This window comes from Desmodus rotundus, chromosome 5 (assembly GCF_022682495.2).
Source record: "Desmodus rotundus isolate HL8 chromosome 5, HLdesRot8A.1, whole genome shotgun sequence".
Lineage (NCBI taxonomy): Eukaryota > Metazoa > Chordata > Mammalia > Chiroptera > Phyllostomidae > Desmodus > Desmodus rotundus.
Window position 1 is genome coordinate 150,079,683 of NC_071391.1, and position 71,634 is coordinate 150,151,316.

General features: G+C 48.0%; 1 protein-coding gene across 1 annotated transcript; it reads right to left on the minus strand.

Annotated features, from left to right (window-relative positions):
- Positions 1-10,008: 10,008 nt before the first annotated feature.
- On the minus strand, positions 10,009-35,433 carry LBH (LBH regulator of WNT signaling pathway). The gene is made up of 3 exons (XM_024552612.4): positions 35,182-35,433; positions 32,522-32,624; positions 10,009-12,626 (listed from the first exon to the last, which is right to left on the minus strand). The coding sequence occupies exons 1-3, from the start codon at positions 35,205-35,207 to the stop codon at positions 12,438-12,440; spliced, it is 318 nt and encodes a 105-aa protein (XP_024408380.1). The 5' UTR covers positions 35,208-35,433; the 3' UTR covers positions 10,009-12,437.
- Positions 35,434-71,634: the final 36,201 nt, after the last annotated feature.

Sequence of the window (71,634 nt, forward strand, 5' to 3'; positions counted from 1 at the left end):
TACAGACAAGGCAATTAAAACAGAGAATTAAGTCACAGGGCCAGATAGTGAGTGCTGGGGCAACCGGGATTTGAACCTAGGTCTGTCTCACTCTAAAGTCCATCCTCCTGCCACCACACAAGGCCACCCCCCAGCTGCTAGCTGGCCTTGCTGGCCCATGATGGTCCCATATGCCCAGCTGTGACAGTTTGGTCACATCTTCCAGAGAGTTCATGAAGTAGCTGTCCCATAGTTCCTGCCACCGACCACAGAGACACAGGCTTCCCAAGAGAACCTGCTCATCACCGATCACTGGTTACCAGGCCAGCTAAGAGATGACAATGGGCAAGACTAGCTGGGGAATCCTGCTGGCTTTCACTGCTGTCACTGTTGTCCGTCCTGCCCTAGGAGAAGGGATAATTGAGGGACAATTTAAGGGACAATCCTTAAATTGCTATCACAATGCCAGAACACATGACCCCTACCTCTAGAGAGGAATTCTCTTTGGTGGCAAGACTGTTGGGGGACCATTAGGCCAGGGTCCCATCGCCTTAGTTTACCTGGTGGTGTTGGGTAAAGGATGGAGGGGCGAGCTGGAACTGGGGTGTTTTGGAGGGGGGCTATGCTATTTAAGGGCATTCTAGCCCCATGGTTCTCTTTAAAGCTCCAGGTGAGAAGTCCCGCCGTTGCCCTGGGCTGGGGCAGTGGGGCCTGGCTGAGCTCAGCAGGAACAGCAGTGAGGGTGGAAGGAGCCTTTAGGAAGTTTTGGTGAAGGTTTGACTGGGCCAGGCACGGCATCAGGGGACCTTCATGGTCAAGTTTTAATTAGATCCAAAAGCTTAATACTCACATATTTTAAATGGACGGGTAGGGAGGGACAGGTGATTTAGTCAAGAGAGCCTGGGTGCCTGGGAGTGGAAACTACCAGCAGTGCTGTGGGCCTCTGAGTGACCGTTTCTCCTTATTAAAATGGGGCTATCACGCTTCAGAGTATTTTTCATGGGGGAGGGGGTCCAGAAGTCACTTTAATATTAATTCCACCGAAGTTCATGGTCTTTTGCTTTCTGGCTGCTTTTAAGATTTGCTTTTTGTCTTCGGTTTTCTATATTTTAATTTGTTGTGTCCAGATGTCTGTTTCTCTATTTTTGGGGGGAGATTTAGCAGATTAAAAGCATCTGTGGAATGTTGCTTTTAATCATTTATGACAAATTCTCATCCATCTTCCTGTTGAATATCATATCCCTTTATTTTCCTTCTCATCTCCTTTGGAAGCCCCAATGGATGGCATTAAATATTCCATTTCTGCTCTGTACGTCTGTCCTTGATGTCGTCTGTCATATTTTTAACCTCTTTATTTCTCTATCCTCAACGGTGTTGACGATGATATCTGGCACATAGAAATCACGTGGTAAATTATTGTACCCTTTCCTGAGAAAGGCCGTTAAGTATGTAATTATTTGGGTGGATGGGTGAGCCTTATGTTTAAGGGCCAAACAGAAAAATGAACCACTGCCAGACACATTTATACGAAGAAGAACTGGGAGGCAGACAGAATGGGGCAGAATGGTCCTCTATGGTCTTTGCTCCTCAAGGTCTGTTTCCTGGATTTCACCAGTGGCATTGGCTTCCCTGAAGCTTGTTAGAAATGCAGGATATCAGGCCCCACTCTGCACCTGCTGGAATAAAATCTGCATTTGTAACAAGAGAGAGCCCCAAAAGATTCACATGTAAACTTTGAGAAGTGCTTCTGCTGTAAAACGTGGCTGAGAACATTGGAACTGCCTGAGAAGTTTTTAAAAAATCCTGGCGCCTGCATCTCACTCTTAGCGACATTGATTTCATCAGTCTGGGCTGGTAAGGCCTGGGCTTTGAGGATTTTTTAAGCCCCCCCATGATTCTGATGTGCAGCAAGCCTTGAGAAACACAGCTCTGCAGCCCTGCAGTTTCAGGCGCGAGGGGCACCTGGGCCGGGGAGAAGCATTGGAAACACAGGATGCCTGCTTGCCCTTTCCCCAGGCAAAAACCTCCCAGCCAGCAGGAGTTGGCCCTGGCTTTTGCCCAAAGGAGACGGCAAGGTTTAAAGGGAGGGCATTGCCCTGGGATCCTGTATTCTAATCCCAATTCTGCCTCCTTGAATGGGCTGTTTTCCTGAGCCTGGTTACTGCTGGTCCAATAAAAAAGCAAGTTGGTGAACTGTCCCTCTCTGATGAGTCCGGGAGTCCAGAAGTCCTCATTTGAAAATGAGGCATTTGTTCCCTCCAGCCATGAGGTCTCATGTTTCCCTACATCCTCTGTCCAGCCCTGTCTCCTGATCCTGCTGATGTGGCTCCCCCCAGCCAGGCAGAACACAGTGGGGCCATCAGCTGCTCCCCACAGGGCAGGGCAGGGCAGGGCAGGGCAGGGCAGGGCAGGGGTGCTCCTAAGTGGTACAGAGGGCTGGATCCCATTTACATGAAGGTGGTGGGGGTCACACTAGTGGCCACTCTGTGGAGGAGTAGTTGACAGTGCAGCCACACTTGGAAGCCTTCCGGGGTGTGATAACATTCTCTGTCTAGACCTGGGTAGTGGTTTTATGGGTGTATAAACCTTCACTGACTATTCACATGGGAATTGAGCACTTTATGCTTCAATTAAAAACAAAGAGCTAGTAGTGCTTTACAGGCACACAGGGAAATGAAAATTTCAAGTCACTTGACAGCAGGAGCTGGGGACTTTGGATAGCTTAGGAAGTAGGGTAGATGGGGAGACAGTGAGAGCCAGAGAGAGACCCAAAGAAACAGGTCCACACAGAGATGGACAAAGAGACAGAGAAGGTGCTTATGGGAATAAGTTGACCCAAATTCCAGGCAGTTGAATCAGTCCTAGGTGAAAGAGGGGGGAGGGGAAGGACACCCAAATAGGGTGATCAACCACCATACTCCTGGTTTTAGAACCTACAGTCCTGGAAACGTCTCAGGCAGAGGCAGTGGGGATGGTTCCCAGGCCAGGGGTTGAGGCCAGTGGAGCAGGCCCAGAAAGAAGCCATCCCACCCAGGGCCCTGAGATGTTGAGGAGGAGCCCAGGATGGGTTAGGTAGATGGGCTCTCGCCTCATAAGCCAGAAGTGGCTGTGAACCAGCGAGAGTCTGAGATGAGGTAGTGGCTTCCTGCTCTGCAGCCTTCCCAAGCATTCCACAAGTGCGCCTTCTGTCTACAGAAGCTCCGCCTTCACAACACCCACCAGGTCAGTCTGCAGTTGTTCCTTTGCTTATGGGATTTCTCTTGGTTTCGAGCCCCTGGGGTATGGGTAGGGCCTCGTTGCTTTTGCACATTCCTTGCCAGCTCTGCTCAGGCCCCAGCGCCAGTGCCTCAGGAGGTTCTTAATCTTTTTTTGTGCTACCAATCCTTTCCTGCAACTTGAAGAAGTTTTAATCCTCTGGTAGAACAATGCTTTAAATGAATACAGTAAAATGCAGAGAGTTGCAAAGAAAACCAATTAGGCTATGATATAGCTATCAAAAGATTTTTTTAAAAAAACCATTTGTGATAGTCATAAGGATCCTCCTTTATTAATGCTTTACCTAACTCGATGCAGCCTCACGTGTGATGCTGAGGTAGCCTTGACTATAGACGGTAATCCATGGTACCTGCCACAGGCGTGGTGGGAGAACAAAAATCCGTGTGATTGCTGCTATGACAATCACAGGTGCTGCAGGTGACAACCACAGGTGCTGCTGACACTACTGTGTTTTGTTGCCTATTTCCTAATAGCAGGGAATGCTAACTTTCACTTAGTGTTTAATGAAACTATAGATGTAATTTTTGTCCCATTCAAACTTACACACACTCAAATTCTGTCCCGTGTAAGTGAATGAAAAGGTCAGATGTGTGTATGGCAAACTGAGGGCACAGTGTTCTTGTGACTCCTGCCAGTCTTTGAGGGAGGTAGGTGCTTCTGGGACGGGCAGGGAAGCTGAGAAGTGGCTAATACCAGATTATTAGCCGGCAAACTGTGAGGCTAGAAGCAAACAGGGGAGACCAGTGTCTGTGTTCCAGAGCTGGCTACTGATCCTCAATAAATTTTGTTGTCATAAAATAACATTTGGTGTGACCCTCGCCTCCTCCCTCCATTCCCCAGCGTGCTGGAGGAGGGACAGCCTGCAGAATTTGGGCACTGTGGGGACCCAGGAAGCCTGTCTCTTCAGCCTAGAGAGGGTCTTTGGGGAAGAGCTGGAGGTGCTTTGGGTTCAGCCCAGGGTCTGATCTGGCCATAGCCAAGGGAGAGTCTTGAAGGGCTCCCAGGGAAGTCCCTGACCCCACGATGTCCTGAACGTCCCCCCACGTCCTGTGAGATAAGCTTTGGGTAGGTCCTCCTGGGACGCTGTCTTTTAAGATGAAAGCCCACCTGGATGGTACATTCAGAACTTAAGGTCTTAGCATGAATGCATTTTCCTATCACCCTGTGCAAGAGAGCAGGGGAGTAGAGACCCTGGGGGCAAGGGGCCTCATTCCTGGCACCAGCCCAAACGACCTTCACCTGGAGCACTGCCCTCTAATTAGCAATCAGGAAATCAAGGCATAGCACAGCACCAAGCAGTACAACCGAGCTGTAGCCTGGTGACCTTTCGGCCCTCCAGACAGCGTGCCCCTGCCCCTGCACAGCAGGGCTGCAGACCCCAGGGGCTATTTTTATCTAATGGCGCTACTGTCGGTGTCTGGTAGCTGCTGCGGTGGGTTCCAGCAGCGGTGAGCTTGCAGCCAGGATTTCCTGTGCAGCTTCCTCCTCTCCTCCCTCCAGCAAGGTTACCTCCCTCCCGCAGTGCTCACGAGGAGATCCAAGGGCGGCCTGCAGCCCAACCCGGGCTTGGGGGTGACGAAGGACATCATGGCCTTCCCTGGCTTGTCCTCCCCATCCCTCACTCCCCACCAAACACACATACACTGGCCACCCAGGCTCTGTCCTTGGGTACCCCAGCCCCATTTCCTCTGCAGAGAAGGAAATACTAGTTGCCTCTCCCTCACCCCACAACTCTATAAGGGAAAAGTACACTTTCTAGAAAAGTACACTTAGTGAAACTAACCTAGAAAGGTGGGCTCACTAAGTCAGTGGCTCTCAAACTGTTTTGACTTTGACCTATAGCAGGAAAAGTATCTTTTTTCATGACCTAGTCCAGACATCCATACATATGTAGGAATGAAACAAAAATTTCAGGAAATAACATGTAATCTTCCCATGTCTGCTGCACTCGGCTTTTTTTTTTTTTTTTCTGTTCTGTTTAGTCTTTTCTATTTGCTGTCTTTCTTTTTAAAAAAAAAAAAAATTGTAGCAGCAACCCACAAGTAAATCGGTTTCACAACCCAATCAGGATTCATGATTCAGTTTGAAAAATGCTGTACCAGACAGTTCTTTCTGGAGGATTTCTCTTTGCTGAACGAGGGGAGGGCACTAGAGTTTAGAGAGGCCTGTGAACTAGGCACAGCCCTGGCTTTGGGATTCCATCCGTTTTACAGCAAAGGAAGCCGAAGCACAGACATGCTGGATAGCCTGCCCACAAAATAAGCCGTGATGGGAGCATTTACACGACGGACATTGGCAAATGCTACAAATCAGGGCACTTTTTTTTTTTTTTTGATCCTTTGGAAAGCTAGCTCTTACGTACACACTTACCAGCACGCTGCCGATTCTAACCTGGCTCCTTCTGGTTCCAAAGTTGGTATATTTTCAAGCCCTCTTACTACCACATCCATAATAAAATAACATTGAAAAGGCCTACTTTATGGAAAAAATTATATTCATTGAGTACATTCTGGTGAGAAAGAGGAACAGTGCCTGGAAAGAAACAAAAATGCAAATAATTTAGTGCTAATGTGATGGGATTTGAAAGATGAAGTCCCCCAATTTCATTTTGTATGATTTCCATCATTGCTAAATGTAGTTTGTGCAAAGGAAAAACAATCCAAAAATTCTATCTGAGAAAACCCACACTTTGCAAAACTTGTGAGAATGAGAAGAAATGAAGGTAAACTGATAGCCCAATGCGCCATAGATGGTAACTAATATTTGAAAAGAGGGAATTCACTTTGGGGGCGGGGAGATGACAAAGGAAGTATTGCAAATGAATCACATTTCAAAATAGGACCTTCTATTAAGGTAAATGGTGAAAAGAGAGTATTCTGAGGAATATTCTGATTCATAGATTATACTGATGGATATATCACACATTTATTACTAATTTTCAAAACTCTAAAATAAGGGTTTTCCAGCCTCAAATGTATCTGGTCCCAGGGCAGTGGTGCCCCCTCCATCTGACAGATATCTCTGCCAGGTGACCCCCAGAGAGGGTGCCGAGCCTTAGGGAGGTGTGGGCCACAGCTGCTGGAACGTGGCCTCGGCCTGCCTGGGACCCCCTCCCGTTCATTGCCACCCAGCTCTCTGAAGCTACACAGGGAAAGTCTATGTGACCATCATCCTCGTTACAGTTGTAACAATGGCTGTATTCATTTCCTATTGTGTCTGTAACAAATTACCATAAAATTAGTGACTTGACACAAATTTATAATCTTATCATTCTTGAAGTCACAAGTCTGAAATGGGTGTCACTCGGCTAAAATCAGGGTGTTTCTGGGAGCTTTCAGGAGAATCGTTTCCTTGCTTTTTCCAGCTTCTAGAGGTCCTCGAATTCCTTGGCCAGGAGCCACCTTCAAAGCCAGTGGTGTTTCATTTTCAAATCTCTTCCTGACTCTGACACTCCTCTGCCTCCCCTTTCATTGTAAAGATAATTATGATCAGATTGGATTCACCTGGCTGATCCAGGTTTTCCCCAAATCGAGGTCAGCAACCTTAATGGCCACCTGCCATGTAACATAACATGGCTCCTGAGATTAGGACATGTACATCTTTGGGAGTGGGAGGCATTATTTTGCCTACCACAATGGCAAATGTTTCTTGAGCACTTATTATGTGCCTGGTACAGTTCTAAGCAAGTTGCTTATAATCATGCACTTAAACTTCACCACAATTCTATGAGGTAGGTACTCATTTTACAGGTGAGAAAAGTGAGGCACACCAAACAAAAGTCACTTTCCCAAGTAACTTGCACCTAGTTGGCAAGAGGTAGGTCTGAGAGTTTGATCTCAGAGCCCATTCTCTTAGCCACAAACCTCCCTTCAGCAGCTGTAGGGTAGATGTGCAGGGTAGAATTCTACCTGATTTAATCATTCTTTGATGATCCAGAAGTCCCTTCAGGATGTGATAGTGCTTTGGGTCCATCAGTACTGACTGCCATTTGTCAGGAGTCAGATAACTTTGGATGGCCTAACCAGTAGGCCTTCAGGGGCTGGGATGCCTGGTGAGCCTGCTTCCCTTCCCATTGTGAGGGGGCTTCTCACAATGGGCAATAGTGATACTCTGTGGTGTCTAACTGCAGCTACTCCTCTTCCTCTGTACTCCAGCCACGCCTGATTCACAGATGTTCATTCCTCAGGAAGGTCAAGTCCATTTCTACCATAGAGGCTGTGCCCTGGGTGTCACCCTGCCTGAAATCTGTCCTCAATATACACAAAGCTCAACCATCACTTCAAATAGGTCTCTGTCCAAGGATCCCCTCTTTAAAAGGAGCCGGGCATCAGGCCCATCTTGATCGGAGATGTCTCCCACTTCCCTCTTCAATATTTTGGTGGGCAGAAGGCATTACATTCTCTTTTTCTCCCTGCTTTCTGCCCCCTCCCCCACCAAACACCCACAGTGATGAACAAAAGGGGCAGACTAAGGGAGCTGGATTTGCAGGTTGGGAGGTGTCTTCACCCTGAGGCTCCCCTTAACTCTGGTGTGCACAAATGTCCCAGAGCAAGAAGCAGGGAAGGGAAGGCAGGAACTAGTTCCATAGACACCAGATCTTCAAGGCAAAGGGAGAAGAAAACCCTGACTCGTGGAGCACCTGCGTGCTCAATCTTCACACACCTGTGCAGGAGGCACTAGCCTTATCTCTGTTTCATAAAGAACACTGAGGGTCCTGGACATTAAGAAACGGGCTCAAAATGGCATATGGAGGGAGGGGCAGAGCTGGACTTGAATGCAAGTCAGCCTGAATAACAGCAAAGTTCACCAGCTGCCACACAATGCTCCTCCTTCAGGAGAAAGGAGGTGACCTGGGGTGGGTAGGGACAGTATTGAAGCGATGGGCCAACCATAAAAAAGGAATTTATCTCTAAATGAACAATTATTCTATTCAGAAAATTTCATGAAAACAATGAGACAGAAGTGAAGACTCATGTTTCCATCCCCAGGGACTATTTGCAGCCAGCCATTCGATTGTTCCAGCACTATTTGTTGAAAAGACTATCCTTTCTCCACGGAGCTGCCTTTGTCAAAATCAATTGGCCATAAATGTGTGCATTTATTTTGGGGCTCTCTATTGTGTTCCATGGAGCTATTTGTCTTTCTAGATGCCAATACTACCTTGTGTTGATTACTGGAGCTTTGACATTGAGTTCTTTGACATTTTCAAATTATGTTCTTTTTCAAAATTGTTTTGATTCTAGGTTCTTTGCATTTCCTTATGGATTTCCAAATCAGATTATCAATTTCTACACAAAAAGCTTACTGGGATTTTGAGTATGTTGCATCTGTAGACCAACTTGGATACGATGACATCTTAACATTTTCAGATCCATGAACATGGTATACTTTTCTGTTTCTGTGGGTCTTCTTTAGTGTCTTCCAGCAGTGTTCTGTAATTTTCATGGAAGAGGTTTTGCACGTCTTTTGTCAGATTTACCCCTAAATAATTTATTTTTTGATGCTAATATTAAGTGGTATTTTAAATGTCAACTTCCAATTATTTATTGTTACTATAGAAATAGCCCATTTTTTTGCATATTGATCTTAGGTCCTGCAACCATACCTAACTCACATATCAGTTCTAATAGCTTTTTTTTTTTTTTTGTAGATTTTCGTGGGATTTTCTACATAGACAACACATCTGGAAATAAAGACAGTCTTATGAGGAGCTATATTCAAGAAAGCTATGTTCTCATAAACTACAGCCTTGGGCTTGTTGGAGGAAAATAGGAAAGTCCAGCCTTGGGTTAGAAAAATGTCCAAAAAATTATTTCACAAAGCAACAACTTCTGTCTCTCTGACCTCTATGAGCCTCCTTCCTGGTCTCCAGGCCTCCCATGGTGTCCACTCCAGATCCACTTCAAATCAGCCAGATTGTATAAAAATGTAAATTATACCTTTTGACACCCTGCACTTAGAATAAAATCTAAACTTCACCCGGGCTATGCAACCTTCTTTGCACTATTTCCTCCTCCCCATCCCCGCTAGTCAAGCGCTCATTCCAAGCCTTCTCTCTGCCAGCACTCTCTCCATGCACCTCATTCCTCTTCTCCTGCCCCTTGTCACTTCAGATGCCCTTCCTGACCCTACTTTTCCCTCTTCCGGCCTTGCCCTCACCATTTTGTCATTGAATTTGACACTAACGCAGTGCACGGGGGCTGGGACCACTGCTAGATGGTTTACACCAACCTCTTCCCATGCCTGGTGAGTGGCAGGTACTCAATAATGGTCTTAGTGAGTGCTCCCGCTTTCTTTGGCCACACACAGACCCTTCCACTCACCCCTAGTTTTTGTGAGCAAACTTAGAACATATCTTGGGTATTCCTCTTCCCTTAGAATGGTGGCTAGAAACCATGGCTCTGTGTTAAAATTTCCCCAGGTGATTCTAAAAAATACTAACGTTTCAACCTCACCCCAGCCTATTGAAAGCCAAGTCCTGGGGTGTAGGACCCAGGTATTTGTATAATGTTTAAAGACTTCTTGGTGATTCTGATGTACATCCAGAGTCAAGAACCACCGACATAGAAAAACAGGCTGCTTTCACTCAGCCAAGTGATTACAAAAATATGTATGGGTGGGCTCACCCCAGAAGGGCCAGCAGGTGACACGCAGGGCTCCCCTCCAACCCAGCCTCCCTCAAGAGTTGTGCCTTGGTTTCTCTTGTGCTCTCTCTGTTTCAACAGAGCAGGAAGAAAGAAGGGAACCAGACCATCGTGGAAAGCATTTTCAAACTTTATTTACAACTGTCACAGTGACAAAAAGTAGTTTGGGGGAAAAAAAAAGCTAGTTTCTCCCTGAGCCTCAAAAAAGAACAGATAGAACTTACAGGAGTTCATCTTACAACAGGCATTTCTACTGAAATACTAGGTTTATTTTCCAATACAATCAGTTAGAAATACACACAAGATACTTTAAAAAAAAAAAGAAAAGAGGAGGCCAGACAGGAGCTCAGCCACTTGTCCAAGAGCGGCTGGGTCCCCCCAACAGGATCACCGCTGAGGGTCCCTACTTCAGCTGTCAGCCTCTGGCCTGCTCAGACTCCAGATGGTTGTACAAAGGGGCCTAGCGACCAGCAAAAATAAACCACCCCCATAAACACACATATACACGAAGTAGATCTGTTAGGCAGTTTACAAGCACGTTCCCGTCACACGGACAGATGATACCGGGGAGCACATGAGAGGGACACATGGAAACACAGGATTAAAAGGCAAGACCCCGTCTGCAAGGGAGGCACAGGATGGGAAATGCTGCTGTGAGAGAATGAGAGTCGGAGGAAAAGCTCTCTGCAGCCAAAATAGAAGGGACGGGAGAGCAAGAGAGAGAGACTCCCCAGGGCAGGCTGCGGGCCTCTCCCACTTCCTAGAGGAGCTGGAAGAAGTTATTGCCATCGGTGTGTGTAACACAAGCAGACAACACAGAGGAAGGAAGCAGGGGGGATGGGAGAGTATCGGCTGCCCAGAACCAAATCCTGCTGATGTATCAACAGCACACCCGGGTCCCCCACCCAATGTTCCCCAGAGCCACACTACCCTTGAGGTATTAAATACAACCTTATACACAAGTCCAAAGTGGGGTCACCCTGGACTGACTGGACACCTGAGGGGACATGTGGGTGCCTCGATGGACAGAGTCATCCCCAGGGAGGCTCTCGAGCCCCACTCCTGGTGGCACAGTCTGCTCTGAGACAGAGATGGTTTGAAGTTTGTTCTGTATCCTGCCGCTCCTGGTAGTTCTGAACTATACAAAGCTCTAAATCCAAGGCTAGCTTTCTCGTGTAACTGTGCCCTCGCAGGGGACAGGCGGGAGGTAGGGAGTGATGAGGACCACTGTTTCACGCTCCCTCCCCATTCTGTCCTCCCACCTGCATCCAGAACACTCAGGGAGAAGCCAGGGATCTCATGACACACTTCAGTTTCAACTCGATCCCCAGGCTGCTGCACAAGAGCCTCCTCACCCCACCCAATAATTCCCAGGCTTTGCCAGCCCTCCAGACCTACACTAAACTCAGCTCCCCAACAAGAAACAGAAAAAGCCTCCTGCTTTCCACTCAGCTCCCACCAGAAAAACAGGCCAGGAGTCCCTGTGGGAGTGGGTACTGCAGCTGACTAGGCTGGCTGGAACCCACTGCAGGGCTGGGAGCCACCTCTGCCTGATGGCTGTGGCTGGGGCTGGGCAGGGCCGTGGTCAGAGGAAGAAGGGCCAGCCTGGGAGAGCTCGCCTGCTCTGTGCCTCTGCTCAGACTCCGAGCAAGTCTGGGGGAAGCAGCTGGGGAGGACCTGCATATCCAAGTGTCCACATCAGTCCTCCAACAAGGGTAGGCAGCAGCTCACTGCTCCCAAAAGGGCAGAGGGGGGATGGGCAAAAAGGATAAATGGGGGAGAAAAGCTCAAAAGCGCTGCCTTTTAGAAAAATACTCCAGATTACTGCAGGTATGTGGACCTGCCTCAGCTGGAACCGTGGGTCTGCAGAGAAGGAATGGGAGACCTTTTCCTTTTCCGAGCATCACCTCCAGCTGGCTTTGCAGGCAGCCAGGTTATACTTGCTCTCCTTTACCCGCCTGCCTGGTAAGAGAAAACACACCCAAAATAAAAGCAAAGGCTGGCGGTGGGTGAAGCAGGAGAGAGAGATGAAGACTTTGTTGTCTGATGCCCCAGCAGCCGGGGCAAATGCTCACTGAGTAGTGCTTCCTGGCTGCAAGTCTCTGCTCGATGTTTTCTTTAAAACATGTATTTTCTTTTTTTGTCTCGAATTTGTTTTCTTACCCCAAGTGTTCCTTGCTTGCTGTGCACATCCCCCATCCCCCCACCCCCAGAGCCCACTGGAATCCCACCAGCGCTTCTAGCTGCTTGAGTTCAGATAATGATCTCAGACACCGAAGCTTCGTGCACCCCCCACCCCTGCTCTAAGCAGCTTCCTTTCTCTGAAGGCCTTGCAGAGTGTCGCAGAGGGCTCTACTGCTCGACACAGTTCAACAAAAGAAAGAAAAGGAAAGAAGACCAACTCAGTGATTTGCAGGTGCAAACGGAAGCCATCATCTGATGTTCCCGAACGACTATGGCTCACTCTCTTCCTCCATCACAACAGGAAAGAACACAAGTTCAGGTACAGATGCTGCCTGGTGGGAGTCGGTGGGGACTCTACTGCTCCTTGTCCTCTTTTGCTGTCTCTTCACAGTTGTCCTGCTCATCCTCCTGGACCAAGAACTCCTCCGGGGGCCACCGCAGCTCCCCACTCTCCACCTCCCCCTCTGTGGGCTCCACCACGATGGAGGGCAGACGGTCCTTCAGTTTGCAGCAGCGGTCGAAGTCTGATGGGTCGGGGAAGATCTGAAATAGAAGCAGAGCGAGCACCTGGTCACGTACAGGCCGAAGGAGAGAAAGTCCATTCCTTCACTTCACATACATGGGCAGGACTGAGCACCGGCTGTATACCACCCCTGGGTTAGTGGGGAGAGTGGTGTGTGTTCGGAGCCATGAAGCAAACTGGGGAAACATGGGAAGCCATCCCTCGGCCTGAAGCTCAAGTTTTCAGGGCAGCGCCGCTGAGTCCAACAGGTGGGGTGGCCCTGTGTGTACTTCTCGTTGTGTTTTATTTCTGATAAAAGAATTCAAAATCATGTCATCCCCAGTAAGCCACATCTCCGTTTACAGCAAGGGTCTGACTCTAGCAGTCCAAAGCGTGTGACAGGCCCCACAGGTTGAATTCCTCCCAGGATTACCACCTGGTTCGAGCCAGCTGCCAGGTGCTTTACATGGGTAATTCTGAACCAGCAGCTCTTACTGAAAATCAGGGGTTGCTGATACTATCGTAAAGAATCTCGGGCTTGGAGAAGGAGGTCGCCTGCAGCATGCAGCCTGGAAATGAGTGATGGAAGGAGATGCAGACCCAGGTCTGTTTGACTCCCATGCCCATGCCCCAGTGCACCCGCACTCCTCCAATGCATGGATCCTGATCTCGCTGCAACTGTAAAGTCAAGGCCAAGTAAAGGTTGAGGGTGAGGCCCCCACCAAGTCCCAGGCTCCCTTTTCACCTGTGAACAACTCCTGACTCCTTGACGGCTCTACACCCGACAGAATTTACTTTGCTCTCCTAAGCCTGATCAACGAGGCTTTTAAAAACAATTCCTACTGTGTGTCCTGCCTGGAGCTGGGAGAAACCCCAAACCAAGCTATAAAACCGACGGCCTCTGTGCATTCCCCGTGTACACACGGCCCTGTGACTACATACAGCTGACCCAATTCTTTGCCCAGCAGATTAAGTCCTTAAGCCGATGGGCTGCTAGTCCCTTGCCATTCACAGCCCTCGGTGACACATCCCAGAACTGGAGGGAAGCCTCTGCTTGGGACGCTGGGGCTCACAGAATCACACGGCACATTCAAGGCCATCTCTTCTCACCTCTCTATTTGATAGATGAGGAAACTGAGTACCAAAGGGGTCAGGAGACTTGCTTGAGGTCACAGAGCTTGTTAATGGCAAAAAAAAAAAAAAAAAAGGAAACCAAAACCAGGAGTGGGCAGGCACGCACGGGAAGAGACCCTGGGGATTGCCCACACCTGGCTCAGATCCAGACAAGCCCACGGCAGCAGGCAGGCGTCCTCTGTTCCCCACAGGGAGGACGTGCTCCCCTATAACCTCAGGCCTTCCCAACCTCCGTGGTGCTATGGGATGCCCCATGTTACTGCACCCCAACCCCAAGCAGCACTGCCCTAGCCAAGGCACTGACCACGTCACAAGTCACACAGGGCTCCCAGAAATCACAGGAACCTCAATGAAACCTCCCCAATCCCTACAGACAAGTGATTATTAACCATTTATCCAATAAAGCCCTATTGCTGGGGATTAAGCCTTAAGCCAGCTGCACAACCAGGCATCATTAAAGATTTAACAAGCCTTATAAAAAGTACCCTAATGGCAGCCAGGAGGAAACCAGGGCAGGGGAGGGGCGCAGGGAGGGGGAAGAAAACATGGGGCAGGCTGACCCCACTTCGGGCCGTCTCTCCCTGTGGCCGGCGCTGCAGTTTGGTCCCTGGACTGTGCTGTGAGCACGGAGCCCACGTGTGCTGAGCCCACAGAGGGGCAAGTGGCCGCTTTGGACCCCTCCTCACTTCTCACGTGGAGCTGGAGCCCCGCCCTTGAGAGTGACGACACAAGGTGCCGTTCCAAACACAGGCTCAGGCAGTGAGCTCGGGGAGCCCCGACGACTGACAGCATGCTGCAGCTACTATGCTCTTTAGGCATCACATCCTTTGGGTCTCATCACCCCCGCCCCCACCCCCCGCCCCCCTTCCGCCCCTGCCAGGAGCAGTGAGACCCTCGGGCTCTAAGGGTTTAAACCCACATCTTCTGATTTCAAGGCCTGTACCTTTTGAAAAATGAATGGATGCCACTGGGTGAACACGCCCACTTCACAGATAGAAAACTGACCAGGAAGTGTGGGCAAGCCTCTGGGTTTTAACCTTCCATTCTATTGCTGGAGGCCCCATGATGACCCTCTGGGCAGCCGGATCAAGAAGCTGAGCTTCCCAGTCCAGACAGTTGTTCTAAACCTTCAGGACCTGAGACAGAGCTGTGACCTACCAAGAGGAGGTGGACACCTGGCCCAGGACAGACTAGGCGCCCTGCCTCCGCCCTTGGGCCTCAAGCCCAGGGCTGCACCTACCCTATGACTCCTCAGCTGAGACAGGTGATAACCAGATTCTAACTATGATCACCTATGAAAGGGATGAGACGCACTAGATGCAGCAAGGCCAACAGTAGGAGGAGGGCAATGATAAGGGTGGAGAGCATGAAAGGTTTCTTAAGCTGGGAATAGGTCTTTCTTTAACTACAATTGGCAGGGGCGGGGTGATGTTAAAATTTTGATGATGATGGAAGATATGCTGGGCATATTTGTTGATCAGAGTCTCTGTCTTCACGATAGTCCTGTGAAGTATGTGGTGGCGTGACCCCTATTTCACAGATGAGGAAACTGAAGCCCAGAGAGGGCAAGTGACTTCCTCAAGCCCACAGAGCTAGGGAGTGGCTGATCCAGGACCCAAACTCAGACCTAAAGCACTTCGAGTAAGGTGTTCCCTTGATAACACACTGTGTCAAGCCACAGACCTCAGATTCCCACTGTGTCCTTGACATCAAGCCCCAACCAAATCCTCTCAGTCACCCTTTCCTCCATTTCTCCTTCTGCGAAGCAAAGTGACCTTCCTCTCTCACCAGATGGAAACTAGTCCTTGGCAAAAGCAAATATAATAAACTGCTTTGAGGACACATGCTACATTCAAACTGGACTGTCCTTTCTGCAGCAGCATCGACAGGACTCCGGTAAATGTCCAATCGGCAACCCAGGGGCAGCAATGCTAACGCAGCAATTAAAATAACTCCAAACAATGCCTTTCATACCAAGCACTGCACAATTAAGCCTTTCAAGTCCTTGGGGGGAAGTCTGAGCATTGAATTTCTGATAATACTTAGTTGCCAGAGAACTTTGCTCCCTCCCTGAATTGTTCAAAGCGGGCGTCATCCAAAAAAAAAGAAGAAAAAACTTTTTGACAGAGCCTGTTAATTACATTTTAAAAAATCACTATAATAATCTAACCCTTCCATCAGAGATTTTATTCCATTATCAGATAATACCAATTTATGCCTCTGAAAATTGTAGCTCTCGCCAAAGACAAACAAAGGCACCCAGAAGCAAACAGCTCCTCATTTCCGTGCAGACAGACAGAAGGCTTGCAAAGTATTGCTGAGCATCTTGCCAGCACAATCTTATCTACGACAGCTGCTTAAGAGGCTGACCCTAAGGAGGTCAAGATTTTTCCACTAAGTCATGCTTTTTAATCATCTAGGCGGCAGAAAAATGAGAGGTTGCAACTGCTATTTGATGGGGTGGGGAAGGCAGTGGAAAAAAGGCCTCAAGTCAGCCTTGCCAAGCACATGACAGGTAGGGCTGAAGCAGCAAGCCAGCCGGCACGCTGTTTGCCTGCAGGAACTGGCAAGGAATAAGGAACTGCCCCTGTTCCAAAAAGAAACTGCTTCTGGTTAAACCTCTTACCCCCAAAGCGCCCCTTCTCTCTGGATGAGGGAAAGACAAAAAAAAAAATCCTTTCTCTTCATTCTGCAGCAAAGGCTCATGTCTAAGAGGTCCAGAAAGGACAATGGGGAGGCTCTAATAGGCATTTCACAGCCTCATCCCCAGACAGGACAGATCTAGAAGCACCCATCCCCAGCTGTGATTCTCTCAGCTCTCCCCCTCCCTCCCTCTGCCAGCACTGGGTTCCACATCCAGCTGTCGCATTCGGCTGTCAGGGCTGATGGCTTGGATGAAACTGAGAGACACCCAGTTCCCGCTTTTGCAGATGAAGTGATGTTTTGAAGATCACACACATCAAGAATATCCCGGGTCCCATATGCCCCACTGTGTAGAAATGGCAGGCATTCAAAGTCGGTAATGGTGAATTTTCTAGGAGACGTGTCTTCAGAGGCATCCTTTTGTCAGGTGACTTCAAATGCCAACAGGCCCTGATGTTTCGGGAACTCGAATAGGTTCACTTGAAAGATTAAGGGAACTTTAGGAACGTCTAGGAGGGAAACAGCCTGTGAGCTGTGGTTTGGACGCCGATACACTAGTTTCTGGCTGTATAGGTCAGAGCTGTCTGACAGAACTCTCTGCGTGCAGGCACGCTTCCTATCTGCTCTGTGCAACAGTAGCTGCCGGGCACGCGTGGCTCCTGAGCACGTGAATGAAGCTAAAATTTTGTATTTTAATTTTTATTAATATAAAAGTATATGATCTATTTAAATAGAAATGTAAATAGCGACCGCACTGGACAGCACGAACTAAAGGTGTAAATATGAGGACATTGAAAGCGAGGCTGTCCAGGAAGACTCAGGGTGTCTGGCTGGCAGACCAACACCAGCAGCCTCAGAGCAGAGCAGTCTGGAGTTGAGGGTGAGCCCCTGGAGACGAGGAATTAGTCAGCAGGCTTTTTGCTTAAGTATAGAAGTTGCCAGTCAGTCAGCTCCCATTTCAGCCATGGAGGGGAACTGAAAGGCAATACCAGAGCTCCAAAGGCCTGAAATTTGGGGGCCTAGCTATCAACTGTCTGCCTCTAAGCCAGGTGACCTAAACCTGGCTGTCTCTGGGGTAGGGAGAGGAGAGAGATGGCTGGCACCTAGGATGGAAAATGTGAGTGATTCTGGTTGGCTCAGCCCTCCCCTGAGGGCATGTGCCTCCCTCAGCCATCATTCCCCACGAACAACCTGGGCTGGCCACAAAGCGGGCAGAGGGCTCGGCAAAGAACTGAGAGATGCTAATAGGGAAAGCGGACACCAGCAGGTAGAGGAGATGAAAGGTACTTAACTGGACACAAAGGGCTAATTACCAGCTCTGCAAACTGAGACCCCAGCAGCTGGAACATCCTGCTCCCCTTTGTTGGGGTGGAACAGAGGCAGGCAGGGGTGGGGTAGACAGGAGAGGTAGGGCAGAGGGACTGAGATGAATAACCAGTTAGCTTCCCAAGGAGCTGACAGTGACCTGCCTCTGTATACGAAACTACACGGTAAGCCTCTTCCTTCTCTGTTTCCAGAGGGGAAAAAAGGTCAACCTTCAACCTGTTATGAAAAATGGCCACTCCCACAGGAGTCTGAAAGATCTGGCTTTGACCTGGCCCCATGTATATTACTCCATGACCACAGTCAAGTCATTTTAAGTTCTCTGAGCCTCAGTTGCCTCCTGAGTAAAATGAGGAGGGAATTTCCATGTTACGGTATTGTTGAAAGACTTCCATGATGCATGCATGTTCAGCGCCAGCACAGTGCCTGACAGGCTCAAAGAAGCGCAGGCCCACGCCCCACCCTTTGTCTATAAATTGGGATTCATGCTAATTCCCATCTGAAGCTGCCAAAATGAGGAGACAAAGAAATATGGCCCAAATGAAAGAACAGATCAAAACTCCAGAAGAACTAAACAAAATGGAGATAAGCAATCTATCAGGTGCAGAGTTCAGAACACTGTATAAGGATCCTGAAGGAACTTAGTGAGGACCTCAGCAGCATAAAAAAGATCCAGTCAGAAACAAAGGATACACTAACTGAAATAAAGAACAATTTACAGGGAAACAACAGTAGAGTGGATGAAGCCGTTAATGAAATAAATGATTTGGAACATAAGGAGGCAAAAAACAACCAAGAACAACAAGAAGAAAAAAAAAATCCAAAAAAACAAGGATCGTGTAAGCAGCCTCTGGGACAACTTCAAGCGTTCCAACACTCACGTCCTAGGGGTGCTAGGAGGAGAACAGGAAGAGCAAGAAATTGGAAAACTATTTGAAAAAATTATGAGAGAAAACTTCCCTAATTTGGTGAAGGAAATAGACAGAAATCCAGGAAGCACAAAGAGCTCCAAATAAGATGGATGCAAAGAGGCCCACTCCAAAACATGTCATAATGAAAATGCCAATGGTTAAAGATAAAAAGAGAATCTTAAAAGCAGCAAGAGAAAAGCAGTTAGTTATCTACAGGGGAGTTCCCATAAGATTGTCAGCTGATTTGTCAAAAGAAATTTTGCAGGCTGGAAGGGATTGGCAAGAAATATTCAAAGAAAGCAGGGACCTACAGCCAAGGTTGCTCTACCCAGCAAAGCTATCATTTAGAATTGAAAGGCAGATAAAAAGCATCCCAGACAAGAAAGTAAAGGAGTTCATCATCACCAAACCATTATTATATGAAATGTTAAAGGGACTTCTGTAAGAAAAAGATGAGAACTATGAACAATAAAATGGCAATAAATACATACTTATCAACAATTAAATCTAAAAAACTAAGCAAACAAGAAGAACAGAGACAGAATCGTGGATATGGAGAGCATTTTGATGGTTGCCAATTGAAAGGAGGTTGTGGGAGAATGGGTGAAGAGGTGAGGGGATTAAGAAGTACAAATAGGGGATCCCCAAGAATAGCCATGGGGATGTGAAGTGCAGTATAAGAAATAGAGTAGCCAAAGAACTTACATGCATAACCCATGGGTGTGAACAATGGTGTGGGGATTGCCTGAGGGAGCGGGGTTGCAAGGGGGGAAAATTGGGACAACTGTAATAGCATAATCAATGAAATATAATTAAAAGAAAAAAAATTTTAATGCTAATTCCCACCTTATAGGGCTTTAGAGAGAATGAAACACAAGTATGTGTGAACATGTTCTGTAAACTTTAAACTCCTAATGATGTTTCTTTTTAGGTAGAGCTGGGTCTCCAAGGACCATTTAGAGTGAGGGACTGGAAAGCCAATAGCTATGGCTTAAGACAGGAGCAAGTTAGCAGCACTCCTGGGCTTGTGCTCACAAATTCTAGGCCAGGTTCTTTGGAGAAATGGTTTGACTTCATTGCTTTTGTCCCAGTGCCTCTGTTTTCCCAGGGCAAGGGTTACCAGCTGTAATGGAAGCCACTCCCTTATCCAGATCCTGGTCTTTCAGTGGAAGCCCCTAGTGCTGGAGGTCTTCCCATTAGGCACTCCCCCCTTGGCCCACTGCAGGGGTAAGTCAGACCCCCTCCTGCCCCTTGGCTTCCCAAAGTCTGGGTTTCTTCTTTTTCCTGGAGAACAACAATGGATTGGCCTTGTGTGTTTATTCCTTCCTAGGAGGAGCTGGTTTCTAATAATGGGCAGATTTCTACCAGCATCCTGCTCTCCAAGGGTTGAATGAATGAGCAGCCACTAATTCAAATGGAGAGTACACCCTACTTTTTGCCCCCTAACAACAGGTGAAGGCAAGAATTATATTATTTGAAATACCTATCTCCCGCTACTTTATCATCATCATCATCATCTTTATTTGCATTTACATTTTACTGACTTTTCAAAGTGAAATGTGGCTGGTAAGAACAGAAAGAATTATAGCAAAGGGGCAGAGTGGCTGCTGATTGGATTCGGGGAGGGCAGAACTTTCTCCAGTATCTATTCAGATGGGAGTCACCTCATTTTCCATCCTTGAGACTCTTACCTCACTCACATCTCCCCTGGACGGACTGGGGCTATGGAATATCCACCTCACCCTCTCCTACCTTTTTAATCCTATAGGAGACTTGAGCAGAAATCTGAGGCTTTATAACAACTGTTGGATCTCCTTCCTTTGGATTAAAGATGCTTAAGCCTCTAGCCTTGACTTAAAAGGAAGGAAATCCACTGGATAAACACCATCTTTCATAAACATCTCTCAAACACACACCCATCCTGAGTCAAGAGTTTCAAATTCCAATTAATTAGCACTAATTGCTACTGATAACTCTATGGGCCCAGTGAGCTGACTGAGCTTTTGGAATGTTAAACAATGTTTCTCCAAGTTTTCCAGGGCAGTGAGAAAAGAGCTCAGTTATCTGGCATAGATGGTTTAAAATAACCACATCCCATCAACTAAATCATCGTTGCCCTTTGGAAAGAAGAATACCTCCGAGTCACTTCTGGGCCTCTGGGGATAGGAGATCCCTTTTCTATCCTTCCCCATTGGTGCTTCCCAAAGGTTCCACGGCCATACCTCCTGTCTTTCACAAAGCCCAGACTGACATGGCTGCCATCTCCAACCACTCCCTCATTCTTTGTTTTGGAGATAAAAATCTTGAAGATTTGGCCTGGTCCTACAGCCTCCCCATCATTATCTGGGGTTCCCTTCCTAACTTTCACCGCGTGGCTTCCAAGCCCACCCCTGTAAGGGAACAACTCTTTCAAGTCTCTAGGCTTCCTTACAGCCCTGCCCCAGGGCCTTGGCTCAGTCCCAGTCACCGCCACCTACCCCTGCAGCACAGGACCGGGCAGGCAGCCTGCTTCAGGCCTTATTCTCTCTCCTGCTTCTCACCACCCTGCTCAGGTTCACCTGACCTGTCTAACCTCATCTTCCCTGTGCCTCCCTGGACTCGGAGTCATTCTAGGATTTTCTCCAGACTCAGGCAGCTTCCTGGCTTCACTTGTCCATCTTAGGCCGATGATTCCCCAGTCTACAGCTACACTTTCACCTTCCTGAGACCTGTGACACAGTTCCACTTCTGGATGACATCCATCATCGCCAGCTCACCTTGTCCCAAAGTGAGGTCATCAGCTGATTTACGTGTCTGTAAGTTAAAAGGGTTTTTTCCCTCCCAAACAGGAAGGATGCTTAAAACACTGAAGCCAACGTGGCCATATTAGTGGTCCACTCATCTCACGGAGGCCATCTACACTAACAGGAAGGTCAAGGTCCTGCTTCCGCTGATCAGACATACGCTACTCAGTCTAGAACAGTGGTTCTCAAAGCTCAATTCCCAAGCTTCTTTCAGAGAGGGAGTGTCCATGGAGTTAAATATTTTCTTAATAGCACTAAGGTGTTATCTGCCATTTTCCCTGCATTAATACCTGCACTAGTGGTATAAAAAACAATGGTGGGTGATATTGCTGGCACCTTAGCAAGAATTAATGAATGCAGGGATACGGACCGTACCTGTGGACATTGTCTTTGTCACCACCTCATGCTCACAACTGAAAAAAAATGTAATGCTTGCAATGAAGCAGTAATTGTATTAAATATTTACTCAAGTGCATGCTGTTTTAATATTCTATGTGATGAAGTGGAAAGTCAGCATAAAACACTTTTGCTGCATACCAAAGCCCAGAGGTTGTCTCGAGGGACAAAGAGCACTTACGTGATTGAGTTGCAAGCTGAACTAGCCACCTTTCCATAGGACAGCCTTTCTACTTGAAAAAATGACCAACAAACTATGGTTATTTAGACTTGGTTATTCATCAGACATGCCCTCAAAAATGAAGAAAGTGAGCCTCTCACTTCAAAGACAATGACTGATGGTATTTGTTACTAGTGACAAGAATTGAGCTTTCAAGCAAAAATCAGAATTTTGGAAAACTTGCTTTGGCTACTGTGAGCTTGGCAGTTTCCTAATATTTGACGAATTTCTGATGAAGCCAGTGGAGATCTTAACAAATACCATTTTTTGACATTACGTAATGAAATGTGTTAACATTTGGAAGATCTGCATAATTCAGCGAACCTATATTTTCCAACTGATTGACGCACTGTATTACAAAACCAAGCATGGGCAAAAGATTTATTCAAAGTGCAAAACAGACTAACGGAGTTTGATGCAAGTGTACAGGAAGTTCATTGATAAGATTTCAGATTCCACACGGCCGCTAACCTTTAAGAAACCACCACTTGTCGAGTTTAGGTGAAATATCAAAGAAAAACATATTAAAAGGCTATTGAAATATTTCTGCCTTTTCTAACTACATATCTGCGTAGGCCAAATTTTCCTTCTTTCCTCTAACCAACACATACACCACAACAGACTGAAGGCAGAAGTGGGTATGAAAACCTGGCTGTGTCTATTATGACAGACACCGAAGAGATTTGCAAAAATGTAAAACAATGCCTTTCTTCTCACTAAATTTTTCTTGTTTTGGAAAACAGATTTGTTTTTATTATAAACTGTTACCTATATTAACATGAAATGGTTCTGTTGTTATTTATAAAGGAATTAACAAATCAAATTTTAAAAGATATAATCCACAAAAGATATAATCAGAAAATACAGTCCACATAAACAAATATCTCTGGGGGTCCTAAATCATTTTTAAGGGTGTAAAAGGGACTAAGACCAAAAAGTGTGAGAACTGCTGGCCTAGAGGGAACAAATACCCTCGGGATGATGGCCATGTAAGTCAAGGCTGAAGGTCAATGTATTTTATTTCATTTCATTATTTATTTTATTTTTTTAAAGATTTTATTTTTTAGAGAGAGGGGAAGGGAGAGAGAAAGGGAGGGAGAAATCGACTTGAAAGATTTAAGGGGACCATAAAAACTGCCTTCAATATCTGAAAGGCCGACCTAAGGAAGAGCGCAGATTTTTTTAACTCCAGGGACCGATCGGGCATCAGCCTGGCGGATTTCCCCTCACCTTACAACGTTCTAACAGGAATGATACAATCCACTGTCCCTTAAAGATGGGACATCAAGGCCCAAAGTGGTGACGAGAGTTGCCCGAGCTGACACCGACGGTGGCTATGCTGACAGTGTCTGAGCCCCGTGTCACCGGCAGTGCCCAAGGAACGCCTCCGCGGCCCACTGCCCTGGAACTGTGGAGCGCATTCCCACCTCTGGCAGGAGCCCCGCCCCGTCTCAAAGGTGTCCTCCCACCCAGAGACGCCACAGTGCCAGTCTTGATTCCAAGCACGTTGTCTATGTCCAAAATTTTGCTTGTGTGCCCCGTAAAAGAATTTTGATACACTGTGTCTCTTTCCACACGTTTTTAAACTGGCACCTAAAACTTCTGACACATTATAAATCTTCACATTTTAAAATAAAACTTTCACGCCATTCTTTTAAATGCACTTGGTGGCTGATCATTACACCTATTTGGTATCAACAATCACCTATAAAGAAATTCATAAACAAGTCATTCTGTACTTGAAACTGTATTTCCAGTTTACTTCCCTATAGGATTTTTCTTAATATATTTTTATGTTGGAAAGTCTTAAAGTCATTAGCTTTTCATACTTCTCTGCAAAAAAAGATGTATTTATGTAAATTGGCTTAAGATTTTATGTCTTATGACCCTAAGGATTATTAATAAAAAAAATTCTGAACTGACTTATTGCAGCTATTAGTATACAACTGTTTGATACACGTACCAACAAACAATTATTAAATGCAAAGGTACATTTTTTGAGATTGGTGTCTCAATGAGATAGATAGGTGGGATTTATGGAGCCTCCTAGAGGGTAACATTTTGAATGATTCATTTGTTCAATGCTACCACGGTTTCTATATCCTGGGGAAAAGCATCGTAAAATATTCAGGAGGGTGAGAGGCAGGTCTTTTTCTTATAAGGGGGAGGAGGACCACGGTGATAGGAAAGGTAGGGAGAGAAAGCTGGTGGAGCCGGTCTTCAGGAAACGCAATTTTAGAAAAGCAACAAAGGAAGTTGAAGATGTGGAAATTGATTTTCCGAAAACGCTCTCTGTTGTCATATCCCTTGGAAAGTTTCTGTGAACCCCGGGGGGCAGCTGTCCTCCTGCTTTAGCACTTTGTTAAAGCATGAAGGAAGAGATACATAGGCCATTTTATGTATTAAAAAGTAATTTGGCGTGAAAACCTCCAATATTAGGATGCCAAGGAACACAGCCAGGAAGGGTCCTGACCTTCAAATGTTATATCCAAGGGAGCCAATGACCAAAGAAATACAGAAATCGTAATTTAGTACTAGCTAATCTTTAAGAATGCTTCCATCTACGAGGATACATGTAACTCTTGAAGGAAAAATAGTCCCTTTGTGGGAACAACAGTGACGTTGGCTGCAGAAGTCATTGTTCCTTCATGTCCACACACACACGACGGCTCAATTATATTTTTACTTTACTCACTTATTTAAAAAATGTTTCCTTGAAAAATGAGACTATCACTATATAAATGGAAAACTAATATTACTATTATAGGCAGTAACCATAAAAATACACTAACATTTTAAGAGTTTGTCGGGTAACACCTAAATTAACTTTTTAAACCATCAGGAGTATGTGAACCCCACTGGACCAGTGGCCAAGGCTGTTTATTTGGTGCAAAGCGCTTGCAACCTTGCAGAGTGGTTGGGTGGAAGGCCATTGAGCATGGGGCCCAAGACTTCCATTATGTTCAGACCTGCTTCTAGGAGCTTGGTCCATCCTTGATCTCAGGGAAGCAATATTTCTAAACCGTGCCCATCCCACAAGCCAGACCCAAAGCCCCAGGAATAAATACCAAGACAGCTCAGGGGCTTAAATGTCCATCTGTCCAACCCTCATGGGTCTCCAGGCTGAGGCAACTTCACTGGTCTTCCTTAAGTTCTTACAGCACTCCAATGTCATTAATAGAATAAAGGAGATAAGGAGGGCAATATGTATACTTGCATACAAATATATAAGTGTGTAATTTTGTCAACATGCCCACTGTGAGATAAGAACATGCTCACCAGCTATTTTGCAATGCTGGCTAACTGCCTGAACACCATCAATTGCTATCATCTCTGCTCAAAATGAGCAATTAACAAACTGGAAGAAGGTGTACAATGTCTCCTAACCTCCACTTTAGAATAACCAAACACCTTTCTGACTCAGTCCACAAAGTTCTTCTATTATTCCGTCTCTATAGACCTTACACCCCTCAGATTCTATTTGCTAGAGCTTTCAATGCTGGGAGGTCATATTTTGATAAACCCTTTGATTTGTTTTCTGTTTTTAAGGTAATATACAATCAAGAGGCTTAATAATGTTGAATCTCTTTGAATCAGTAACTCCACTTCCAGGAATTTATTCCGAGGAAATGAATCAGACCTGTACAGAGATTTATCCTAAATGAGGCTCAGCGCAGTGCTTTTTATAAGAACAAAACACGCAACCTAAATATTCAGCAATAAGAAGTGGCACAGAACAAAACGAAATGCCATTTTACGAAGAAAAGCGAGTGACAGGAACATAGTCACAATATTATAGTAAGTGAAAGAAGATTCAGTACAGTATACACAGTATTGTCTCAATTTTAAAAAATATATAAATGCATAGTAGTGTTCTAGAAATAAATGTACCAAAATAGTTCAATAATAAGAATATGGGTGTTTTTTAATGCTTCTCCATGTTTTCCCAAATTTTAAAAGGAATAAATATTACTATTATAACTATAGCATACACACAAACACACACCCTTGGGAAAGCCAAGGATGCTCTTCAAATCCAGGATGGGCAAAGCATGTGTTTCCATTCTCCAAAATAAAGGCAGAAGGTATACCATTAATTCTGCCTGGGAACCACTATTAAATTCAAGGTATTCTGTTCATTCTGCCTGGGAACCATGTTCTGGTTCAAACTTGGGGAAAGTCAGACCTCGAGACCAACCACCTCTGGAATGAGGTTCGTGAATGCCCTCCTTGCTCAGGCTAAGAAATCCAGAACCTTCCTTCCCATGGGCTCCAACAGAATCCCTTTTATTGTTAGGGAGAAAACTCTCTGTGATTGCTGAGAAGCAAGCAGCCGATGCTGCTTCAGCTAAATGCTTGAGTGCCTCTTCCATACAGTTAACCAAAAAGGAGCTTCTGATAGTGCAAGGCAATCAATTCTCACAGGGAGGGGGCCCAGGGAGCTCCCAAACATCCCTTGAGGTCAAAGCACGAGCTGGGCAACAGCCTGGAGACGCTTTGGCTAATTTCATTTTTTGTTATCACACAGGTCTGTGCAATAAGCTGAGGAGTAAAGCAGCAGACACAGGCTTCGATTTACTGATAAAGAATCCTCCTGGGGTGGGCTCGAGGACAAGGGAAGGGCAGGTGGCGAAGTGACAGGCAGCAGAGGTGGCACAGCGACTAGTACACTGGAAAGGAGTGAAGCCCTATCAGCTCTGAGCTCCGTGTGAATGAGGGCCTGTCTTCATAAACTCCAAGGATAATTTTAGGACTCGGGCCTGAAGGATCATTTCAGGACATTCACTAGACACCCAGGAATAGCTCTTGGCTCCAGTCACAAGATTTGCCACCCAAACTCATCCCTTTCTCTAATGGTACAATTCTCCTTTGCATCCAACTTGGGAGACTGAGCTGACGTAGAGAAAATGCTGACCCTACAAAAATCTATGCCATGGAATAGTCAAGGTAGAGGGCTCATTCGCAGTGCAGGAAAGCGGGGGAGGCAGGGTCCAACCAATCACTCAGCCCTCAGTAAGCAACTGTTGCAGGACACTGCGACCAGCACTGTAGGAACAAAGCGCAGTCTAAGACACAGACCCAGCCCTGGGGAGCGATGAACACACCAGCGCTTACGAGGCGTCAGGCCTAACACAGGCCCTTTGAGAGAAGGCCGGTTGTATGGCTCCAGTGTGCAGCGTGTTGGCTAGGAAAGTGAAGGAAGCTTGTTCTCTCCCTGGACGGGCTACAGACTCACTGTTGTGACCACAGTGTGCATGCTGGGGGGGGGGAGAACCCCCCACGGGAGTAATCCCAGCCCTCTGCAGGACCTAACCCAGGGGCATTCCAAAAGAGAGAACACCATGTGTGTGTCAAGGATTTGGTCCTAGGAAGGAAGGTGCTGCACCCCTCATACAAAGTGGACTTGATCTGAACAGAGTGGATACTGAACAGAGCGTATACTGCCTCAAAAAGAGGCAGCCTGTGCAGAAGCGGGCCCAACGCCACTCAGAGAAACGGACTCCTGGTGCCTCTAAACCTGTTCTGCATCACATAACTACGATTTGTACCAAGGCGGGAGAGGGGTGGAGGGGGTAGGGACAGGAGAAAGAAAACTCGCCGTGATTCCAGAAACATGTTGTGTCCATGGCTGGACGTCTCCTGCCAAGTGCTTAGGAATTTTAGCTTTACATCTCTCCAAGGACGACTGAGGCCTTTTAAGTCTGAGGTTGTGAAAGATGATTTCCTGGTGACCATGGGACTTCCATGCGGTGGCTCAGCAGACATGTAGGGTACCACAGCTGGGGGAAACCAACGAGACAAGGGGCACGAGGAGGAAGAGACAAAGGTGGTTGATGAGTTATGCCCAGAACAGCATCGTGAGCAGGGGTTTGTGGGAGACAGAGGCAGGGACACAGAGCAGGAACCTCTCTGGGGGCTTAACTCAGAGAAGAAGCTCAACCCATCACATATTTCAACACATATATTTATGAAGGTGGGAACGGCTCAGGGAAAGCCGGGCTCGGGGGTCTTCACAAAGGAAGGCTCGGCATAGATGTGAATGAAGACAAAGTGTTTCTGAACTGCAGCCTGACCCGAGTGATTAAACCAAGCCTGTCCTTTGAGAGAGGAATTGCTGCTTCCGATAAAGAATGAGGGGGGTAGAGAAAAGAGTCAGCTATTATTGGGCAAGGGAGACAGAAGAAGCTGGGAAATTCTGTCCAGGGAGAGGCTAGCTCTCAGCCAGCACAGTGCATTAGACCTGTCCTAATGCAGAGCTAGAACTGAGGCTCTCGGGACTGCTGGAAGCAAATGACAGACAGGGTGGTGGCAAGAAGTCACTGCCCACCGCCCCTCCTCCCTATCATATAAAACACCAGGCCATCCCTCCCTCCTGTCTTGGGAAATGCAGGGGAAGACATGGAAGCTCTGAACTCTGTGGATCAAAGGGAAGGCACAGGGCAGGAGGTGTTGGGAGGCAAGGGGGTGTGTGGAGACATTGCTCCCTCTGGTTTACAGCGTGTACCTCCCCCACCCCCCACCCTGGCTTCCCTGAGAAGGAGAGTCAGCTGCCTGTATGACTGGTGGATGGACATCAGATGACAGGAGCATGTGACCAAGAACAGCAGAAGGAATCTAAAGGGCACTGGTAAGGGGTTTGTGTACTGATCAGAGAAGAATTTAAAGAAACTAGGGAAGGACAAAGTTATCAGATCTTGGTCCCGATGCTTTAGAAGGGACTGTTTTAAATGCAAATTGAGGAGCCGGGTCTCAATCCAGACCAAAGCAAGGGCAGGAAGACAGCAAAGCCTCAGCGTGCTGTGCTGGGGCCCTTGGGTTGCAGCAGCATCAGTGTCTTCAAGCAGATGCCCAGGACCCTTCCCCATTCAGGACCCAGGCCAATTAGGGGCAGCAGGGAAGGAGACCCAATCAGAGAGGCATTCCAAAATGCCACATTCCTATAGCGGGTAGAGCCAAGGGAGGGCCCTGCAGAGTAGCACAGGCCTGCTTCCTTGGATCAGGGAAAGGAAGCAGGCCTTATATGGCAGACATTCTCCCTCAGGGCAGGACAGCAGGAGGCCCACAGATGAAGTGTGGGGTGGGAGTTGTAGCCTTCAGCGACACAAATGTCCTCAATGAGACCCTCCCACTCAGCCCTGGTGAGCTGGCTGCCACCCTCAGCCAGCCTGAAATGTACTCAGACTTTCTAGTAACCATTTACTCACCCACCTAGTGGGTGTTGTAATTCATGCCAAGTGAGTACTCAGACATGAATGTCTCGCATTGAACTGACTCTCTAAATAAATGCGAAGACAAAACAAGGCACCAGCTCTGCTGATTTTTATACCCGCTCACAAAATAGCACTAACTCCCTAAGCACAAGAGATAGGGCTTACCCGAAACTTTCAGGGGATAAAAAGCCTTCTATGTGAAGCCGGGACAGGTGTGAGACTGACGAGGCCCTTACAGGTCCGAAAGCAGAAGTGAGGGCGGCCAGCTCTAGAATCACGACACTGGCCAGCACTGAAACCACCACCATCGCCTTACCACCTGCTCTGTGAAGGCCCTGAGCCAGCAGGCGCCTTGGTTTGGGAAAGGGTGTAAGGAGGGTGATGGCTAATGGGCACAAAGAGGGTAAGAAGTCATCCCCTGCCCTCAGACACCTGGGCAGCGAGAAGGTCAGGCAGGACTCATGTCCTCAAAACCCAGTGCGGCATCATGTCAAAGCACCACATGCCACAGGTGTTAAGAGAGGTCATACCTGGGGCAGAGAAGTCAGGAAAACTGTGTTCTCTGTAGGTCTGGAAGGTGGGAGAATGATTGACCAAGCCCAGTATGCCAATTTATTTTACGACCTTGTTTCAAGGTCAAATCACAAGCCTGAGATTCTATTTCATCTGCCAAGTCAGGATTGATGTCTCTTTCCTACTTGCAGTTCCTTGGAAAAGCAGGTCTCAGTAAAAAGCCACATACTATTATTACCCTCAGGCAGGATGCCAAGAACAGAGCTCTGAGATCTTCCGCCCCCAGGTCTGGGCCCAGCCTGAGCAAGCACAGAGGATGGGCTCCGGCCAAGTGCAGTCGCAGCCAATCCCCAGAGCTCTGGCGGGAACGTGTTCAATTGGAAGGCACTGGCTTTGAGTGGGTTCAGAAAATGCCTGTCACACAGCGATTGTCAAGCCAGCTCTCTGCAGAGCCCTACACCTGACATCAACAGGGGCGAGCCAAGGGCTTTCTGGAGATGCAACAAAATCACACTGGAGACGGAGGTGTCTTCTCAAAGTCCCAATGTTCACTTAAGACTAGTCCCAGTCTGACGTCAATCCAAGCCTTCTCATTGCCACCCACACCCAGATGGACCATGGCGTCTGCATTGCTCCACCAGACTGCCTGTGTTCCAGGTGTTACGTACCTGTTGGCTTCCCACGGGAGCCCCGAACCCTCTCTGTGCAAGCGCCCAGCATAGCACGTCACACAGATCAAGTAGCCCATAATGCTGCCCGGTTAGAGATGATAACCTCCCTCCTTTCTCCTCATCAGGCAACCAGAAGCCCTTTCTGAAATCTTGTGACAGACTTTGAAGTTCCAGGTATTTTGAAACTGGACAGTAGTCCCCACCCACGCAGCAGGGATGAGTTTCCTGAGGGACTGTGAGAACCGGGTGGCGGCCCTCCCAGTCCAGCACCACAGGGAACGTTTGAGGGCCCTCTTCTCAGGCAGCACCAGGAGCCAGAGGTGATTAGATTTTCCTCCTGCCTTTGCAGCCCCAACTCAGCCTCCCTCACCCAGTGTGGCAGCCCCGTCCTTCACTGCCACCTGCCCTGTCCCTCAGACCCAGCAGAATGGCCTGAAGGACTCAAAGGGTTGAGAAAAGTGCCCTGAAGGACCTGTCCCTTTATCCTGGGACATATTCAAAAGGAGAGTCTAAAAAGCACGCACAACACATACTGATGCCTGTGTTTGGAAAGGTTCTGTGATGGAAATCTAAAACTCAGAACTGAAAGAGAATCTCACCTGTAACCACAAAGAGATTTCAGTCTGATTCAGCGCCTTGGAAACTGGTATTTGAAAACACCCCAGCTGGTGAGCCAGGAAACTTCTACTCTCCCACAGGCTGTGGGGCCTTCAATTGTCTCGCTCAGACCCACTCTGGGTGCGGAAGGTATAAAACTACCAGGAAAGGGTATCCCCTTCTCCCCCCACACCCCCTCAGGCCACTGGAATATTTATTTCCAGCCATCAAAAGAGGTGGCCACACTGACACAAAACAAAGGGACTTTCTAGAACCTCCCGATCATGTCTGTGGGTGACTCTGCTGTCACCCGCCCATCAACTTCACACGACCTCAGCTTTCATCTAGGCAGTGTCTGATCACCCTCCCTCCACGGCACCCACCTGGCTTTCTATTTGTTCCTTCCTTTACAAAGCAAATGCCCCTGGAATGGTTCTAAGGAATGTCTAGCCAGAGCAAGTCTGGATTCTAGCCAAGAACCAACCCAAGGTGCAGACACGTGATCCATCAGCAGAGCAAGGCTTTGTAGTTGAGACCCAAGTCACCTAGTCGGTCTGAGCCTGTTTCCTCATCCGTGGAGCGGAGCCAGAATTCCCGGCTCAGCGCGATGGCCGAGAGGGAATGGGGATTGCCTGTACAGTGTGTGGCCCCCAGCGGACATACAGTTAAAGTCTGCTGAGTGGTCCCACAACACCCCCAGTTTTCTTCCCCAGGCCAGATATGCTGCACAATTTCCCTAGCCCAGAGGTCTTCCCTTAAAAACAGATCCTTCCTTCTTCCCCCAAATGTAACAACTTTAGTACTCTCCTCTGAGATCTACCCTACAGGCCGCCAAAGGTCTTCCAAAGCCATCCAGGGGCCCTGGAAGAGCAGGGTGGCAGGCCAGAAAGAGCACTGTGCTGAGAATCCAAAACTCTTACTTAGGTCACTTTGGGGGGGCCTTTATGTATTTTGAATCCACGACACAGGATAACTGCTAAGCTAGATTCCAGCAATGGCATCCCCGACATAGCCTCTCTCTGGGGAAAGCTCCCCGAAACTCTAAGTAGTTTGAACATTAACTCTGTTAGAATTGGTTGATCAACCATCCAGCTGAGGAGGAAAGCAGAGTTTGATGTAGCTATTCCTTCCCCATGAGCCGCCCCTCATAGCAATGCTGCCACTGCCGAAGGCACGGCCGGGAAGGGAAGTTCCATCTGAACTGACTGCACAAATTACTTCCTCCCAGCTGCCAGGAGTGGGAGAGCCCACAGCACCGGTTCATCCTAGCTGAACCCTTACTGCGCATCCCAGGGACTGTGAATGCCTTCTGCACTCCTCTAATCATGTTTTATCTTCACAGTTCTATGAGATAAAGTATACTGTTTGCCTCGTTTTACGGATGAAGGAACTGAGGCTTACGGCTATTAGGGGACTTTCCCGAGGTCACACAGGTCTTATAAGTGGCACGGGGATGCAGAATCAAGTCTGCCACCAAGCCCAGCAAAAGGCACTAGGCTCTAAAGAGCTTGAAGGAACCCAGTATTGAACTCACCTGGTAGGAAAGGCCATCCTTTCGGGGGCTGAGGCCAATCTCCTCCATGGATGGGGTGCTCATCATCACCTCAGTCATCTCGGCCGATCTCAGGTAGTCGGGGCTGCCAAGAGACCCGGGCAGAAAGTCAACAAACACACACTTGCACATTCCTCTGCCGGGTGCCCGCTGCTGTTGGATCAGGGGTTTGTCTGGAGGCCGCATGAGGGGTGTTCAAAACAGAACTCACAGGAAAACAAATTCACACCTTGCGGAAGTGCCTTGCAAGTCCAGAGCATCGGGCTCTCAACCTCCAGCAACAAAGCCCACTGTCTGAAAACCTCTCTGGCAAACCTCCTCTCCCCTCCTCTCCCGTACTATTCCTCCCTCGCACAGAGCGACTCTGGGTTTTCCTTTAAGTGAAAGAACTGGAAAAAAACCAAACAGTAGGTCGCTGAGTCCAGCTGTCAATATTAAAAACAATTCAACCCTTCTCCAGGAGAACTGCATAATATTATTACATAATAATAACAGGTCAACCTCAGGGAAACCAAGTCTAATAATACTGCCTTCCTAAATATCTGTCTCTGTGGTGCTTCTTTCTGCACAATGTCCCATTTAAAGCCCCAAGGGGTCAGCATTCTGCAAGCCTCACATCTGCCATCCAACCCCCTTCTCTGGTCCCAGCCACAGCAGCTGCAAGCTCACAGCTTGAAAAACATCCCCTGGATTAAAAGCCTTAAGGATGCCCAGACTCTGATCGCAAAGGAAATTTCCAGAGGGGCCAAGCTGGCCCACCAACGGCAGATGTGTGAAAGTGCTTTGTACTCTGTAAGCAGGATGTAAACGTCCCCTATCCTCACACAGAGCCTGGGCACATAGTGGCTCCCAAAAGCGTGATACCAAAGGGCACATACCAAAGTCAATGTACTCGCTACACAACATCCAATATTTTCATGGCTTTACACATGGTTTTAAAAAATTAAAGAAGTGGAACACGCTTTAGAGAGACTATGCCTAAGAAAACAGGGGTACCAAACTCTCCTTCATTTTATGAGTACTATAGAATAGAAATGGCATTGGATTTGGAAACAGAAGCAATCGTTTCTGGTCCAGTCTCTGCCACTCGAGAGCTGTGTGATCTTCAACAAGTCATGTAACTTCTCTGAGCCACAGGTGCCCTATTTGTCTGACACCACGATGCTAATAATGCATACCTCACAATTACGCGAAGGGGCTCATCTGGGGGATCGGGGGAGTACTGCAAACTATGATGCGCTAATGAACTTATAAAATAACCCCAAAACTTAATTTCTCAGGGAAAAATGACTCCGATGGGCTCTAAGGGGTTAGAGCCTTGGCAAGTTCTGAGTGACCGGCGGCACAAAGCCTCCAGTAGCCAGCCTTCAGTCTCACCCATATGGCACCTGGCTGCTCACACACCGCTAGGCGGTAGGGAATGTGAGCCCCAAAGGGTGAGGGTCTAAGAGATGATGCTGTGTTTCGGAGAAAGTTTTGGGTCAGGGGCTGGGACTCCAAAGGCAGTTTCCTCCTGGGTCTTGGAAAGGCTGGCGCCGAACCCCCCCCCACCTCGCCCCCAAACCCCGCGCCTCCCTCGGAAGAATTGGGCCAGAAGAGCGAGAGCCCATAGGGCTCTCGCCTAGCTCTTCGCCTGGTGTAGGGTCGCTCGCTGCTCGGGCGGGCCCGAAAAGTTGAAGCGAGAAGCATGAACTTTCCGGTGCCTGGGCTGAGCAAGACCGCAGGGAGATAGAGCCTGCAGAGCCGGCCGGGCTCTTTGCGCCCGCACCTGAGAGCGCGCTCCAAAGCCTCCAGCGCTCGCCCCCCCACCCCCCACCCCTCGGTCGCTCCTCCTCCTCCCCAGAGCAGGAAGGAAGCAGCAGCCTGCGCTCAAGTCCCAGCGGCCTGGGGCCTCGCTCCGCAACGATCAGGGTGCCGAAGCGCATCCCTTCCAGCCCCGACCCCCAATCGGATGTAAATCTCCGCCGCCCCATGCCCAGCCCAGGTTCCTCCTGGCTGGAGACAACGAGGGCAGCTCCTCCCCAGCCCAGGCCCCCACAAAAGCGCGTTGGTTTTTAAGGGCTATGGCGAGGGAAGGTGTCAGGAAGGTGCAGCATGCGCTTGTGCTGCTGCTTGTGGCTTCGGAGGAGTTACGTGTGGGGAGAGCATTCCCCCCCCACCCCAAGCCTTGGCTCTGCAAACGCTGCTGCCGCACCAGCTCAACCCGCTGCCGCCGGCCTCGACGCCGAGACTTGCAAGCAAACAAAAAGAAAAAGGGGAGGGGCTCGAGGAACGCAGGAGACCCCAGCGCCAGACGGGGCTCGCTCCTCCTGCAGCCCTAAGCGCGCGGAGTTTTATTAGCGGGGTTCAGGCGTGACCTCCGGTTCTCCCCCACACCGTCACCACCGTACATACACCTTCCCAGACGTCCTTCCAGTGAGGGCTTTCAGTTCACTTCCTTTGTCTGGATGTTCTCAGAACCACCTCCCCCACCCCCATCTTTGCAACCTTGACGTTGACTCCTGCACGGGTTTGGGAGGCGGGTTAGTGCCCGGTGCCCGGTCTGCCTGCTCCCCTTGCACCGGAGCCGGCACGAGCAGGCACCTGGGCCTCGCAGCTACAGACGCTAGACGGATACCCGCCGAGGTGCGCAGGATACTCACCAGTGAATGGGGAAATATACAGACATGAAGTCCTAGGGGAGGCTGACCCACGCCCTTGTGATTTAAAAACGGTCACTGCGTCCCGAGTAAGGATGTCACGGGCGCAGACAGGCTCGGCAGGCAGGGAGCAGGAGGTCGAATACGGGCACTGGGCGTTCGCCGGTCCGCCTTCCGGAGACAGCCCGAATGCAAGCTGCGTCGGCAAAGCAGACGGAGCTCCGGGATCTCCACCGAGCTCGCGGCCCCACAAAGAGCCCGGGAAGCCCTATTTATAGGGGCGGGGGGCGGGGCTAGGCCCCGGAGGCCCCGCCCCCCGTCGCCCACTCCTGGAATAACGTCACCAAAATCATGAATGGCTTCAGCGCTCGCAGATCCCGCGAGCGGCAGCTCGGGGGCGCGCTCGGCTCTGCTACTTGAGGGCCGTGGTTTGCTGCAGCTTCAAGCTCAGCCCCCTGCCCACGACTCACAAGCAGGCACGCGCGTGGGTACGCGCGCGCGCACACACGCACACACTGGAGCTGGAGTTCAATGTCAACGCCGCTTGCTTACAAACCCGCCCGCGTTGGCGCCCCCTTCCCTGCACGCACCCCTGGGGACTCGGGGTCGGAGAGCGCTGGGCCTGAGGAGAGCGCTGGGCCCTCTCTGGACGTGACCGCTTGGTGGCCGCGCTGCGCCGGCGGAGGGCATCATCCCTCGACCCCGGCATCCTGGCACCAGCGCTCTCCATTGCACCCAGTCAGTCGCCGTCCCCAGCCCACACCTGGGGACCCTGCTTGAGAGTGTATCCCCTAAACTAGGCCTCTCCGTGGCATCCTCGCCCGCGGCACTTCGATCGCAGCGTCTGAGGCGCGTCCCCTCTGTACCTTCCAAGCTGCATGGAATTAGAACACCACTTAAGAAGAGACGTTGGGTAGGTGGGAGGGGACGCGGAGCTGGAGGGACCGAGGGCCATCGGGGGTCGCCTTGGCTTGCGAGGGACTAGTTCTCAACACCGAGGCCCATGGAGGGTTTTGTTCGTGAGAAAGGAAGTGGTGTCGTCTCAGGGTTTTCCCACTGGACACATACACACACGCTGGCAGCACAAGACATGGGTGTGGGTGGGCACCGCTCAAGCACATTCCCCACCTCAGCCTTGGCTCCCAGATATGATACAAGGAGATGAAACAACGCGCTTCAGTGGAACCCCTTCACAGTGCTCAGGAATTGCAACTCCAGGGGTCTGTCTGTCCAGGCGGTCAGTCCGTGCAGCCCCCAGAGCCAGGATGGGAGTCTGCCCCTCTGTGGCTGGAGTGTATTGCTTCACATCTCTGCTCCGAAAACTCGTGTAAAATGGCCTTACAAACCATCTCACTGTGGGTGGAGGTTGTAGGTGTGTGGGGGGGGGGGGTATCAAAAACTTGGCAAAATTAAATGTGCTTTGAAGTCAGTCAGCTCTTTGAAAGGTAGTGAACGTATTGAAATCCATTTACGTGTGCTTAAAAGTGGAAATACAAAATCCTACCTCAAGTAAAGGATGGTAGGATTGATGGTGAGGGTGTAGCAGGCCCTCATACTTTTCATCAGCTCTCCCAAGCCAACCCAGATAAAAATAATCGATAAGAATTGATAGTGACTGATTGTGTATATTAAAAAGAATTGGTAAGAATAATCAAAAACAATGTTGCTATTTTGGGTCATTCACATATACAACCTGAATAACAACAGTGTACTTTCTAGGAAAAGGCAGCTCCAAGACAAGCCCCCTAGTTGCTCCCTCCACGCAGTGAAATTCAGGAGTCTCTCCCCACCCCTGCCTCACAAGATAAATCAGTAATTGACTTGTGCTGCCAAGTACCACCTCCACTCTGGTCCTCTGGAGGTGGTGTCCGGATGGAGGGCAGTGATTCTACAGACAGGAGCTGATGGCGGATGCTCCAGGTATGGGGTTCCTGCTGGGGGGCCGGCTGTTTGTTCCCTTTGGGTAGGGTGGGGAAGCTTCTCAAAAGCTGGGTGTGTGACATTGTCATTACTTTACCAAAGGAAAAACCAATGCTTGGAGAGCTGGCTTCTAGGCTGGGACTTCTGGGGTCCTGAGCTAGGTCCTAGGTGAAAGCTGGACAGATGCCTTTTGCCATTTCTCCTCAGTAGCAAACCCTGGCGAGACCTGGATGAAAGGACTTGCCTTACCACTTTTACAGAGCAACAGCCCGAGGTTATATCTGTGGTTATTGCTCTGTGAAACTTGCAAAACTCAGAAAGTGACCCTTCCCCTCCCCCCCCCCCCGCCCACACACACATCCCCCTGAAGTGTCAAAATGGCCTTCTTTTGGAGCAGATCGTGGAAAATAAGACCTCCACCACCAGATAGCTGCCCTCTGGGAAAAAACCTACATTGGAGAACATTGAGATACTTACCTGGTGCCTATTCTACAGGAAACGTTGAATTAATACCCATTTTAACTGAGTTTCCCCTCCATCAGTAAGTTGGAGTAGAAAGTAAGCCTTAGGTTGTGACCTGAAATCTACACTTTCTGTTTCCCTTCTGGGACCACATTTGAAAATATGGGAGGCATGGGGCCGAACTTTGATACAACTATAACAAGTATGCCATTTCCCAATCATAACACTTTATATAGTGCCCTGTGGTTTTTCAAAGCATTTTCATAAACACAGCTTCCAAAAGAACATAAGAGTAACATGGCACAACTTACAGCCCCCCATTTACAAATATGCAAACGCAGGCTGAAATAAATTAGAGGCTTGCCAAAGATCACACAGCTACTCTGTTACACAGTTCTGGGTTACCGCATTTCCTTCAGCTCTCTAAAGACACGGGCATTTGTCATGCAGACTGACCATTTCTTCTTAATATCCTATGAGGTTTCTCTCCCCATTGCCTTTGAATAAATGAAGAAAAAGAAACAAAAGCAAATGAAGTTACTTAGAGCCCCAGCAAGCTGAAAGAGACCTTCCAAATCACCTAATCCAGCTTCCTCATTTTACAGGTGAGAAGACACCTAAGAGATTAAATGGCAGGTCCAAGGTCACCAGGCTATTAAGTGGTGTCGATGGAACCTGAACGCAGGCCTTCGGGCGGATTGTCCAGTGTTCTTTCCACTACAGCCCTACGTCTTGCAGTGCACTTGCCAAGAAGGCAGCCCCAGAAGTCAAATACACGATCTGGGCTCTAAACCACCTCAGTCCACCCCCAATATGGAATGTGCAGACCAGTGAACTAAACGCCCTGCCAGAGCGCGCCGCACCCCCTCCCGCCTCCCATCTTTGTCCCAGGAACCGAAGAGTTGAATTGCAATTCTGCTTCAATACAAGTCCCAATGTAATCAGAACTGCTTTTTTTTTTTTTTAACATTACATAAATCCGGTTTTCCAGCTCCTTTTCTTCCTCACCTAAAATAGGATTAGAAAAAGAATAAAGGTGCCCTGGCAGGGTGGCTCAGTCGGTTAAAGTGTTGTCCCAAGAAAGCCAAGGTTGTGGGTTTGATCCCCAGTTAGAAATCAGCCAGTCAGAAATAAGTGGAACAACAAATCGATGTTTCTCTCTCCCCCTCCTCTCTCCCCCCTCCTCTATCTAAAAAAAAAAAGAAAAAAATCAATCAATAAAAATTTTTTTTAAAGAATAAAGGTACTGAGCTTTATATCTTATTAGAGTTACCTCAAATGCCTGCATACCTCGGTATGCAAGCATGTAGCTCATTATTCATCGATTAAAAATGCCCCCATTTAAATTCGTTTAGCAACATATTCCCACACTTTTTCTCCCTCCTGGCTTGCAAAAAGACGGTATGGCATTTAATTTGCTTAGTCATGGTGAATGAAGCTGGTCCTTTGGTTAGCTACAAGGAACTTCACTGTTTGCTGGGGTACACCTGTATCTGTTAGCACATGTATGCCTCACGACAACTTTAACACATCATCACCATCGCCCCATTTTACAGATGAAGAAAGAGAGGCTGAGAGGTTGCGGCTTGGGCCACACACTCTCAGTCGGCTGAACCAGCAGTCGATTCCAGGGCCTGTGGGTTCCAATGCCTATGTTTTCCCCACAATGCAACATGTACCCTGGCCTCTGTGGTTTTGTTTGTTTGTTTTAACAGCTAAACTATAAACTAAACACAAAAGTGTTGGTTCCAATAGCAAAGTCCAGGACTACTGGTGTCCTTCAGGGGGGTCATAGTTAGCAAAATAAATTCCACCTCTCACCCTGGGGAATCTGGGAGCTTCTTAAAAGTATCAATCAAAAAGGCCTGAGGTTTAAGGGGGGAAAAAAAGAAAGAGAATAGGTGAAGGGGAGTTTCTAGCCAAATTTTCGGTGAAACTTGTTTGAGTACGTAAGAAATCTGAAAGGCAAGAATGTGTGTGGGTTGATGTGAGGCTGAAAAGAGATAATGTTGTGAAAACACTGGCTGAGCTGGAAAGCACTGAGCACATACATGGCTTGTTTTTAAGGTGTTGGGGGGAAGAGGGGAATCGGCAGAGCTGATTGCATCTGCTTTAGTTTTCCACTCACTTCCATCTCCGGCCACCCCATTTTCCCCCGGAGCCCCTTGACTGAAGTCTCCAGCTTTGGGGGGACAGAAGCAAGTGCTGAGGCTCTAGGTCTGCTGGGCAGTGCTGTGGTGCCAGTGTCCCAGCATCTCCCTCGCCACCCCTGCCCCGCCCTGGTTCCTCCAGCCAGTGGTGCCTCCAGTGGGCTCCGGACTCTTGATGAATGGGCGAGGCTGAGTGTGTGCGGGTGCTTTCCCATCTTGGCTGTTAGGGAGTTAGCCGTCCGCAACGCCAGGCAACCCAAACCCACCGGAGAAATCCTCTGACCCTTTTTGGCTTTACTGGAAGTCCTCAGGCAAGTTACATGACCTCTGTGTCTCAGACTCGTAAGAGCAATAGAGCAGGCAATAGATGTCTCTTTTTCGCTCTCAGCGTGCTAATAAGGCCGAGAGAAATTGCTTCTCTAAATGCTCAAGAGGAAAGTGCTTTGCAGCCTGTCCTGAGGCTCTGCGGCCCGTATAAAGGCCGTGGGTACTCTCCTCTCGCATGGGCTGGCTCGGCAGGAGCCTCCTCTTCCTGCCCAGAACCCTCTCACCCCCATAAGAAGCCTGGGATCTGGCAGCTCGTGAACTCTTGCCTTCCCCAATATCAAAGAGATGCAGCCCTGGTTTTTTCTTTATTTCTACCAAGGGGCCTTTGAACCAAAGGGATTTTTCAGAGAAAGAAAACTCCATGGAATCTTTAGGGTCCAGGCTCTTAAAAGAAAACACTAAAACTGGAACCAGTTCAAGGCTCTCGTGTCCAATTAAGGAAATACTCACATTCCTGTCCTAGCTCCGACTCTAGCATGCTTTCTCTCTTTCCACAGCTACCCAGGAATGCACTTTAACAGCCAGAAAGAGGTTGCTATCACCAGGACACATATCATATAGCAGAGGGCTCCCCGGGGGTGAGGGTGGGGGCTCCTGCAGGCTGATATCTTCCCGAGATTAGACAAAGAGCTCTGGCCACGGAACAATCCACATTTCCTTCATACCTCTCTGTCCTCCCCACTCCCCCACACCGTTTCACCCGCACCTCTGGACCAGAGAACCTCCACTGTACATGAGAGGAGGGGTATGAAAAAAGAGGAAAACACTTACAATAGTTTCTTGTGAAGAAAAGCACTTTCAGTTTTCTTTTCAAAAATACAGGATGTGGCTAGTTTCCTCCAGGGGCAGCTGTGTCCCCGCTGGTTTCACACCCACTGCTCCTCGGTGGAGGAGCAAGCGGTGAATTATGCACCAGGAGCAGCTCCTGCTGAACGGCCTCTGCCAGCTCCGTAACCCAAGCTCCCACCGGCCGGCTGGAGTCCCAGGTGTGCTTCACACCCGCAGGGTGCCCAGCCTGAGGATCAGATAGCTGGATCCATAGTACACCTTTATGCCCTTTCAACAATTCTACCAACGGGTATCAACCACCTAGTATGTGCCAGACAGAGGTGCTTCCAAGGGATGGATGTAGGAGAACTTCAGCTCTCTCCCATCTCCATCACCCCCAAAACCATCCTAAATAAACACACACTTTGAGTGATAGGCCAACACAGCTTTCAGACAGATTGCCTAAATTGCTCTAGTGATCCCCTACATCATCACAAAGCCGAGTGAGAACACCACACTTACTATGTGAGTGCAGTTCGCAGAGAAGACCTCGAGCCTCCGCCCTTCCTACCAGATTTGCTACTCCGCAGTTGTTTTTCTAAAGAAATCAGGAGCCGCCTCTGGTGCATGGCATGGTGTCTGTCACTGGGGAGACTGGAAGGACCAGAGGCCAGCCCTCTGGAAGCCTAGCTGTATGACAACCGCTGCAGTAGGGGCAGGTGACCATGGGGTGGTATGATTACTCCTGTTTTGGGGAGAGGGGTGCTGACCGCCCGCTTATAAACTCTGGTGGAGGAAGGATTGATACTGTTTTCTTCACTGCTATACCTCCACCACCTGGAAGAGTGCTGGCACATGCTAGGCACTCAAGAAACATTTGTTGCACAAGTGAATGGTATCAGGAGAGGCTAAAGGGAAAGGATGCCACTGAGCTGGCCTCAAAAGATGAGTGGAAGCCAGAGAAGGGCCGTCCTAGCAACAAGAACACCATGAACCAAGGCACAGGGTGGAGAAAGTGCCAGGGCTGTGCTGGGAACTAGGAGTGATCAGAAGACTCTAGATCTTGGGACGGGGCACTGGAGTCGCCAGGACTTCAGGTCTGCATGCTAAATGAAATTCTTATTTGTCAGTAAAGGCCGTTGCACTCTGCAGAACGGACTGTGCACAGAATTTCTAGCAGGAAAAAACTTCTGGCACTTCTATTAACCAAACCAACCCCAGTTTCCCTCCCCTGTACATTATTGAGTAAATACCAGCATTTCTCCTGCAGTTAGGTGGGGCCTAAGCAGAAGTGTTAAGTAGGTCAAATTGGGTTTATATGAAAAGTTTCTTGTGAGACTTCCCCTTTCTAGCCCCTCTTGTTTCACACCTCCCTTTGACCTACCCCAGGCACCCACTGATAAACACACACACACACACACACATACACACACACACACACACACCCATGCTCCCTTCATAACAGCTTCCCAAACTCCAAAACCATCCTTTTCTTTTCCATTGAAATGTTCATCCTTCAGCTCCCTAATCTCAGGCAGCTGCCAGGCAAGCGAACTTGACCTGACAAATAAATTCACACTATTGTGGGAATGACATGCTTGCAATGCCTCCCAGGCCTCTGCCCAATCGTGGCACTCCAGGCAGGGTGAGTGGGGCAAAGCCTCTGTGGCCGAGGAGGCTGATGATGGTAAATGGTTAATGTATGAAGCCAGTGAAAGATGGAGAAGGAAACGAAGCCCTCGAAGGGCTGGGGTGGGCGCAGTCAGTGGAAACACCTCTAAAATGACTTTCCCTATTGGTCACAGCCCTATGGAGGGATCTGATGAGAGTCCTTGACCTAAGCGCTAATACGACGAGAGCATTTTAGTGAATTAACTCTGGTGGCCAATGGGAGGGGAGTAAAAAAAGGTCTCGGCAGACCTGTTCCCTCCTCCCTTCTTACTGAGAAGGGACAGGGCTTCAGACCAAAGGGGACTCCTACAGGTGGGCTTGCCCAGACCCAGGCCAGGCCAAGAAGTCCAGGTGTGCACCGGCAGAGGTGGCCCTGACCCCACGGCAGAAGTCCTGCACCAGCCTGAGCAAAGCTGATGACAAGTTGTGATGGTGAGAAATGCCTTTTCACAGGCTTAACAAGGCCCTCCGGGCAGCAGAGGCTCCTGTGAATGGTTTCTAAGCCCGGTGAGCAGGCAGTGTGGCATATCTGGGGCTTGGGGAGAGCCAGTGACATGACTGCTTGCCAGCTACTGAGGGCAGTGGGGCACCTGGCCTCCCACACCTTCTGCGCTGACTTCTGAAGCCTGCTCGACTCCCTCCGGGAACCTTGCCTTGCACTCCCCGCCTGCCCTCTCAGCTAGTGCCTGGCTGTCGTGTTCCTTTTCTCCAGGCCTTGTCTTAGGAACGGAAACCAGGCAGATGGAAGGCAATGCTCCCGAGGCTGTTTTCTAAAGTCATTCTTAATGCCTCTGATGTCACTGTTGAAAAAGATTGCTTTGTGAGCTTGAGTCTTTCTAGAGGTTGTATGTGTGGGGGCAGAGGGGGGTGTTCCCCACTTCTAACCATCTGCTCTTCTTTATTTGGGGGTGGTTGGAGAGCACACCAATGCAAGCCCTGACTCATTCTGCTTCCAGCTCCCTACTGGACAGGGTCCCCTTCCCACAAATGTACCAGGGTCCTTCTCATGCTATTGACTCCTCGCCAGGGCCCTAAATCTTCCATGACGCTTACTCACTGCTCCATTTAAGAAGAAAATATAAAAACTGATGAATTTCACATCAGATATGATGTTGTCTGACATCATATTATTGGTGCTTAATAAGAGAACCAATAGGTCTTTTCGCTTGTCTGGCCTCAGCTTACTCTTCTGTGCAATGGGCTTGATATTTATTCCCTGCCCTCAGCTCATTGCTCAGTAAGGGAGCGACAGTGGCAAGCACTCATCTGCCTTGGCAGACAGGTCCAGTCCTAAATTATACCCTGTTGGATCTGCTTGAAGATGAACAGTAAAGAAAGGAAGGAGAGAGCCCTGTCAGTTATTTCAATTTGTTGCTTGTCAACAGGAAAACATAGTAGAGGCAGCAACCCCCTTTGTTTGCTGAGAAGACAGGCCAAGCCAGGTGTTTTAGAAGAGAATGATGCCACATATAATGACTGATATCCCTTCTCTCCCTCTTCGCAGCACATTTGTTGGAGTATTTGCACGAGGTCTTGCACTTGCCAACACCTTGGCCCGAAGCACACAGGTGCGTGAGTTGCCTCACCCCCACGGCAGTCCAGGGTGGTTACACTACAGTCCCCACAGGCAGGCAGGCAGGCAGCCTCCCACCTTCACAGCCCGCCCTTCCACATATGGGGACACGGGCATCTGAGCGCTGTTTGTTCAACAAGGAACATTAAGAAATACCCTGGTATCAGCTGCCGGCAAGTCACCCAGGTCTTTTGTTCTTGGGACCTCCACGTGTCCACACAAGCACACGCACTTGCGTGCCAGGGGCATCACGGCCGTTGAACGAGCGCTCTGTTTTCTGGAAATAACACTGACCTCAATGCAAATAGAAACAGAAACCTCTCATCCAATTCACATTGTTTTACCACCTTTGTTTGTGTTTGGGTATTTGTCACAAGCAGCAACGAACACCTCCCAGTGACTTCAGGGGAAACAGGTGTGAGGGACTGGTGTGATTCCAAAAGAGCTGGCATCTCTTCCTTCTGCACAGCAATGACAGGGAGTAGCGGGGGGCATCTCGGTGCTCATGGAGATATACTGATCATAAGAAAGTGGGGGTGCCTATGAGAGACAGAGGTCAGCAAGGGGGCTACTGAGATGGCCCAAGAAGGAGGTAGTGTTGGTGGGAGGCGTGGATGATGGTGAGACGCAATGCAGAGATGGAGGCTTCAGGACTTAGTAACTGTTTGGTTGTGGGAACAGGAGGGAGAGGGAACTGGAAAAGCCTTGGAGTGCTTGAGCTTGGGTGACTGGAAAAGTGGCTCCATCTGCAGGGAAAGCAAACTCCAGAGGCTGGTGCAGGAGGAGCAGGGTCCTGTCTGTGTGTTTTAGATGGCGGGGCTTCTGTGTGATGACTGCCCTCGGAGCTGCAGCTGTGGCTCCCGGTGCTGCCACACCATCCGTGCTAGCTGTTGCTCTCACTCTCGGGTCCACGGTAGCTAAGGCTTCTGTTCTAAGGGGCATGGGCCTGGTGAGTCTCCGTGCTGTGGGTGCTGGGCCCTGTTGCAGGTTGGATTCCTTAGAGGCAGATGCAGACAGGTTTGGGACCAACATGAATGGACAGAATAGGGAAGAAGCAGGCTTGGGCCGAGAAAGAAGTCTAATCGAGATGCAGGCTCAACAAATCGCAGCCAAGCCCATGTGGGAGTTTGGAGCAAATATTTACTGTCAGAGTGTCCTGCATGGCAATACAACGCCTGGAGCTTTGTTCCCCTGCCTCTCTCCATCTTAACTGTGGGCTGTCCTGGGGGATGGAATGATCTTGGGAGAGGTGGCTCTCTTCGACAGAAACTGACCTTGAAGGAGCTGACAGCTGGAGGTCATTTGCTGACCCCACTCGCCACAGCTGGGCAGCAGGTCCTCCCTGGAAAGGGGATCCTGGTGACACATTTTTATTTCTATCACATACCCCAAAGTTCACAATGATCCTTTATTGCCTCTCTTCAGTTTGCCATGCCTTGCAGCCGGTAGACTCCTACAGATCAGAGGCTAGTCCATCGTCTCCATTTTGCAGGCAACAAAACTAAGGCCCAGAAAGAGGGCTTGCCTTTTCTCAGTTCCGACAGTCAGTGAGTGGTGAACTCAGGACCAGCGCTTGGTCCTCTGGCTCCCCGGCCAGTGCTCGTCCTGAGAGAGGAGACTGCTCTGTGCTTAGCAGGTCATTGCTCCCAGCCTGTGAGTGGGCTACATGTAGTGTCCTTTGCCTTGCCCTTCAGTGTCATCCCTTTTGCTGGAAGTGCTAGGGATTCATTCCCCAAAGCATTGAGTGGGGGCACACCAGACCTGGGGAGACTAAATTCAGATTCCCAGAGAGTCAGGGCAAGAAGGGGGTACTTAGAACTTGGCAGATTCCCAAAGCAGTTCCTTGCCTCTGGTGTTTATCCTGGGGGTTAAGTCAGCTCAGCAGAGTCATTCTAGAGTCTTCCGTAGTTTCTCTCAATGGCCTAGACATTGGCATGGCTATCAGCGTGCATCGGAGCGTTACAGGAAACATCCCCATGAAACGAGCCCATAAGGTTTTCCACGGAGCTGGTGTCGAGGACTCTCTTCATGACGTTCCACTGAGTGTTATGCATGTTCTGCGTGTCCCTACGAGGCCCCCCAGGGAGCCTCAGCATCAGGAATAGATGTGTTTCTCAGAAGCAATTGCTTCATTATTTTACATCATAGCTACAAAGGAGTGCTGTATGTGCTTTTCTTGCAGTTTTGGTTTTTAGCTTAGGAAGTCGGGGCATGATCTGAAGATACCCTAGTCCAAGTGCACGGACCCTATAGTATTTGAGAAGATACCACACCAGACTCTGTTCTCTTTTTACCTTTCATTTTCCCTCCTCCTCGTATTCTCTCTTCCTATTTTTTAAAACTTTGCTCTATTTTAGGTCATTTCTGTAAACACCCTCAAATACTTTCTTGAATGATGTAATATGTAAAAAAAAAAAAAATTAAAGATGCCTTCTTTGCAGACCTTCACCTTGTCCTGAGACTTGCCTCTCTGCGTAAGTTCTGGGTAACGACGTCCAGGGATGGAGCTGTGATGTGACCCCAGGAGGGCCGGAACCTTCCCCAACCCGCTGTGCAAATCCTGGCCTTATCTTGGCCTTATCTTGTCATGGATGAGGTTCAAATGCTGATGGAGCCCTGGAGCAGCCCAACTTGTTGCTGGTTACCCCAACGCAGGTCTTCCAAGGGTCTCGGGGGAGAGTCTCACATTTTCCCCACTAGGCCCTGTGTGTGGTGCATAGCCCAGAACAGCCAGTCAGGCCACCTTGCTCCCTGAGACCCAGACATGACGCAAGTTCATACTTGGAAGCTGTCTGGGTTTTGCAAGGGCACATCACAGTTCTTCGAGGTATTTAATTATTTATTTCCAGGTGGGTCAGTTGCTTCTAATTGCCTTCACTTTGGTGTTTCCACAAGCTGGGGCTTTTTTCTTTTTTTTTTTTTTTTCCCCTCCTGCAGTCCTGAATGGCCCTTAAGAGGCATTCTTTCCAAGCTGACTCATCAAGGCATCTCCTCCTGGTATTAGGAACCTCAAACGGCATGTCCTGGGGGTGAACACATCAGCACTAGAAGGGTTTGCAAACCAGACTTGTCCACCTTTCTGAGCAATTATCACTATTGAGATTGGGACTTACTAGGTCAAATGTTGAGTCTAGGATTCCTGAATTCCTGCACTTGGATGTGATAATTCCGTACAAAAGGAATTACTCATTCTTGGGTGTCCAGAGAGCCAATCGCCACAAGCAGACAACGCTCAGCCCTACTGTGGGGTGTTTATTTTCCTTTGTCTTTGGGTTATTTCAGGTCAATGGGAAGGGAAGGAAAGGTAGTAATAACATCTCTTGGAAATGACACATATATAGCACAAATTAACCTCTCTGAGCTTCAGCTTCCTTGTCTGCCAAGGAGAGGGCAGGGACAATCATGCCCGCCTTGCAGAGCTGGTGTGAAGCGTAAAAGAGCTAGATGACAGAAAACACCTGGTCCAGCACCTGTCACAGAGGCAGGCGGAGCCCCTTAATGTGGTAACTATTTCGATTGTGTAAAAGGCACACGCTCCCCTGAACATTAGACTTTTGCTAGCTCCCAGTGTGGGCCTTGGACCGGCATCATCAGCATCACCAGGCAGCTTGTCAGAAATGCAATTTCTCCCCGCTGCCCCACTCTTCTGAATCAGAAGCTGCATTTTGACAAGATCCCCAGGCGACTGTATGCACGTTACAGTTTGAGAATCCTCAGATTAAGGGATGTCAATTTTACCTGTGAATCTGGATTTGATGGCATTTCTCTTGGCAACCAAGTCAACAAACAAGTCTGTCAATCAAATATCGGTGATATTTACCCAGCACAGGGCCAGGGCCAGGCTGGCTCTGCAGTGGTTCTGGCCAGCCCTCGGCTCACCCTGCTCACCTGCCTCCTGCGGTTACCTGCTGAGTGGCCAAGGCTCTGGGGAGATTGAGGGCTCCTTGTTTACTGGGCAAGCACAGATAAGGTTTCTCACAGCCCCACCTGAGCGCCTGTGCCAAGGTAAACTTGCTCTCCAGAATTGCTCCCTGACTGGAAAATGTGTCAGTCTATTTATTTCTCACTCCCACTGGAAAAAAGGTGGGGTGGGGGAGTGGTTGGTCATGATGTCATTCTTTCCACGGAACTTCTCAAAGGCATCGCGTTTCACGGCGACTTTAGGCACCGCTAGTGTTTTGCCGCACAGAACTGGCCGAGAGCGAGGAGTTTCTCTTCCTTCTCCCATCACTCTGCCCCCTCCCCCACCCCTTTCTGGGTCCTTTACTCCCTGAGGGGTTTGCAAGCAGCCCAGAAAAGGAAGCTGGAGTCCAAGAGGTGTGGGAAAGTTTTACTGGCATTTCTTACAAAGGTGATTTGAATCTGGGAAAACAGTTGCTGGTCCATGGGGATGGAGGGCAGGTGCTGGCTCTGGGGTGGGGGACAGGGAAGGGGCTCCCTGGGGACAGGCCTACTGCTTCCAGACACAGCAGAGAGAATTGGGAACAAAGGATGAAACAATTTTTCTGAAAGCCATACAAAGAGTCAGCAATAGTTGGGGCCATTGCATTGACCACGATTGCCTGTTTACATTTCTCTGGAGAAGAGCTAAGATTTTCTAATTGGGTTCCCAGCTCCCACAAGCTGATGGCCAGCAGACAGCCCTGGAGGAAACCTGGACTCATGCTGAGAGTGTGAACTCATTGTTCATTTTTCTGATGAAGATGCTCCTGTAGTTCAACTCTGCTTCCATCCCAAGTCTAAAGTACTTATCGAGAAAATAAGAGCTAATAAAATAAGAGAGGGGCCTTGCCCAGACAAGTAAAGATAATGTGCCATGAACTGAGAAATATAATTAATCCTGCCCATTTTTAAAACTGTTTTAAAATTTTATTTGTAATATTTTAACATGTAGATAAAACCACAAGCTAATACAGCAGACCCCTATGGATCTACTTCCTGGTTATATCAGTCAGGATGAACTTGATTGTGCTGCGGTAACAAACATCCCCAAATCTCAGTGGCTGAAAGCAACAAAGATTCATTTCTCATTCATCTACCTGTCCTCCATGGGTCACCTGGGGATAGCATGCCTGCTCAGGGACTGGGGAGGAGAGGAGCTTTGGCTCTGCACTACTGTGTTGACCAAAGCTTTTGTGCACTGGCTTACGAGGCCAGAAACATAAGTCCCTTCCACTCCAGTTCATTGGCCAAAGTAAGTCTCTAGGCCACAGCTAATTTCAAAATGGATGGGAAATGCAATCCAATGGGAAAACAGAGATCTAGAAACATTTGGTGAGCACCATTAATCATATCCACATCAACTTTAGCAAATATTAGCATATCGCCTTGTTTCAGTTTTTTTAACTTTAAAAAGAGGAAATATTAAAGATACAGCTGAGCTTCTCCCTGTATTCCTCCCCATCCTATTGTACTCCTTCATTTCCAAAAGCTAAGCATTGTTTCAAACTCAGTGTTCTTTATTCTCATGCATGTTTTTATACATTTTTACTATTTTTAGTAAATTTGTATGTATCTATTAAAATTTTAAAGTGTTATTATGCTGGCTTTCAAGCTATATATGTGTATATATAGTATCACAATCTTCTGCAATACGTATTCTTATTTAGCATTGCAATTGAGAGATTTTTCTCTCTGCTGACACATGCTTGTTGTATTTCGTTGTATAATACACTTTAGTCACTCATTCTCTTGTGTTGATGGCCATTCAGGTTGTTCCCATACTGCAGCAAGCATTTAGTACGTGTTTCCTTGTGCACACATATGAGTCTATATGCTTAGAAGTGCAATTTCTGGACATGACCACCTATAATTTTACTAGTTATTGCTCAATTGCTCTCCAAAGTACTGGTCCCACCAGCAGTGAAGGAGGCTCTGGGATTGAACACATCTGTGCTAACACTGGCACCGCCGATGGAAGTTTCTGCAGCTCTGGTAGGTACGAATGGCATTACCAATGGCATTCTACTATTATTTTGATTTGCATTTCTGTGATTAATAGTGAGAGCAAGCATCTTTCTGTATTTTTATTGACCTTCTCGCATTCCTCTTCTACAAACTGAGAGTTTGTGTTCTCTGTGCATTTCCCTTCTGTGTTCTCTTTTTGTAATTAATTTGAGAGATTTTGTTGCTGTTCTTTTCCTTAAAGATTTATTTATTTTTAGAGAGAGGGGAAAGGAGGGAGAAAGAGAGGGAGAGAAGCATCAATGTGTGGTTGCCTCCCATGCACCTCCCCTCCCCACAGGGAACCTGGCCCAAAACCCAGGCATGTGCCTTGACTGGGAATTGAACCGGTGACCATTTGCTTTGCAGTCTAGTGCTCAATCCAGTGAGCCACACCAGCCAGGGCTGATTCGAAAGATTTCTAAACATTTTATATTTATCCCAGGTTATGGCTTGTTTTTCACTTTGTTACAGTGGCCTTTTGTTGTGCAGAAGTTAATTTAAATGTAATCAAAATTATCAGTTTTTTATTGTTTCTATTTTGTGTTTTTTTAATCCTTTTTTATCTTAAGGTCATGAAGAATTTTTCTATATTTTTATCTTGTGTTGTAAAATTTTGCTTTTTGTCTCAGGTCGTTAATCCACCTGGATTACATCTACTTGATCTAAGATAGAAATCCACTTTGTATTTTCCTTATGGATAAAAGTTCTCCTAGGACTCATTTATTTAACAGCCACCCATTCCACATCGCTTTGTAACATCATCTCTGCCTTGTATTGTTCCCAAACATGGGTGAGCCAGGGGCTGGGCTCTGTGTTCTGCTCCACTGGTCTATCCTTTTGCCCAAGGCATTGTCTTCATTACTAAATATTTTCATAATACGTTTTGATAGGGTAAGTTCCTCCACCTTGTACTTTTTCAAAACTGCCTCTCAGTTATTGTTGGCCTTTTGTTCTTCCAAATCAATTTGGGGTTCGGATTGTCTAGTTCCAAACAAAATAAAACAAAACCCAACACCCTGTGGGACTTCAGCTGAAATTCTATAGATGAAACTGACATCTTTGGGATTTTGATGGTTTCATTGTATTCATTTTCTTTTGTATAGGCACGCATTTAGAATCCCCAAGCCTTCCAAACACCCCTCATTTCCTCCTCTGCCCCCCTCTCCAGCTGTACTTACCTTGACTCAAAATTGCTCACTTCCTATTCCTTACTGTGGCTTCAGTTTCTTTACTGATAGTAGTTATCTCCTCATTCTTCCAACGTTGCCAGTGCACAAAAGGGCAAACCCAGACACTCATCGCAGTGATAAGAGGGTAAGGGAGAAGGTTTTCACAGTCTCCTGTGAGGGGAGATGCTGGCATCATTACAGATGGGGGTGCGTGATACTATCTGCTGTGCTTCAGGTGGTAGTATGGTCGCGGGTAAGAAGGCAGACCCCTGAGTTTGAATCCCTGCTGTATCATGCACTGACTCCGATCCTGGGCGCATTACTCAACCTCTCTCTCTGTGCCTCGGTTTTCCCTTCTGTGGTGCAGGGATGAAAATGTTGATTATTCATGGCATGACTGTGGGAAATTAGCAAGTTAATGTGTGCAAAGTACTTGGGAGAGTACCTGGGATGTTGTACGTTATCTATCATTGTCATTGCTAAGATAGCATTTTCACGACACCCTGAGAATGAGGCTGGTTTGTATGTTCGATAATGCCCAATTAAACTGCTAATCTCAACCCCAGAGAAGAACTTGCCAGTTAGTGCTGTATCTTCTCATTAAGTAGAAGGGCATCCGGCACATAGTTCAAGGTTTAATCATTAGCGATCTTCAGTGGTGCTAGTTTAGTGTTAACCACACTGCAGATTTCAGAGAATCAATGAGTTTAGGGTAGGATGGTGCCCAAGATAACCCAACCCAATATCCTACCTCATGCTTGAAACCTCCTTTCTAAAAAGCTATTAAAAAGACCTCCCCAAAAGTTATAGACAAGAAAGACTTTTATGAAAGAAGACCAGAAAGGCAGGAATAATGAGAGGGCTTCAGATCTACTTAAAAAAAAAAAAAGAGGAGATGCTAGAAAAAGCATGAATCGATAACTGTTCAAAGGTTGCTGGGAGTGGCCATTAGGAAGAGCTGAAAGTGAGGGGTGATTCTAGAGAGCTGAAAGCCCCGGTCCGGAAGAATCTCATCCAGGAAAATGTCCGTGCCTTGGAAACCAAGGGAGCATTTCTCAAGATTCTACATCACCACTCAAGCGGGCTATTGAAGGGCTTAGAACATCTCCTCTCCTCTTTGACACTGGACTGCTAGGGGGCCTGACGTTTCCACCGCTGGTGCCCCTTTGGAGTGAGACTTCAGGTGCCCTATTGAAAGAGAGAATATGAACATATAACTTATGAGCAGTAAGTCCATGTCATCCATCACCCAGGAGACCCCTAGATTGAATTCCTCAGCTTAACCGTAGCTGAGAGCAGGGTCATAACATACAGCAAAGGCAAAAAGGTACAGGGAATAAGAAGCATAAATGGTAGGTACAAAATAGACAGGGGGAGGTTAAGAATAGAATGGGAAATGGAGAAGCTGAAGAATTTATATGTATGACCTATGGATATGAACTAAGGTGAGGGAATGATGGTGGGAGGGGTGTGCAGGGCTGAGGGGAATAGAGGGGGGAAATTGGACAACTGTAATAGCATAATCAATAAAATATATATTTTTTTAGAAAAAAGCTATAGCAAAGGTAGTTCTGCTGGGCAGAGGAGAAGAGAAATGCTCAGAGGGTGGGGCCCTCTCGCAAACAGGGAAGACCAGTACAGGGACTCAGTGAAACTAGAGGAGGGGATGGTTGGGGATGGACTGGCGTAAGCCAGTGCAAGGGGGCAGGTGAAGGTGTGGGAGGGGAGGGTGAAGAGTGGATGGAATCACCGACCTGAAGTTGCCTCTCCATCTGGATGGAAGCTGACTCTGGTTCCCAGAAGTTTTCTTCCAATGATATGAAAAGCCACAAACCTGTGGGGAGCCTGCCCCCCACTAAGGAAGTAGAATTAGGTTAAGGACTCAGAACGCAGACTCCAGGCTAATGGTTCTTACCAGTGTCCCCGGTGACAGCAGCACCTAGTCGTGTGCAGCTCTCCACACCTACAAAGCACTTACACATCTCTTTTGCTGCCCCTTACACTTCTGGAAGCTGGACAGGGTGTGACATTATCCCCGAGTTATGCAAGAGAAAACTGAGGGTCAAAGAGGACAACTTGCTCTAGGTCCCCCAGCTGGATAGGAAGAAGTCAGGTGGGCTCACAGCAGGATCCCACAGCTGTCAGGATGGAGCTTCAGGCCAAATGTGGAGTTGGTGGAGGATGTGGCAGGCACTTGCCCCAGGTCACTACCTTGGAGCACGGCTGGGCTAGACTGGCTGCCCCAGGTGCTTACTCCCGCAGGGTGGGGTCGGCTAGAGGGGCGCCACCCAATAGAGGTCATGCACCTGGGTGTAGACACACAGTGCCATCGTGCTGCTCGGTTGCTGCCCCACTCCTCCATGCTCTTCATTTGTTCATTCATTCATTCATTCATTCATTCAACACGCAGGGGGCACTGATGCCCGAAGAATACAGAGACAAGATAGGACACTGTCACTGCCTTTCACAGGGTGGTGAAGGGAGTCAGTACGCAAACAGACAATGGCAACAAAATATTAACTCTTTTTTCAGAGAGGGAGAATGTGTAGTGGTTAGGGTCACAGGCTTTGGAGCCAGAATGGGAATATAAATTACGCAGAAAGGATATATTTGAAGGTATAATGACTGAGAACTTCTTAGGAATAAAGAAAATACAAAACTTCAGATTGAAAGGACACAGTGTTAAACAAGATAGAGAAAAAAGAAACTCACACCTAAATGTATGGGAGTAAAATTTAAGAATATTAATGACAAAGAGAAAATTCTCAAAACATTTATAAAGAAAAAGTAAAGCAATCGTGAAGAAAAAAGAATCAGAATGACAGGAAACCTCAGCAACAAAACTGGATGCAAGAAGACAATGAAGTAATCTTTTAAAGGGTTGTTGGAGAAGGACTTCAAACCTAAACCGTATATCTAGCCAAACTACCATTTAAAAGCAAGAAACATAAAAATGGTATGAGGTAGATAAAGCTTCAGATGGCTCTTCCTAACCCCTTTTTGAAACATTCTTGAAGCTAATTTTTCAATGCAAGAAGGAACCTAAAAAAAAGCTCCAGAGTAAACCTGAAAAGGAGAAGGAGGAGAAACATATATATATATTTAACGTCAGCAGAGAAATAGAGTACAGCAACAAGATATTAAACATGCTGGTTTTTTAAAAAAAGTTATAAAATATATAAATACATGACAATTAATGGAGGAAAAAGGAGATGTAAACATGCAATTACTCTGGAGAGAAACAAACACAACAAAAGTTTTAAACTAACAATGTTTTGGAGAACTATAATTTGGAGACTTATTAAAATTGATAGAATTCTAGAAAAATATGAAATTCCAAAAGTGGAAGAACAAATAGCAAACCTAGTTGTCATGTGTTTAATTAGAATTACTCCCTGGCTGGTGTGGCTCAGTGGGTTGAGCGTGGGCCTGCAAACCAAATGGTTACCGGTTCAGTTCCCAGTCGGGGCACATGCCTGGGTTGCTGGCAAGGTCCCCAGTAGGGGTGTGCAAGAGGCAACCACACACTGGTGTTTCCCTCCCCCTCTTTCTCCCTCCCTTCTCCTCTGTCTGGAAATAAATAAATAAAATCTTTAAAAAAGATTGAATTACAATATAATCAAAGACCTGCAGATGTCAGATGGTTTTATAGATTAGTTCCACTCACTTGTAAGGATAAGCTAAACCCCCCATATAGATGAATTGTTCCAGAAAACAGAAATCAGTTTCTTCTTTGTTATGAGATTTGCTTAACCTTTATTACAAAGCCAGATAAGAATGATAAAAAAAACTATAACACTATTTCATGTTTGAATATTGATATAAAAATATAAATAAAATATAATTTCATAATTTTATAATATAAAATAAAAAATACAGTTAGCTAACTCTATCAACAGTGTATTTTAAAAGTTGTGACCAATGTAGGCTTATTTCAGAATATGGGAAAGTTTAATGGAAAATAAAGCAATGTAATCTTTACCACTAATGAACTGAAAAGTCACTTTCATGAGTATCTTAAGATTTTTGTGAGGCATTATTTTAGTTAATGAAAATTTAGCTCCTCGGTCACACAAGCCACATGCCCCTGCTCAGGAGCCACATGTTGCCACCACATTGGAGAGGCCAAAACTACAGCACGTTCCCTTCGCTGTGCAAGCTCTGTCGGACACCACTGCCCCACCGTTCCAGCGTTAGAGAGTGCGTGGGAGCCGCGCAGGGCTCCAGATGAAGGCGGGACTACCCACGATTTGCTGTCAGCCTTGGGAGGAGTTTCCTCGGGCTTTTACGTGACGGTGGGGAACCGACCTAAAGTGATGGACGCTGGACATCACTGTCACCGACCTGCGTACAAGACGCAGGAGCATTTATTCTGAATAAACAAGTAATACAAAACGAGCAGGGAAACAACGCCAAGGTGATAATTTACGTTTAGAAGAAAATAAAATAAATCAGAACCCATTAGGAATAGAACAAAGTAAGTACAAGCAGCAAGTAATATAGTTAGAGGTGGCAAGAGTGGGGAATGAATGTAGAGTATACATAGAAGATGGGAAAGTACCAGGAATATAGCAGATAAAGGACCAGAGATGAGAGTCCGTGAGTTGTGAACAGTAACAAAACAACAACAACAACAACAAAATGCTTGTTTTAAAAATCACAAACACAGAAATGTATCTGACTCAAGCTTCTGATTAAATGAAGGAAGGAAGGAAGGGAGGAAAAAAGAAGGAAGGAAGGAAGGAAGGAAGGAACCAAACAACCAACCAACCAAAGTGGAGGGAGCACCCATTTATGGGGCAAAAAAGGGTAGGAAGGAGTACAAATACAAATTTGGGGATGATGGGGAATGAAATAAAAGTAAATCAAACAAAACAAGACAGGGTCTTTGCACAGCCTGATAATGATAACGTATGGGAAGGTGAAAATGATGACCTTATACATATACCTCCACCAGAAGTTTACAGCGCGGGGGGGGGGGGGGGGGGGGGCAGATAGATCTCTGCTGGTGAGAACACTGCTGCAAAGAGAAGTTTGAAAGTCGTAAGACTGGGTTCTGAGTTTTGTTTTGTTTTTAACTGCTGTGTGACTTTGGGCAAATCACTTAAGCTTGCTGGGAGCTTCTTCATCTTAAAAAAAACCAAACCAAACCAAACAAAAACCTGGTTAAAGCTGTGTATTTGTCTGACCTGCCTCCCAGGATGTTGTGATGGGACAGGAAGTCGTGCTCCCAGGCAGAACTGTAAGCTCCTGTTGCTGTGACTAGGGGTACGCGTCAGGGGCATGGTCTCGCTTGCTTAGCCTCACGGTGGCATTTCAGCTCTTAGCCATCAGGCTGCCAAGGGACTCCCACCAGGGGCTGAGGCGCCGGGTCACGTTGCCAAACAGGCCTGTCAGCTCCTGCCCAGGGAGGTTTGGAGCTCTCCTCTGAGGACATAGGACCCCAGGGGACAGGGAGCCCATCTGAAGCACACCACACTAGGATGGAGCATCCCAAAGTCAGGTGACTCTGACCAGAGAACGGGAGCAGTGGCATCTCCTTCTCCTTCTGCCCACCACCTCAGTGCCAGCCCAGGCCTCCTCCCCCAGCCTCCCAGTGCAGGCTGCACTTGGCCACCCTGTCACCAAGACATGTGCTAGTAGTGAGGGACACTGGGGGGAGGGGGCAGCATTCGAATTCACCTCAACTAACCAGCGGGCATATTTCATAGTTTGCTAAGTGCTTTTACCAGATTATTCCAATGCTGCGGTGAGGCAGTTGCTACGATCTCCTTCTCATGGACGCAGAAGCAGGCACAGAGGGAGAAGGTGGCACAGGCTGGACAATGGCAGATGGAGGACCCAGATCTTGGGTGGTTTGTATTTAAATCCTGTGCTTGCTCACACCTCGTGCTGCTGTTGGCCTCTGGGTACGGTCACAGTGGGGAGGGCTTTTCTTTCCAAGCTGCTGGCTCTCAGACGCTTGCCTCCTGAAACTGGCCTCCCCAACAGTCCACACTGGCACCTTTCTGCTTTCTTTGGGTCCCTCTCAGTGAAAAGGTCTCACTACACTCCTTCCCAGACCTACTTGAAAGGATGTAAACATCTAGAATGGCAGACTTCTGCCCCCTTCTGGTGAATCCTGAGCACTGCCCTGACAGCTAACCCATCCATCCAATTCCCCCCAAACCATGTCTTCTTTGAGATCATTTTCTTTCTTGAAGATAAATACTCAGTAAGAGCAAAACTGTGCCTGAACAGTATACAAGTTACACTATCATACTATGAGCATCACACCAAAAGACTGGAAACCTAGGCTCAAACTTCTTATCCTTTTTTTTTTTTTTTTTGTAATCCTCACCCAAGAATATGGTTATTGATTTTAGGGAGAGAGGAAGGGAGAGAAAGAGAAACATCGATGTGAGAGAGAACATCAGCCGGTTGCCTCCTGTACACGCCTGACAAGAGATCGAACCAGCAACCTAGGTATGTGCGCTGCCACCTGCAACCTTTCTGGTGGGTGGGGCGATGCACCAACCACTGCCCTGGCCAAGCTAAGCCCCTCGGCCAGGGCGAACCGTTTGTCTTTTGTGGGATATTGGGCAAATCTTGCGGCTTCTTTGAGCCTCAATTTCCTTATTTGTAAAATAGGTATAATATCTACCTCTTGGAGTGACCGTGTCCCAGAGAGGACTCGAGGACATACTTACTGCTTTGCAGGATTGTCATGGCTCTCTCACTTGTAGGAGACGTCCCGGATTCAATTCAAATATTTTGATGAATTGCAGAATTGGAAGGCGGCTACTAGCAGGTCACTAAGTGGTTTCTGGGGGTTCCCTGTAAGGCTCATTCTAAGTATCCAACACCCTACCTGTTGTTCTGATAGTCCTGCTCCCAAACCTCACTTTACATCCTCGCGAAAGGTTCCTAGTGCAGAGACACCTCCTCAGGCAGCAGCCCATGTCCTCTCTGGCCTGCTCGGCCTGGGGGCAAGGGCTCTGTCCTTGTGGGAGAGGACCCTGCATGACTACACCGACTGAGGCCCAGAAGCGAGGGCAAGGGGGATGCTTAGGGTATATGCTTTTTTTTTTTTTTGCCAAAATCTATTTGCTCGAATCAGTTTAGTGGAATAATTTAATTTGGGGGCTGCCTTGCTTTGCATTTATTAAAATATATTTCATTCTTGAATTCCCACTGACATTTGGAGGAACAGACTTCTAAAGAGCTCTTGAGCAGGTTTCTTGGCCATTCACAGCCGGATATGGAGTCCAACTCAGCACACTCACCTGCAGCACAGGTAATCTGGGGACAGGTAAGCCTGGATGGGTGAGGGGCATAGACCAGTGAGGGGACCGGCTGAGGCCATCTGGGAAGACGAGCACCCAAAGGTGGGGGCTGGAGAAGTATTCAGAAAAAGAGGTGGGAGGAGGGCGAGAAGGTGACTTTAGTTACTTGACAGTTTTGGCAGACGAGCTGCTGGAAGTCAGCCCCAGCTCAGCCTTTGCAACCTGTGGGAAGGTGGTGCGTTCCTGCATTAAGATTCACCTAGTCTGGAAGGCAACACACCCGGCAGCCTCCCAGAGCCCTGCTCATCTGCCCCCAGAATTCAAATCTGAGAGCGGGGAGTCCTCTCTGCCACTTCACTGCGCTCCTACCTGATCCCTGTTCCCCTCCCTCTGGGAGGGGGGAGGGGGCTAAGGACGTGGAGGACATAGACGCACGCAGGCTCCTCCGTTCCTGCCTCTCCTTTTATTGTACGATCCAAGCAACAACTCCCTGTTTCACTGTTTGTGGGGCCTCCAGATAAAATTAATTCTGTGTGTTTTATCTCCCTTGCTAGACTACGGGAGCCTTCAAGATAGGAACTGGAACTGATTTCCTCGGTCTCTGGAGCCTCGCATGGTACCTGGCGTACAACAGTGTGCAGAAATGTGTGCTGAATTTAAATGAACCGAAAGTTATCTGAAGAGTTTAAAGTTGGAAACTTGACATCATTTGGTCTAGTAGTTCTCGACCTGGATGTGCATTAGAATTATCTTGGGAGCTTTCTGAAAAATTGGTGCCCTAGTCCCTCCTCAGACTAACTAAGTCAGAATCTCTGATAGCAAGATTTTCATAGTTAAGTGCCCAGAAACAGCTCATCACCTGATGGCTGGCTACAGCGAATCCTTTTATAAACCTGAGATTACTTTCCAATACATGATAATTACCCATTGTACTATGCCTGAGTTTTCATATAATGCATTCTCTTAAAGTTAAGCCCATGTGCACAAAATAGAACTTAATTTTTAAAAATAACTAGGAAATATATAAGGGAAAAGTGTAATTTTCCACTGGGTATTCAGAGATTTGCCCATTTGTGGAATGGCAAAAAAATAAAAAATCAGCATAACATCGTAATGGTTGAGTTAAATTCCATTAAAAAGAAAAACCAAATAAGCCAAAGGGATGGAATGAGGGAGAGAAGGAAGACATCCACCCCCTACCCCATTTAGAGTCTTCAGGTGACATGTTGGGACCGATTCTTTGGATATCTCTGTATATCTGGATGTCTTTCTGTTTCAACAGAGCAGGAGTGATAAAAATCTAAGAGTGGGTTTTAATTCTATTAAAGTGTCTGCTGAGAGAAGCTTGCTTGGCCAGCATCTTGCCTGCGCAGACCCAGCTGCAGGAAGGATTTATCGATCGTAGCATTTCAGGACTGGCGCAAGGCAGAGGCCGGAAGTACCTCCACGTTGCTTCTCTAAGCATGGTCCTGAACCAGCAGCATGGGGTTCGTTAGACTTACAGAATCTGAATCCCTACGGTAACGAGATCCCTGGACCTTTACAAACACTCTGCCTTAAAGGGCGCGCCACTCGGTCCCCTGCGGATGACTGCCGCCAGCTTCACATGGAGAGGGCTAGATCTTTCTGTTGGCATCCCAGTAGCTGACATGTAATAACCCCTCCAATATGTTAACAACCTTCCTGAGCCCTCCTGACTTTTCCTTTTTACAGGGAAAAAATAAAAATGAAAAAGAAATGAAATAGCCGTCATCACTGGTTTGAGGCCCAGAGGAAGAGAGGAAGAGATCAAAAGTCAACATCTGTGATTCTGCAAATAGAAAAAGAAGCATTTCCCAGGCTGACTGGGAAGCGGCTCTCAGGGCTTGGCTGATCCTCTGTGATGTGATCCCGTTCGAGGTGGCCGTGCTCAATCCAGAGCTTTTAAAGGGAACCCCAGGCCTGACTGTCATGGGGTGGTGGGAGTGTTCAGCCAAACTCTTGGGTCTGCAAAGGCCTGGGCACCAGCAGAATGGGGCTGGGGCAGCCCTTCTGCTCACTAGAGACCCTTAAGAAAGTGTGGGATGAAATGTCACCTGGACAAAAGGGCACGTCCAGTCACTTCCACATCACCCCCAGCTCTGAGCCAGCGCCTTGTCCTTCCTTTATCTGGGGATAGGTCTGTCTGGGAAGTAGGAAAGTAATGAAGGCTCCTGAACCTTCTCTCTGGTGTTCCTGTCAAGTTGTAGCTGGTCTGAGGGTGAACATGCAGTGGGGGGGGGGGGTGCGGACTGGGAACGATGAGGTTCATTTCAGAAACTAATCCCTGTGCTCCATGTCTGGACGGGCTTCCCTGTCAGGGTTCTCAGTAAATGTGGTAGGAGAGAAAGCGGCAAATGTTATAACTGGCTTTAGTGGGCTCCTCCTTGTGGGCCAGACATGATGCCAGGCCCTTGGCAAGCATTATCCCGTTACGCTTAGGGGAATGCTACCAGGCAGGCAGCCTGTTTACAAGGGAGGAGAGCTGAGGCTCTGAGGATGTGAGCACAAGCACTGGGTTTGAAGAATTAATACACAGCAGAACTGAATGGACACCCAAGGTCTGTGATGTATTCCCTGCTACACCTGCCTCTGTACCACCTGGAGACAGAAAAGCAACCAATTCTAGCCCAAGCTCTTTAATTTGTTGGCCCCATAACCTTAAGCAAGGCCTTCTGTTTCTCTCGGTGTCCTGTGTATCGTAGAATGAATGGCACATCGCAAATCCTCAGGGATGCTGGTTTTCTTTCTTCTTCCTTTTAAAATGAAGGATGGCCCTGGCTGGTGTGGCTCAGTGGGTTGGGTGCCGTTCTGCAAACCAAAAGGTTGTCAGTTTGATACCCAGTCAGGGCACATGCCTGAGTTGTGGGCCAGGTCCCTGATTGGGGGGGGGGGTGCAAGATGCAACCAATCGATGTTTCTCTTGCACATCGATGTTTCTTTCCCTCTCTCTCTCCCCCTCCCCCCTGCCACTTTCCCTCTCTCTGAAAATAAATAAATAAAATCTTCAAAATGGAGGGATGTCCTTGGCACTGGAGTGAAAACCGTGGCAGGTTAAGACTGTGTGACTGACCTCCTTCAGGCCAGGGCTACTATCTGGGATTGAAGGGCACCTTGGGCAGAATTCCCGTGTGAGTCAGCGATCTCAGCTCTCCTTCACCCCCACCCCTGGCTGGCAGCTCTGGTGCCCTTCTCCTCCTGGTAGCCCAGGGACCTCCAACCAGACAGGCTCACCTTGGCCCAGATGCAGTCTCCTTCCCCCTGCTCTGAATTCCAGCCCAGAGAAAACCTCAGATGCACCGGCCTCGGGAACATGGATCCTTGGCCCCCTGGCAGGTATCCCAGCCCAGAGGGCTCCTATGAGGAGGGTGCCGGGGAGCCAGGTCTAGAAAAGGTCCCTGTGCCCTGCCATGCGGTGTGCTCTCCACAGCCGGGAGAGCACACATTGAGGACGACAGGGGAGGGCTGTGAGCAGCACGGTACCAACAGCCCTGAGCCAGGGACACATCCCTGCCTGGGTTTGGGCCCTAATTACTTATGAAGCAGAGCTGGGTATTACTGAGCAACTCTTCATTCCGTACCCAGTGCCAGGCAAACAATCCAAATCGATACCTTCCTGGCTTGATGGGTGAGAGTAAAAGAAAGACCAAGGGACCCACTGAGGAGAAGAGTCAGAGGCCACATCCAGTGTGCCCCACTCGAAGCTGAGCTGTCCACTCTCCACGCTCTCGTTAACCGGTGTGTTCCTGTCCCCATTTCCTGTATGGGAACTGAGGCTCAGGGTCCCACAGCTCCAAAAAGGAGTGGGGGCATCTTCATTCCTAAAGACTAAAACAAAAACTAAGAAATGCATGTGAAGGCTTAACATGGCTCCATAAATGATAAGGAAGAGGTGGGGAAGGCAGGGGAAGGACAGGAAGCAACTCCTTCCTCTGATTTTTCCACCTTCGAGACACAGGGTTTTGTTCATTCCGGGCCACTGTGACATTTCCCGTCCCTCATCTCTGCATCACTCTTTGCTGCCCAGCCCACAGCCCTGGAATTACTGACCCTTTTACTCTCACGAGGGTGTTCTGCCACCATCCGGGCACTTTCGGGGTGACATTGAGATAGATCTGCTAAAAATAAGTTCACTGAAGCACAGTGTACGTGCTCATGCTAACAAGCACCCCCTCCTGACCCCTTCTCACACAAGACACTGGGAGAGTGTTTTTGTGTTTTCAAATTAATAAGCCCGGGAACCCAGCCAGCATTTCTTGTTCCTTATGTGGACATCCCTTCCCCTACACCTGCCCTCACTGCAAGCCCACCATTGGCCACTGCAAACAGGAAACAGCTTGGCAACTCGAGAGGGGAGAGCTGGGACAGGCATTTTTCAGTTTATCAAGAAATGAGCCCTGGCATCTCATTGTTAAAAAGAGACTCATTTTAGGTTCACTGCAAAATTGAGTAGAAGGTACAGAAATTGCCGTACCCCTCTGCCCCACCCATGCACGCCCTCCCCCACATCCACACCCCTCCCCGGAACGGTGCATTGGCTACAGTCAGGGAACCTACACTGACCCATCACTATCAGCCAGGGCCCCGTAGTTTGTATCAGGGTTCACGCTCGGTGGTGTGCATTCTGTGGGTTTGGACAACATATTATGACTTATATCTGTTGTTATGGTATCACATAGAGTACTTTCCTAGCCTTAAAAATCCTCTGTGCTCCACCTAGCCATCCCTCCCACCCCTTACCCGAATCCTGGCAACCACCGATCTCCTCCCTGTCTCCATCATTTTGCCTTTTTCAGAATGTCATATACTTGGAATCATACAGTATGTTGTTGCCTTTTCAAAGTAGCTGCTTTCACTAAGTAATGTGCATTTAAGGTTCCTCCATGTCTTTTCATGACTTGATAGCTGATTTCTTTTTACTGCTGAATAATATTCCATTGTTTGGATATACCACATATACCCATTCACCTACTACGGGACACCATGGTTGCTTCCAAGCTTTAGCAGCCATGACTGAAACTGCTATACACTCTGTGTGCAGGCTTTCATGTGGACAGAAGTTTTCCAGGCACCTCATTTTTCAGAAAGCACAAGGCAAAGAAGGAGATAAAGGGTTTCACCCACGGTGAATAAATTGGAGGTATGTAACTGGAGCCATGGTGTGTAACTTGTGATACCCTTCCTGGAGATCTAGAGGCCAGAATTGCTTCTTACAGCGGGCAGTGAAAAGATGACAAGGTTTCCTCCTCTAAAAGCCTTTCCTTGAACTTCCTTCCTGCCATCTCCGGCCCCAGAAACCTCCAGGTCTTTCTCAGCAGGATCACAGCTTCTGAGCGCTCTCATGAGCTTAGGAACGTACAGCACCCCGTCTTCCGCACCAGACTGTGAGCCTTGAGGACAGGGAACTGTGTCTTCTTCTCTTTGTGTCCTCAGACCCTACCAACTGTTCAAAAGTATTTGCTGGATGCCCACAGGAAGGAAAGAATTCTGTCTTCCTTCTACTCTAGGAGCTGAATCCAAATTTCCATCTGTATCTATAACTAAATCAGTTTACGTTTTATTAACTCTGCCGCATTATTCAAAGGGCTTTTTGAAAAACTCATCTGTTTCTATGAATGCCTTTTGTGGCAGAAGGTGGTGGTGTTATTCCCCCTGGATGCAAATTCCAAGGTCACCGAGCAAGTCCCCAAGCCAGGCCCAGCACTGGGTCTTGTGCCTCAAACCCGTCCTCTCTCTCATCTGCTTGAGCCCAATCTTTCTGGAGCATCACTCTCTAGACAAAGAATGGAGTTGTGATTGACGTCAGGAAGGGGCAAACTTCAGCCAACAGCATCGTTATTCCACAACATGCCAGCCACTACTGTAGGTTAGTCACAGTGGGAAAGATAGAGAACTGGCCAGCCTTGCTTCACACCGCATTGTACGGTGAAGAGCGAAGAGGAACTCAGAGCTTGCTGCCCTCCCCCGGCCCAGCTGGGTTCAGTCCCTTTCCCAGAGTTCAGTCGAGGGGTCAGGAGCTGGGAGCTATACTGAATTGCTTGGTTTAATTCTGACAGCAGCTGAGGTGCTGCTGTTATCCTGTTTGACAGATAACGAATCCAAGGATCGAAGAAGCTGGTGGATGTGCCCAAGATCATCTGTCTAGTAAATAACAAAAACAAGATTTTACCCCATGTCTAACACGTTCCAAGGCATGTATGTTAGCTACCTGTGGCTGCCATGACAAACGTGGTGGCTTAAAACAATAGAAATATATTCTCTCACGGTTCCGGAGGCCATGTTACTCCAGGGAAAATCCTCCCTTGCCTCTGCTAGCTTCTGGTGGTTGCCAGCAATTCTGGGGGCTCCTTGCTTGTATCACTCCAGCCTCTGCCTCAGTCTTTATATGACCTTCTGCCCTGTGTGTCTGTGCCCAAATTTCCCTCTTCTTATAAAGACACCAGTTGTATTGGATTTGGGGCTTACTCTGATCTTGTGTGACTTCATCTTAGCTTGATGATATCCGTAAGGACCCTTTCTGCAAACAATGTCACATTCATGGGTTCCAGAAGTTAAGACTTGAACCTACCCTTTTTGGGGGACACGACTCAATCTCTAGTACCATGTTTTCCGTGTTATATCAACTGCTTCACGTGAGAGGTGACAGAAGTGGCAAGTGCTTCACTCTCGGGCATTGTTTGTTCTCCGTTTGCTTGAAGACTTCATAGTATGAGGACAAGGAACAAGACTGGCCCTTGAACTGTGGGCTGTGATCTAAGCTCTGCTGTACAGTAGAAGTGACTACTCTCGTCTGCTCTCGCTGGGCCTCACTTTCTACATGTAGATATTAGACTAGACAGCTAGTAAGCTAACTACCCCTTTGGAGCTTGATGTGGTGGGTTACAATGACTATGAAGGCAAAATCTCATAGAGCGCCTCTCTCTGTCCAAACTGTGGCTATTAAATACTTCAATAAATATTTCCTTAGCCCCTCTATGTGTCCATCTCTAAGTAGATTGCATTTTTGACTACTGGACGTGTTTCTTAGGGCCGTGATCATGCCCAGCACCTACCGTGGGCTCCAGAAATGCTTGTTAGATAAACAGTGTGACAGAATGGCGGGAAGGCGGAAGGCAGAGAATTAAAATGTCAAATCATGTTGACTTGCTCACCAAATGCTAGCAGGGCTTCTGCCTTGTTTCCCTAAAGAGCGTGGTGGACAGAGCCTCCCTCTGCCATTCACAATGCCTGGGGCAGGGCTAGAGACAGCCGAGAGGCAGTGCATAGCGTGACTCCCTGCCCCTTATTCGCTTTTACATGAACACAGAAGTTTGATGACATCATACTTGGCTGTTCTTATTGTTGTTCTCTTTTGCTTGGTTCCACTTTTCCTCTTTCCTCCACCCTTTTCAGCACCTACCGCCACCCAAAATCCTACTGGGCGTAGCTGATATTAACAACCTGGTATGTTTCTTTTTACACTTTTCTCCATATAGTGCATGTAGACTCATATACAGGCACATGTGCATCCATATAAGTACTCATGTGCCTACATGGGAAGGTGGTTTGTCATTGTTCTATGTGATAGGACTATATTTTAGATGCTTTAAAAGCTTTTTGCACTTAACAATACCTGATGGAAATCCATCCAACTCTGTTGGTGTAACTCTACTTTATACTCTTAAGTGGATGCGCACTATTTCATGGCATGGGCGTGCTATAATTTACGCAGCCATTCAGTGGGAGACGGGCAGTATATGATTTATTGATTACTTGTTCTTGAGGAAGAGAGTGGCTGAGCATTCTCTGATCTTACAGCCAAATGAGGTTGTCTTCATTTATCACCTTCCTCTCCGCCCCGTCCCCCACCAAGGTGTCCACACAAGTCTGCTGGTACTTGGAGTTTCGACTCTTCCCATTGAATTTGAATCCACATGGTTCTCAATATGTCATCTTAATGGGATCTGAGGCTTTTAAAAATGGAATCCAGACTTTCTGAGCCATTTCCAAAGGAGATGACTTTTTAGTTAATGGCATCAACCTCACTAATCCTGTCTGAAATCTAATCAACACATCAGACAAAGGAAGAACATGCATTTCTTATGTGAAATGGAATGAGCTTTCTACGATAAAATGTGCCTTGTCTTAATCAGGAGCTCTGAAATAAGGGAGGGGCAATTTCCAGGGGTCCTAATGGGCTGAGGGGCAGGGGAAGGAGGTGGTCCTTGCAGGGAGGGGCAGTAGAGCCTGACCCAGGAGTTGGCCCCGGAGCTGAAGCCACCCTGCCTGGCCGTCCCAGTCCTTTCTGGAGCCTGAAGTCTTCCGCTGCATCGAGAAAGCAACAACTACATTCCCTGTTCGATTGTTTAAAACTTTTCCTTTAAATTGTAAAACGTAGCCACATACATAAAACCATGTAAAACATAAACGTTATGAAGAGATTAGTGAATTACTGTAAGTGTCCATCTTGCGAGCACTCCTAGGTCAAGAAATAGAATGTTACCCTTTCCTGCCTTTTCCCGGTTGCACCCCCTTGTCCCCTCCCTGAAGGCACGGGTGTCCTCCCATGGGAACTACCTCCTTGCATTTGAAAAAAAAAATAGTGATTTATTTTGTTAAATATTATGGTTTTTAAGAAGTTTTTGCCTTTTCTTATTGAGTTATAACATACATACTGCAAAGCCCACAAATTGTAATGAATTTTTGCATATGAATGTACCTCCGTAGTCACTACCCAACTCTCCAGTAAGCATACCACCCAGTCCGCTGAAGGCCCTAAGAGCAGAGACTGAGGTTTCCAGAAGAAATTCTCCTCAGGACTTCAACATAGAAAAACCCTGCCCGAGTTTCCAGCCTGCCGCCCTGCTGAACTCTCACTCAAGGCCGCAGCCTCGACTCTTAACCCAACTGCCAGTCTGCTGGCCTGCCCTCTGGCTTTTGGACGTGGCAGTCCCGCCATCATGGGAGCCAGTTTCTGCAACTCAGCTAATTTCCTGTGTATATTCTATTATGTATGTATGTATAGTGCTATTATATACATATTCTGATATTATTTATATTATATATGTATATACTCTGTTTATTTCTCTGGAGAACCCTAAGATGTTCGCTGCTTCTTTCAAACCTTAACTTGCTCATCATAACAGGAGATGATAAACTCAATCTTGCAAAGTTGTTGTGAGAATCAGATACAATGCATATAAAATTTAGATATTTAATGGGTGTTTAATAAATGTCTATTTACAAAAATAACAATTGCTGTTAAGGGGGCTGAGAAAGTGATACGCACCTGGGTTGACAAAAAACTTCATAGATCCAAAGGGATAAAATGAAAAATAGTCTCTTTCAGCCAAGATAAAACTACTGTTATTGGTTGCTTGTATTTCTTCTAGAAATTTCTATGCAAAAACAAACACAAGCAAGCTAGATCAACAGTTCTGAGCCTTAGTTAAAAAGTGATGCCTAACAATCGTCAGCACGTGGTCCAGATTCTGAGCAGTGTCCTAACCAAAGAAATATCCCCAGCAACCAAAGTCAGTTAAACATGGTCTCAAGTTCATAATTGTAGTCTTTGAACCACATGAAGGTTTTTGTCTTGGAAAATCTGGCTTTTCTCTCCCATCTACTGCACCAGAGCTTTCCTGTGCCTCGTCCTTCAATATTCCCGGTTCCTCTTCCTTTTCTCTTGTTCTGCTTTCTCCTCTCACATAGAAAAAGCGCATAGAAACTTCCCTGGCAAGGCAGGAGCCCCCAGAGCTGCAGTGAGAGGAAGGAACGGAGTCCCTTTTAGAGGTGGAGGGGGGCTGGTGACATGGTAACCACACCAGCACGAAGACGATGTGCCACGTGTCGGGCACTGTGCGTTACCTGTGTGTCACCTAATTTAATTCTCCCATAGAACTTTGTTACCACTCACATTTTGTGGATGAGGAAACTAAGGCTCATTCAAGCTAAGTAACTGTGTTCAGTCACTGGTAATTTAAATAGCGAGCTCTTCCAGAGGCCAAGGTCAAACCCTGGACATTACAGATTCCTGTTCGCACACTAATAGATTTTGTCCATTTCACCTTGCCCTCTGTTGATTTTTTTGTGGAACTTTTCCAAAGAGATGTCTAATGGTCCAGTGATGCCTCCTATTCTCTCTCCCTGTTTATAGCCCTAAACCTCCCTCCCTGACATCACACTTTTCTTAGGACCACATTTAATTCCCTCCTGGGAATGCCTTGGGTACTTCCGGCTGGAGCCTGAATGAACCCATCTGACGTCCTTCTCACCAAAGAGCCTGGCGATGGGGCGGCATCATGAGAGTGAAAGTCTCAATGGCATCTTTCAGTCCCTACCCTCTTTGAGCTTCAACAGCTTAGTCATGGTGGGGAAGTGGGGAGCGAGCAGCCTTTAAGTGCTCCTGTTGGTCACAATCCATGTCCCAACGAGTCCTGTGGTGGTTTTAAAATAGGTCCACAGATTTGTTGACCTTCCTCTCCCCCAAAGATGGACTCTAATCCTCCTTCTAAATATGGGATGGGGTTAGTGACTCACTTCAAACAGAGAGAATGTGGCAGAAGTGACACTATATGACTTCCAAGTTCAGGGCACACAAAGGGTACAGCATCTGCCAGGCTGGGAGTTTTGAGACTCCTGTCCCGGGAACCCAGCTACCATGTTCGGAGGAAGCCCAGGCCATGTGGAGAGGCCACAGGTCGGTTTTTCTGGACAACAGCCCAGCTAGGCCTTCAGCACATAGTCAGCATCCACGCCAGCCGTGTGAGTGAGATCATCCCAGCCCCAGCCTTTGTCCCTTCCAGCTACAGCCCCAGACGCAGTGGAGCAGACATAACCATCCTCACTGTTCTGTGTCCGAATTTCTGCGCCATGAACCGTGGGAGATAGTAAATCATGATTGTCTTAAGCTGCTAAGTATTGGGCTAACTTGTTACATAGCAGTAGACAACTTATATGAAGCGATTTCTGACCCCTCCGTGTTTAGGGCTACCCCCCCTCACCCTGTGAAATATCAGAGTGTAAGTGACTAGAGTGTAATGTTCTCATTTACTGCCTGTTCTGGCATCTGGGCAGCAAATGGAGACTCATACCCAATGCTTGTGAGTCCTGGGCCTGGAGCCTGCTTGTCTATCCCTCAGGGTGGAGCCACAACTCCCTCCCCGCCCCGCCCCCCCCCCCCCCCCCCCCAGCTCTGACTGATCTGCCTAGACGTAGCAGATCTGAGCTCCGTGTCTCCATCCGGCTTCTCGCTGGCTGCTAGAGTTACTTTTCTTTCTTCCTCAGTTAACTGGCACTACCATCAGATGGTACCTCAGGATAAAAATGATAGCCAGTGCCCCGTCGCTGGCTACTTTGGGGCCATCGGTCATTGCAGCAGGAGCTCAGGGAGGGCGTGTGCGGGCCTGCCAGCCGTGCTCTTGGGTCCTGGGCAGAGAGCACAGCGTAGGCATTTGGGGAGACATCGACACTCCCAGGTCCCTGGTGTAGGTTGTGATTGTGACATACCCATCCCAGCTGCTATCTATCCTGCCGTTGCTCATTTCGGAGCAGCGAGGACGACCCACCCAGAAATGCCCTCCCGCCAACTCCCCTTTGGGTGGGGCCTTGGAAATGCTCACAGGGGCAGCAGCATCTCCCTGTCCTGGTGCCTCTTCATCCTGCGCTGTTTCCGTAGCATGCTCTAACCCCTTCCCAAACCTCTCCTCTGCTCCCAGCACAGGGATTGTTGCAAATATTTCCAGAGCACAGGAGTCTGTTCTGGTGCTTCCCAGATGTTCCGTCCCCAAGTAGGTTGCCGGCCCTGAACCAGCCTGAGCAGCCGACTCTGATTCCGCAAGGGCGTCTCAGAGACTTCCTCAATTTGGTGACTCACATAATTGTCCTCCACTTGGAACATCCAGTTCTGAATTGTGCCATCTCTTAGAAATTGTAATTCCAGCCTCGGCCTCATCTCTGCAACGTCCCTTTGGTTTTCCAATGGTGTTCCAGGAAACTTGTTCACCTGGGGTCCTCTCTCTCTCTCTCTCCCCTTTTAGGTGGCCAGGATGAAAATGCAATTTTGGCTCACGTCCAGGGGTATGATTTTAATTCAAGATGTAGCTGGGCATGGGCACCTTCAGGTTCCAAATCCTTAACAGCAACCCCTTCCACCCAAGTTGTAACTCTCACAAAGCCGCCCACATGTTACAGCTTTAGAGCGGTGCAATGATGAATAAAATACAGTGTCTTGCTCTACTTCATTTAATTTAATGGCTGCACCATGTACCACGGCTGTGCCATAATTTGTTAAACTAATCTCCTATTGAACAGCATTAAGGTAATTATTATTGTTATTAGGTGAACAGCTGAACCTTGGAAACACATCCCTAAATTCTTTCCCTTTGAGGAAAATGAAGAAACTGACTTTTTTTTTTTTTTTAAATCAAGCTAATCCTGCCCTGGAGATTATTATACTCCAGCCTGAAGTCTGTTGGCATCCTCAGAGGTTGTTACCCATGGAGGGGGGCCACTCAGGGGTACTGGGGTGGGAAAAGTTTGACAACCAGAATGGCTTTCGAGGAATAAATTTTCAAATCAATGAGAGTGAAGGGCAAACCTCTAAAACATCACAGCGGAAAAAGTATTCACCTCTCATTCTAGTTCTTAGAATCCTCCTTTACGCAGCCAAGGAATATCTTCCTGGATGTGCCTGTGGCTGATGTTGCTTCCCCTTCAATGTTCAGAAAGAGCCACTTGCTGTAGACAAGAGAAACCGAGAGACCGGGGGCGTCGGCCCAACCGCAGCCCTCCGCGGTGGGGGTGGGCTTCGCACCTGTAACACGCCATGCTTGGTGTCTTGCAACATAGCTTCTTAGCCAAAGACAGCCACGTTTAGGCAGACAATTGAACTTCCATTGTGTCTCACAGGTGCAATAAGAGGGAAGCTGGAACACTATGAGAACTCTCCATCCCGGAAGGAAACAGTGGGCAGTGACAAAAACCTAATCAGAGCCCAGGCATGATGGGGAGACCACAGACAGACGGCACAGAAGCAGGACAGCTGTCAGCAAGGACTGCCACACACCAGACACTCTTCTATACAATAGACACACTCCGACTCCTTTAATCTCATGACAGCCCTGTGGGGTAGGTGCTGTTATCCCCGTCCTACCGATGAAAGACCAAAGCTCAAAAACATTACTGTCCCATCATCAGCCCAACGTGAG

What these genes read in the sequence shown, in the direction of transcription:
- LBH (XM_024552612.4), bottom strand. Translation starts at nt 35,207, where the DNA reads ATGTCTGTATATTTCCCCATTCACTG. An exon ending in GTATATTTCCCCATTCACTG is followed by an intron (nt 32,625 to 35,181) that starts GTGAGTATCCTG and finishes GTCTCTTGGCAG; the next exon opens with CCCCGACTACCTGAGATCGG. An exon ending in AGGATGGCCTTTCCTACCAG is followed by an intron (nt 12,627 to 32,521) that starts GTGAGTTCAATA and finishes CTTCTATTTCAG; the next exon opens with ATCTTCCCCGACCCATCAGA.